The following is a 64,562-nucleotide window of genomic DNA, read 5'->3' as shown; positions in this document are numbered from 1 at the left end:
TTTAAAATTATTTTTGTAACTAAAAAATTACTTCTATTTTGAAGGTTACATTCGTTTAAATTCTTTGAAATTAGAATTATTTAAAAAAGTAAAAAAAACAAAAGTAAAGCTTGAAGTTGGAAGTCACAACGCAGCCAAATTTATTATTTATTCTTTTGCTTTTTTTTTTAAATGCTAAATCTCGCATCTGATTGGTTAACTAAAATTTTTAATAACTCCGAAACCACTCAAAATTTTCAATCACGACTCAGGATTTTTCTGCTCAAAATTGTCTCCTCTATCGGAATATTTTCGCTGTAAAGGTAATTCTGAATCACCCTGTAGATAACGATAGACACATTACGTAAATTTACATTTATCGATTCAGTTTTCGTGGTTATGTAGAAGAAATATATGGTTTTCAAACTTATGGAGGAAGAAATTACTACGTTTTTATTTTAACGGGAATGCATTCATATAATTATCTGTTTGCAATTGAAAATGCTCCACTTCGTCATTGTTTAAGAATAAACAACAATCAAGTAATGTCTAAGCAAAGTTCTACCGTCATTTAAATTATTTTTTTCTTCTCAATTTAATCGCATCCATTTTGAATTTATATAAAAAAAAATTGATCATTAATATAGATTGTGACGATCTCAAATGCTGCGGATTTTGTTTGTCACTTCCCAACTATCAATGATCAATTTCTATCCGACTCAAAATTTAGAATATTCTTCGATCAAATCACTTTCTCGAACGAATTCATAGTTGAAGAGTTACCAATTCTTGCAATCCATAAGATGATTATTGAAGATGAAGATGAAGATTAAATATTATGTGTTAATATATTAATAAACTTTTTTTTTATAAATTAACTACGGTATTAATTATTTATCAATGACAAACAAAATTTATTTAATTATTAGTATGTATATATATTTTGCGGCTGTGGACCGACATGTGCTTTATTGTACCGTATCTACCCTGTGTCCCATTACTCGGCGGAACACAGTGACATGAGGAAACCACAGAGAAAACTCACGCCAGTACAATCGGTGATAGGCAAATTTTCATTAATCACTAAAATTCTGCATTGTAGTGATCAATGAGCCTTTAACTTATACCTAACAACAATGATGTTCATGCAGGCCAATCGTATTCTTAAGAAGATCACCCATCAAAGTACTAACCACTCTAAAAGCTGCATAGATTGGGTGATCAACCGAATCATACGCCAGCTGCATAGCTATCACTGCCGCACTTATATTAAATAATCTTATTACAATTACAATAATAAACATTAATATTTTTTTAAAAATAGAGAAGGTAGCTTGAAAATGAACCGAAATTTAGAGCTAAATGTACGTCAATGTAGATCAATAATATTATTTTCTGGACATTTTCTAACTTCCTTCTTTATTTTTTTAATCGTTTTTCTTCCTTTATTTTTTCAATCTTCTCCTTTTTTCCCTCGTTCCTTCGTTCTTCTCCTTATCTACTTCTTCACCTACTCTTCCTTCTATGACTTCTTCGTCTTCTATCTCAGTTGATTCCGTCGCGATGTTTTTTTAATCTGATAGGGTTGTATTAAAATTAAATTTATTTATTATGTTTTATATAAGTATCTCAATCAAGAAATAGAAAATTACTTTTTAATTTCCACTCCTGCTGTTGTTTAGCCTGTTTAACCAAACGCATCATTCGTTCTTGTTCTTTTCTCTCAAAGTAAGTTCGTATTTCCTGAAAGTATAATAAAGCGTTGTAAATTCCGTCAATTAACGATTTCTAGATAAATATAAATAATTTTTATTACATTTATAATTAACTCTTAAACTTTATCATCACTTTATTTTATTTTTTATGGACATTTACCTCTCTAATCTCTGCAAAGGAAAATTCACTTATATTATCGTACTCTTCAAAGCAACCAATCCCTTCATGGAATCTTCTGTCACTTAAAGTGATTCGGACTGTTGTGAAACATCCAATATAAGACTTTCTTGATTCTTTTGATAGTTAATGTCGAATTATTAATAAAAATTTGTAATTTACAATTTAATTATATATCAATATATTTTACAAATCATTACTTACCTAAAGTTTGAGCTTTTATCTCATGAGACCAGTTTTTAGAACCAAACACATAGTCAGCACACAAACATAAACTTTCCATACTTTCTCTGTCCGACATTTTTATTTCACTTCTCAACCGCTTATGAACTGACGTTTTATCATAAGATTAATTAGGTTATATAAAAACAAATGAAATTAATTAAATAAAAAAAAAAAAACAATTGACTTTAACCTTTTCTATTTGAACAGTAAAAAAATAATCATTTGGAGTCTATAGAAGTTACAGTTTGGAAACATAAATTTAACATTCTCACACCCACTCCCGCAATCCCTATTGGAAATAGAATTTCGTAAAATCCTATTTGAGATGATTTCTGCATGACAAATAAAAGATTACTACCGAATTTAGAGTCTATAGAGGTTACAGTTTGGAAATAGAAATTTCACATTTTAACACCCACTACCGCAATCTTTTTCGGCGGTGGGTTGTTGTAAAATCCGCTCTTAAATCATTTCTGCATCACATATAGACGACTCTAGCTAAATTTGGAGTCTGTAGGAGCTATGGCTTAAAAAATAAAAATTTTCATTGTTAAACCACCCCCGCAACCCCCTGTGGGGTGAACTACCGTAAAATTCATTCATAGACTATTTCTACATCTCTTACAGAAGATTCCTACCAAATTTGGAATTTATAGGAGCTATAGTTTAAAAACGGGAATTGTTCATTGTTAACGCCCCCGCATTCCCCTTTTGGGGATGAATTTCTTAAAATCCGTTTTTAGTTGACCTCTACATAACGAAAGTAATATTCCTACCAAGTTTCACATTTCTAAGTCCTATAGTTCCCGAGATTTCGTGATGAGTAACTATAGAAATTGGAATACTTCGATTATCATCGAAATTTTTAACGTTTTAGCAGACTTTTTTAAAATTTTCTTACATATAAACCTTCTCCTGACAATTCTGAAGACAACAAAAAAAAAATTAACCCAATCGGTCCAGCCGTTCTCAAGTGATACTCGATCATAGATACGGCATTTTATTTTTATCAAAAAATGAGAGTGGGTGTGCAGGGGTGCGTGGGAGTTGGTGGGTGGATGCGTGGAAGTTTGTAAGTAGATTCTTAGCTGAATGTAAAAGAACATAATCCGTTTAGTAAACTCCATTGAAATCCATGAAAACAAAAGAATCAAGAGAAAACGCTTGTCTTTTGTTTTTATTAGCGGGATAAATGTTCATAAAAGTAAAACAGCAATAAAAAAATGAAGGAACGTTAGAATTCGAAAAATAAATAGCCATAAACCATCTAGGAAAAATTTCGCATCGAATAGTGGTAGTTTCATGTCGATACGATCAGTGGTTTAGGCGTGATTGAGCCTCAAACGAAGACCATTTTCATTATATATATATATAGATATAAAATATATGAAAAATTGATATGGGTACTCAAATGAAAGGTCTCGATGAGTGTAATGTCGGGATGAGCTTATATCTTTAAAAGTGTCAATAGTTAACAAGATAAAAGGTCATTTCTTAATTATGTGTCTAGAAATGAAGCATTTTCGAATGCAGCCTAAATACTTATCATGATAAATTGACTATCGATGAGAATGATATGAAACCTTAAAAAAGCACTAATTCAAGTCAAGACCTTTGCAATGACACTAAATTTCACTAAAAAAAACCCGATTTCATCATATGACTATCCTGGAGACAAAATTTTTGTTATTCTCTTAATAATATAAATATACTTTTTTCAATACTCACTCTTATGTCAAACATTAGAATGTTATTATATTCTGACTCTAAAATCGAAAAAGTTTAGTTTTTTATACTTCCTGTGTAGTTTTTATATGATTACAATCATGAAGATTTTAACTATCTCCGATGGTAAAAGTTAACATCTAGATAATAAACCGTATTATCATAATTGTGGGAATTGATATATACTGATTGTACTAATTACAATCGCCGGGTAGTTGCATTTATCATCTTAACTTTGCAAAAATTAATAACCATCCTGCATAGTAGAAGCTACAAAAAAATGATGTTTACCGTTAACATAAAATTCTCTCCATGTGGTAATCGGTAGCCCGAGTCGAAATTTAGAGCCCATTTAGAACCTTCTATTTCTGACTTAGGGGCTCAAACTAGAGCCTGTTTCCATGTTTAAGTAGGTCCGGTTTTGGTCCCACAAGCGCTACAAATTTCCGTTTTCGGCGCTTTAGGGCTCAAAATCGGACCTGATGAAAATAAAAATTAGATCCGATTTTGAACCCCTGAGTCCTCTTTTATTATTATTTTTTTATTAATTAATTTTTATTTCCCTTAGTTGCCACGACTGGCCCATGCCTGGTTACCAGGACTGTGCCCTAGTCAATTTTCAAGTCTGCCTCATGCTATTTGATTAGAAATAATAAAAAAATTAATTTTTTAAGCATAATTTTTTTTTCTATTTGATTTTAAATGTAGAGGCTAACGCAAATTCAGACTGTTTGACTCTTATTTAAACCTAACTTTCGTTAATCATAGAAATAAAGTGAAAATCGCATCCGTCCTATCCAAGATTCGAACCTGAGCTGCGCGCTTGCTAGATCGATACCTAACCCCTACCCTATACGACTGATGAGCTGCTACGCATCTCATCATTCTTATAAGCTAAATCTATATAATGATGAAGTGTGACGGTTTAATGTTTATATAATTTATGTTATTTAATATTATGTTTTGATGAAAATTAACTATTTTTTACACATGGTTATTAATTAAAAAAAATGCAAAAGTCAAGTCCTTATATTACTCTAGAATTTGTACACCATTCTGTGGATTTTCAATATTTTATTATAAATTTTAATATTTAAAATTATCAATATTAAAAATTTAACTGTAAATTATTAAATTTTAAATTTTTTAAAGACCATATCAATTTTGACGATATGTAATTGTTTTGGTTGAATAATAAATTTTAAATTTTAGCATTTGCTAACAAATATTCGTTAAACAATAAATTTTTACAATAATTTTAAAAAAATTCATTGTGTTGAATCAAGACGAAAAATTCTTGAATCAAATAAAATTCACTTAAACCAATATAAATTTCTTAGTTTAAGAATTTTTCTCTTCAGATCAAGAAGAAAAATTTTTTTAGTTAATAAATTTAATTTTTTAATTATTGATGGAAATTAAATAATTGACAGAAAAATCAATTTTTAATAAATATAATTTTCGTGTCATTTTGAGTTCTCCCAGCTCAAAAATCTGATAGAAGTTTAATAAAACACTATTTTTTGAATTTTTAAACTGCAATAACTTTTGAATGAATGAACCGATTTCTACACGGTTGGCGGCATTCGACGCAGTTTTTGAAGCCTCACAAAGAATCTTTCAGTTTAAATTGATCGAACTAGGAATTTCGAAGTAATTCCGAAAAAATACTTTTTTTGGTTTTCTTTCGACAACGATAACTAACTAACGAATCAACTGATTTTGACCGGGCTGACTGCGATCAACGTGGTTTTTTGATTAAGAGCTGATTAGTTTTTAGAATCGATCGGTAAATCCGTTTAAAAGTTATTCCAAAAGAACCACATTTGAAAATTTTTTTTTTTATTTTTTTGAGATTTCTCACTTTTCTCAATTTTTTAATTTCGATAGACACAAAAAAAATTAATACCATAAACTCAGTAAAAGGCCAAAAAAAGTAAGACAAGTTGAAAAACTTATATGATAATATTTTCTGAAGGTGGCCCATTTTGCCCCACATTTTCAATTTTTTATTTTCAATAAACAGAACAAATTAATGTCAAATACTTGGCAAAGGACTAAAAAAAACGTAAAATCAGAGAAAAACATTAAGGATTTCAACATTTTTGTCTTAATAGGTCCGTTTTGCCCCCTCCCCCTTCTCTTAATTAATGATTAATTAACTTTAGATTTTCCATTGAATGGCCAAGGCTAAGTTATTCAGTCTTGACCCAAGCCTAGCACACCATTAAATAGCCAGAGCTAGATGAGCCAGTCTTGGTTCAAGTCTGGTTCACCAAAAGAACGGCCGAGAAGTGGTTCACTTGAGCCAAGAAAATATTTTTCTTCCTAATTATTTTCTTAAGCGAAAAAAAAAATTTTTTTTTAACACAAGAAATTTCACTTATTCCAACAAAATTCATTGTCTTGCTTTAAGAAATACGTATCTTGATCCAAGAAAATTTATTTAAGTCAAGAAAATCTTGTTATATTAAGAAAATTCGGCCTCTTGCTCCAAAAAATTTAGTTCTTGATAGAAGTAAATTTTCTAGTCTTGAGAAAATTTCTCTCTTACTCCAAAAAATGAAATATAAAGATAGAAGTAAATTTTCATTTACATTTTTATTGATTAACATGTCAAATGGGAAGATCAAATAATATTTAATTATTTGTTTCCATTTAATATGTATAATTGCACGCTAAAAAAATATAAAATGGGTATCAAATATTCAAGAGAAAAATTTTCTGAAGGTGAGAAAATTTTTTTCTCAGCTGAAGTAAGTGGCGCTGCTTCCCTAAAGTATCTAAAAATCTTGATCAAATACAAAAACTTATTGTAACAAGTATTTATGATAATTTGAATTAAGAACAAATGACTTCCACCAAGAATAGAATTTCAAGAAAAATTTTTACTTCGGTCAACACAACTTCGGCCTTCTTTCAGGCACCCGAAAATTTTCTTGAGCCAAGAATTTTGTTCTCCAGTCAAGAAATTTTTCTTTCTGTGTACATGGGTTAATTCATATTATTTTACTTTTTAATTTTTAATTTTTTATGTCATGAATAATTTAATTGTAGTTAGTAAAAATTTATGAATAGGCTAATGTTGACGGACTTGAGGGTTCAAAATCGGACCTCTCGGTGAATGTTCGGATCTGTGGATTCAAAATCAGAGCTATGGGACTACAGGGCTTTCAGTCGGATCTATTTCGGACTAAAGAGTTCTATATAGGCTCTAAATTTCGACTCGGGAGCCTGCACCGAAAATAATCGGTATCTGCTACCGATTTTTTTCGGTAGCAGCTGCGGATTTTTTCGGGAGCCTCTACCGAAAAAAATCGGTAGCTGCTACCGATCGCCAATCAGTAGCCTCTACCGATTATTTTTTTCCGTGTACAAGTTAGTCATTCAAATGTTTTTCGTAGCTCTTCTCAGTAACGAGAAAAGGACAGAAAAACGTAAATTTTATGAAAAAATTGGATTTGATGGTCCATACTCCCTCGCCAGTGTGAGTTACGATTACGCCACGATGGGCAGTTTTGTGGAGCATTCAATTTTAAGTAAAATAATCGATCTTTGATTGAAATAATGCTATGAAATACTGCTAAGCTGTGAAAATTTAAGAAAACAACTCGAGTTTTACGTGCATATTTAATGGAAAATTTTTTCACACCTTGATCGAGCTCTTCATAGTAATATTGGAGGGCTCAAATTTTCAGAGAATTTTTTTAGGATATTGCGAACAAATTTTCGTGATGGGATCAAGAAAAAATTAGTCGAAAAAAGCATCTTATTGCTCGAAAGTTTTATTCGTCTGAAAAAAATCACAACTCAAAGTTTTCAAAATGTGCGAAAAAAATTTTTATGACAAGATTTTTGGAGGGGGCCCACTTTGCCCCACATTCTAGATTTTTTTATTTTAATGGACACAGCTTATCAATGTTGAATTACAAACAAAGGGCTAAAAAGTAGTGCAAAGAATAAAAAAAAAGTTCGGATATGACCATTTTTTCCTTAAGGGGTCCACTTTGCCCCCCCCCTTCCCCTATATTTATTTATTTCGATTTTTACTTGAATACCGTTCTTGGTTTTTACAAGGCTGGGTAGATGGTAGCTGTCGCATTCCGCGAGTGCGCCACCGTCCTGTGTTTTTATACTGTCTTTGTTTATTCAACGCTTTTTTGGACCCCAGCACATCCTCTTTTCACTCCTGTATTTTCACTACATAATCAACCTTATTTTTCGCACATTTGTATACTCAACTATTTATTATTATCACGCGGCTTTGGACCAACTTGTGCTTTCTGTACTGTATTTACCCTATTCCTCAACCCTTTCTATCGGTTGTTGGAATAGTGGCGATGGGGAAACCACAGAGAAAACCCATGCCAGTACAGCTCGGCTACCGGAGCGACCCCCGACGGTTGGTGTTGGAAATATTCGAACAACCGTCGGGGCTCGAACCCTCGCCTCACGGCATGATGTGCGAGCGAACTAACGGTATAATGACTTAACCCGCTCGGCCATCATGCCGCTTCCCCTTCCCCTATATATGAATGATATAAGATCTTATATGGAATTTTAAGTAGTATAAACTGAAACTTTTTCTCATGTATGATCATTCAAAATTACATGTGAATCATATAAGGTCATATATATGAACCACATACATTCACATATATGACCATGTGTTAATTTTACATTAATAAAGCAGTGTACATAACTCTTCATATGTTACCACATTTCAACCTAAATGAAGTTTCGTAAACAGTAATAAAATATATATTTGTCTTCATACATGTTCATTTAAAATCATATATGATTTATGAATGAACCACATGATTTTATATGACGTTTTAAACAATAAAAAACATATTTTTCCAGAATGTTCATTAAAAATCACATATGAATTATATACGGTCACATGTGAATCATATATAATTTATGTATCAACAAATATGATGTGATATAAGATCTTACAGTGATGAAAAGTTTATATTTTTTCGCTTATGAAGAAACGTATATTTTTCTATGTACATGTTCATTCAAGATCACATATGAATCATTAGGGTGCTTCATTTGAGACGACTATTTTTAACTTCCCGCTACGAAAATCGAAGATTTTCAAAAATCGGGAAGTTATTGTTTTCACCCCGTTTTGCAAAAATCGAGTTTTCATCAGATCTCGACGTTTGAAGGTCACAGGAAGCTTCCCTGACTATCCCCGCGAGGTTGTCACGGCGTCTGTATGTATGTGTGTGTGTGTGAAAGTATGTGAACCGCTTATAACTTTTGAACGGCTTGACCGATTTCATCGCGGTTGGTGCCATTCGAAAGGGCTTGACCAAACTTAGATTTTGAAAACTATTTGGACCGATTCAGATCAATAGATTTTGAGAAATCTTCAAAAAACTGAAAAAAAAAAATTTTTCAAATGTGGTTTTTTTGGAATAACTTTTAAACGGCTAAATAGTTCAATTCCAAAAACCAATCAGCTCTTAACCTTAAAAAACCACGTCGATCGCCACCAGTCCGGTCAAAATCGGTTGATTCATTCGAGAGATATCGTGAACGAAAGAAAACCGAAAAAAGTGTTTTTTCGGAATAACTCCAAAATTCCTAGCGCGATCAATTCAAAATTTAAGATTCTTTGTGAGGCTTGAAAAACTGCGTCGAATGCTTCTAACCGCGTAAAAATCGGTTTATTCATTCAAAAGTTATTGTGGTTTAAAAATTCAAAAAATAGTGTCTTATCAAATCTCTATCAGACTTTTGAGCTCGAAGAGCTTTAAAGGGTAGGAAAGCAATCTCTTTGAGCTCGGAGAGCTCAAAATAACCCATAAATTGTATTTTTGAGCTCGAAGAGCTCAAAAACGTCATTGATGCAATTTTAAGCGCCTAAGTATGAAATTAGCGGGAAGTTGCAGGGATGGCCTTCAGGGTCAACCGTTCTCCTAATTTTTTTTTTCTCACTCCATTGACGAAATATTATTCTGAACATAGAAAAAAAAACTCTCACCAAGGGATAGTTTTTAATTTCAATTTTAAGTACTCGCTGGATGAATTTAAAGTTTTCCCATATAATTAACCCGTTAAAATAATTTTTTTTGCTTAAATTATCTATAGCATAGCGACATTTCATGATATTCATTTGACCATGGGCAGAAGTTGTAGAGGAATCCTTCCTCTTTAAAAGCTCTGACAGCTTATTTCTAATTTATGAGTTACCTCGCCAGTAAAAAATTGTACATTCGATTTTTGCTCAAAAGTCGTGGTTTTTTTATTTTTTCTCCTAAACTATTGATCTGACACCTAAATTGCAGAGGACCTTTTTTGTAAAGAATTCAATTTTCTATAAGATAGATTGATAGCTGAACCCTTTCAATAAATTGCCTCTGAGATAAATTTCATTAATTACAAGAAAACAATAAATGACACTATTTTATCGTAATTTTTATACTTTTTAATAAAACAACAGTTGATAAAAAAAATTATAACATTGTATATTTTTATAATCAAATATTGTGATATCGTTATAATGCCTAAATTTTTAAAATTTTTAATTGTCTGACAAATATTCTAATAAATATAGTTGTTACATAGAATATATCCAAAATATATGATCATACATAACTCCGGCACACAAAAAAAAGTGGTATGTACTTTGGATTGCACCTACCTATCGAAATGATTATTGACCCACTGAATCCGAATTTCAAGTCCGTTTGACCCGGTAACCCTCCAATTTTGAGCATAAGAAAGCATAATAAAGCCATATTAAAGCAAATTTTTAAGGGAGTTGGGAAAGAACGGATAGGGGAAAGGGGGGGACCTACTCAGTAGGGATTTTTCCGTAATTGAAAAAATAATCAGACAGCCCAGACTGGGAATCGAACCCAGATCTCTCGGTTACGCGCCAAAGGCTCTTGGTATGTAAAAAACCCCAAAAAAATGCATAAAACTGCAGTCACAGCGATGAAAAAATTCTTGTGGACCCGGATCAAGTATGATTCTTTTGTATTTTAATTTACTGAATCTAAATCTGAACGTTAATTAGCCCAGTGCCCCGTTAACGTTTAAAAATTAAAAAAATCTCAAAAAAACAAAAAAATTGGGAAAATTGCAGTTACAAATTTGAAAAAAAAAACCTGTAAAACACGATTAAATACTATTCTTGTATTATTCCACGCATAAAATACAAAAGATAATAACAAACGGAAGAAAAATTTACGGCGTAGATCGTTTGAGAACAAAAGAGTTCGATTTCAATGAAGAACAGTTTGAAATTCCAGAAAATTGTTCTTTTTATTCTAGTTATACGTCATTTTTTATAGATATTAAAATTTTTTATATTTTCAGAATCTTAATTTATATTTTATGCATAAAAAAACACAAAAAAAATATTTAATCATGTTTTATAGATTTTTTCTCATATTTATAGCTGCGATTTTCCCGATTTTTTTGGTTTATTGAGATTTTTTTTAATTTTAAAACGTTAACGGAGCAAGAAAACTTCAGATTCAAATTGTAACGGAGTGATCGTTACTCGGTAAATTCCCCTATTTCGGTACCCAGTTATTTATCGACTGCTCACAGTGCGCTGTGATCGAAAGCTCGTTTAGAGCTAGTAAGAAAGGCCCCAAGGTGGAGAAGCCGGCGTAGTGGTAGTGGGGAGAGCAGAGGGAGCAATAAGTGTAGAACTAAATTTGGTAAGAATCATTGTGACTGAGGGTATGTTCCGATATGCACTGCGAGCACTGCACAGTGCTATCACTGTGGAAAAATTCGTTCCGTTATGGACTGCCAGTATACTGCCGCAGTACCCTAGGGAAATATATGACGTCATAAATCGTCGCCATATTCTACTGTGAGCACTGGCGTTTTCGAGGTAAGGTAGTCGCAGTACTTTGATCACGTGATCAGTCAAAACCACTTGAGTGTCTAACGTTTTATAAACAATACCTACAGTTTAATCCCAAAGTTATAAAGTTCTGTAATTAATTTGGATTTAATAAAACAATGGAAGAATTGCAAAAATTAACCTTATTAGACTGTGTTGAAAATGTTCAATACGAGCTGAAAGTTACGCAGGAAATTTTTAATCGTGCAAAGACCGGTAAATTTGCCATTGTTTGTATATATGTAAATATTTCAAAAGTAAATACATAACCTTATTTTGTTATAATAATTTTTCATTTTTACTTTGTAGATACGATGTTTGCTACTCAACTTTTGGAGTATTGTATAAATAAAGGTAAAAATGTGAAATTAATTAAAATATGTTATATTGATAATTTACAAATGATTATCGTATATAACCACTATGAATACCTCTATTGTATCCAAAAATCAGGTATAATATGTATAGACTGATTTTTCTAATATTGTATTTAATCGATTCACAGAATGTTTTGTATTTGATCGTCCTATGCCGACATATGCCCAAAGGTATGATTCGAAAGAATTCGAAAAAGAAAATGAATTTCCGTCCGAAGCCGGCTCGTCAGGAGCTGCAACATTTTCCGATACATCTTCGACATCTTTTGATACTTCTCAGACGAAGTCAACGGCTGGAAAATCTTTTAACAAACCGAAGGCTACAAAGTTATCGGGTAAAGAAAGAAATAACAAAGATGACAATAATAAAGGTGCAGGTAAGTAATACTGAAAGCCGAACAATTATATTTTCAATTAATGAATCAACAGGATTTGAAAGTTCTTTTGTTTTGTCCTATAAATGAATTGCGGAGATTGGATTTTAAATAGATTCTATCAGTAAATTTTTAAATTACCACTTCCTCAATTTATTCAATTTTCTTATTTGTATTAATTTATTTGTTAAGTGAAATTTCTTGTAATTTTCTAAAGTTCGGTCAACTTCAATCTCATAAAATTTTATCAACATCAAATATTAGTCCGTTACTTTTTTAAATATTTGTATTAAATATATTGTTATCATCAAATTTTAGATGTCAAGAATTGGAGCAAAAATGAAGTTTTACTTCTTATTGAGATTTATAAAGAATACCAGCTTGAATTTCTGGATGCAAATATCACCAATGGCGATGTTTGGGTCAAAATTGCGACAATCAACGAAACCCTTAATCAGCAGGGTTTGCCGCCTATTCCTGCGGAAAAATGTAAAACTAAATGGGAGACGCTTAAACGTCGTTATAAAAGTTTAAAAGATAGCCAGAAAACATCTGGGAATGCACCGATGACATGGCCTTTCTACGATGTAATAATAAAAACTAATCATTTTTTCTATTCATACTTTCCAAAATTTTCGCAAATATTTTACCTTTGTTAATTTGTAGGAAATGGAAGAAGTATTTGGCGAGCAGCCGTGGGTAAAACCTCTGTCTACTGCTGGATCAAATACTACCAACAAAATGGGTATTTACATTAATTAATTTTGTAAAATAATTTTTAATGTGATATAAAATTTAGAAGAAATTTATTCAAATTTACTCTTTTCATATTTCATAAACTCGCAACATGATTAGCAAAAATAAAATTTTTGGCGTTTTTTAGATCCTGACGTTATCAGCCCACCACGAAAGCGTCAAAAAACTTTAACTAACTACTGTGAAGAATTACTTGCAGCTAAAAAGGAAAATATATGTATATTAATATTCTTTTTAATAAAAAACTACTTACTTTTATTATATTATAAATTCAATTTACATTTAATATTAATTAAAATATTTTTAATTTGATAGTACTCCAACAACAGTTTTTTTTAATGAACTAGAAAACTTTAATACACTCATTTGAATACTGCGTCAAAAAATGCGGCTGACAGTATACGGGATTGCGTTCCGTTTTAAATAGTAACCAGTATAACTAACTATAAAGGAACGGCTTCACAGTATACTAAATTGACGTCACACTGTACAGTGGTCGCAGTGCATATCGGAACATACCCTGAGTAGCTCGAATGGACGAGACGCAAATTTTTCCAAAACATCCAGCCAAGGTAATTATTTTTATTCTGCTTGTCCAACGTGGAACGAAGCGATAATATTTTGTTAATTTAATGCTTGCTAGGCCTAAGGCCAGTTTGGTTAGATTAACTTTAACTTGTGATAATTTCTAATGCTGATTTGCGGTTACAGGCGTAATAGATACCCAGAGAGCGAGTGTTGGTGACTAGAGTTTGCCGCCAAATTGAGAATACCTCACCGAGGGAAAATTCACGCCAGTACCCGAAGACTAGGAGTTGCAGCTCACCGTTGGAGTGCAGATTAAAATTATAAAAACTCCAGGTACAAATAACGAGTCTTAATTATTCCTCGGGGCTGCGACATCAGCCAGGCAACACGTCGGCTGAAGGTCACCGCCATTTCGTGCTCAGTCACAATCGTTAACTTTATTTAGTATCAGATTTAATATTAATACTAGAGAAAATTATAAAACAATTAATTAATAATATCAGGACAGGTTTCGGGTTATTGATTAATTTGTTTAGGGAAAATAATTCGTCTCGGTCATTACTAATTTTACACGTAGGCCTGTCGGGGTTAATAATACTAGGCATTTAGTTCAGGTTATTAATTCCAGATTTTACGCCATGTGTAAAATTTATTAATTGAGAATCTTTGGACTATAGTTTGGTTTAAGCCAATAGGAATAGAATTGGGTAAACCGCTAAATTAAAACTATTTAAGAGAACAATTTATTCCGATCTAAAATTATTTTTCGCGTTGTTTAATATCGGTCATAATGGAAATTAAAACTAGAGTCAGCAATTGTCATTAGAATCAATAGAACTATCAAAGTAGAAAATAAGAATTGTAAAAATGCGTCAAAGATAAAATTACACCAAAAACTTGCGACAGAGACGCAAGACCGAGCAAGAGCGTCAGCCATCTTGTCCCGCGCGAGAACGCTGAGTAGAGGACACTCAAGGTCGAAACAAAAGTCTCCGTTCGTTTGAAATAAAATAAACTCAAGTAAAATGAAATATTAAGTTTTAAGAAACACATAATAAAATACAATAGAATAATCTTTTGTCAAATTTCACTTTTGCGTTGAAAAATAAATTTAGTAAAATTTACTGCTGATTACTGGATTAAATAAAATAGCTCGGAATAAAATGTTTTGGATTAAATAAAAATAACTTAGGAAAGATTTAGGTTTGCTCAATTATCGGATTTATTTAATTTTACTAAAATGAAGATTAAAATTTATTTAATAATTCTCGGACATAACAATTAGGATTAGTTCAAGATACAAAGACCTCTTGTTTTAAATATTTGTTGTCGTAATATTAAGAACACGGCAGTAAATTAATATTTAGAAAAAATGATAATTAGTAAATAAGAAATTGTTAGTTAGGAAACAATGTTGGAAATTGTGTATTAGTCGGAAATAATTTGTGTAACATTGTTATTGGAATAGAGTGTGTTTGTGTGTGAGTAAAGAGACTATCTCGGTTTCATGGTATACTCCTCTGGCTTCGGGGTAGTTCTCTTAAAGTAGCGTGAAGTTTGGGGGACAGCGTGCACTGTGTGGACAACGTGTGTAGTCACGTCCGGGTCCAGCTCAGTGGCATGAGAGTCCGTGAGACCGCGTGAACTAAGTTAGAGTAGCGTTAGAGGTCCAGGGGACGACGCGAAGTAGATAGAGTAACGTGAGAGTCCAGTAGGCATCGGGTACTACAGCCACGTGAGGGTCTAGCTGGACAGCGCGAAATATACCGAATGAGAGTGAGTGTGAGTGTGGATTCTTATCTATGAAATTTTATATATTGTTATTTTGGCCATTATTCCAATTGTAAAAGGGATTAGATAAATAAATAATTTTGTTAAACGAATTTCTGTGTTTAAGTTTTGGTTCCTTTCAGCAATCTCTCACGACCCTGACCTAATACTCCATGTTCTGGTCCAGTTCTGGATACTGAGTCCAAAAATCCAGTGGCGCCCTTAAGAGTAAAAGGGGCGACCAAGGGAAACATAAAATACCGTTTCAAAATTCAGTGGAACAAAATACATGAAAATCATACTCAATCTGAGTCCAAAAAAATTTTTATCTCTATAACTTCAATTTTTCATGATTTATTGCAATTTTTTTGGGTTTTTCGTTTTTTATTTCAAATTTGGTCGGTTCAGCAGGCTAATTAACGTTCAGATTTAGTTTCATTAAATTGGAATACATAAAAATCATACTTGATCCGGGTCCACAAGAATTTTTTCATCGCTGTGACTGCAGTTTTATGCATTTTTTTGGGGTTTTTTGCATTATGCTCAAAATTGGAGGGTTACCGGGTCAAACGGACTTGAAATTCGGATTCAGTGGGTCAATATTCATTTCGATAGGTAGGTGCAATCCAAAGTACATACCACTTTTTTTTGTGTGTCGGAGTTATGTATGATCATATATTTTGGATATATTCTATGTAACAACTATATTTATTAGAATATTTGTCAGACAATTAAAAATTTTAAAAATTTAGGCATTATAACGATATCACAATATTTGATTATAAAAATATACAATGTTATAATTTTTTTTATCAACTGTTGTTTTATTAAAAAGTATAAAAATTACGATAAAATAGTGTCATTTATTGTTTTCTTGTAATTAATGAAATTTATCTCAGAGGCAATTCATTGAAAGGGTTCAGCTATCAATTTATCTTATAGAAAATTGAATTCTTTACAAAAAAGGTCCTTTGCAATTTAGGTGTCAGATCAATAGTTTAGGAGAAAAAATAAAAAAACCACGACTTTTGAGCAAAAATCGAATGTAAAATTTTTTACTGGCGAGGTAACTCATAAATTGGAAATAAGCTGTCAGAGCTTTTAAAGAGGAAGGATTCCTCTACAACTTCTGCCCATGGTCAAATGAATATCATGAAATGTCGCTATGCTATAGATAATTTAAGCAAAAAAAATTATTTTAACGGGTTAATTATATGGGAAAACTTTAAATTCATCCAGCGAGTACTTAAAATTGAAATTAAGAACTATCCCTTGGTGAGAGTTTTTTTTTTCTATGTTCAGAACAATATTTCGTCAATGGAGTGAGAAAAAAAAAATAGTCGTCTCAAATGAAGCACCCTAATGAATCATATATGATTTATATATAAACACTTATAATCTTACATTAAACTTCAGTTTAATTAAGAATTTTATATTCTTCATAGGTGATCTTATATGATTTTGTATGAAAAATAAATATTATACATAAAAAGATGAAGTAAAGCTCTCCAATTGTTGACCACATGTGAATCGTATATGATCAAATATGAATTTTTTTTTTTTAATATGATTAATAACAACAATGATAAAACTTAAGGAAAGCTCGACAAGATAATATCGGTAGTGCAAATGTGGGCGATTACGATGGCATAAGTACTAAAATAAATGAGTTTAGCTCTTCGCCAGTGAAATTGCCAAGAAACACCTATAAATCCAACCGGTTGGATGACTCACTCACAACGAATGTGCATATGCATATCATACGTATTATGTACTTAAATTCTAATGTATGTATGATATATAATATGTTATAGATATTACGATGAGTCTTACTCACGAATTTTACTCTCTACTCACTTGTACAAAACCTAACCGGTGTCACGCGATTTGTTCAATTATCAACAACTTTATGTTTGCCAAATTGTTATTTTTCTGTTTAAATAATCGACTTTTGAGGAGTAATATTTATATAATCTTCATCTATTCACAAATGAAAATTTTTTATCTTACGCTGTGGATTTAAGTTAAATTTTATTATTTTATAACAAGCAGTATTTTTTTTCGATTTTAATCAATTTAACAATTTAATTTTATATGATAGTCAATAATTGAACCAATTTAGTTTTTAATTGCTTCAGCTTGTCAATAGAAACTGTCAGAATTAATTAAGTATTCAATATAAAAGAGAAAAGATATTAATTATGTTATTAAGTTATTACATTTTTAAAAAAAATTTATATAAGTTTTGACCTTTATAATTTTTTAGTTTCAAATAATTTTATGTAAAAAAATTTTTTAAGTTTACAAAACATTAAATTTTTTATTTTGTTATAAAACATTTAAAAATAATTAAATCAAGAGTTTTTGAAAATATTCGCGAAAATCATACCGACTACGAATAAAACTCAGAATTTATTTTATCATCGCTGAATAATATAATTATCGAAAAGTTTTTATTTAATCAACTGTTAATAGTTTTAAATAATTACTGTTTGTTTAAGGAGATCCACGCGAAGTAGTCAAGTTTTTAAAACTTTCTGAAAATTTGTAAATTTAATCTACATAGCCTAATAATCAATAAAAAAATTAAAAAACAGTAGGTTTCCGGGATATTTAATGAAATAATTAGGTTTGAAAATTGTCATTTTTACATGTAGTTAAATGGAGGTTCCACCTGCCGAGTATTTGGTTAAGAATTTAATGCAATTAACGATTAAAAAAAAAATTTTTTTTTATTGAATTTGATAGAAAATTTAATAAGCTTTCGATTAAAACAATAACAAAAGTAGTTTTCCGAACGTTTTACGGAGATATTTTATATTTTTTATGAAAAATCACAAGGAACTTTCGTTCTTTAAATTCTTGTATTTGACTTGGCAACACCGCTTGCACAGTTTCCCGGCGCAAAAGTAACCGCGGTTTTTTAAATGCTAGAAAATCTTAGTCATTGTAGTTAGACAGTAAACATATTTTTTTAAATAAAGTAAGATAAAAATACAAAGATACTCAGGGCCAGTTTTTGAATTCGGGATAAAATTTTTTCCGAGATAAAAGTACTGTCAATATAATAAAAAAAAAAAAAAAAAAAAAAATTAGGAAAACGGTTGACCCTAAAGGCCATCCCTGCAACTTCCCGCTAACTCCATATCTAAACGCTCAACATTTCACTTATTTTGTTCTTGAGCTCTTCGAGCTCAAAAGTACAATTTCTGTGTTATTTTGAGTTCTCCGAACTCAAAGAGATAGCTTCTTTATGCTTTTGAGCTCTTCGAGCTTAAAAGTCTGATAAAAGTTTGATAACACACTACTTTTTGAATTTTCAAACCACAATAACTTTTGAATGAACGAACCTATTTTCACGAGGTTGGTGCCATTCGACACAGTTTTTGAAACCTCATAACGAATTTTTAAGTTTAAATCGATCGAACGAGGAATTTCGAAGTAATTCCAAATAAACTTTTTTTTTGAAATTTTTCGTTTTCGATAACTCTCGAACGAATCAACCGATTTTGACGGGACTGGTGGCAATCGACGTGGTTTTTCAAACTTAAGAGCGGAATAGTTTTTGGAATTGATCGGTGCAATCGTTTAGAAGTTATTCCAAAAAAACGGTTTTTTGAAAATTTTATTTTTGAGATTTCTCAAAATCTAGCGAACCGAATTGATTCAAATTTTCACGAAATTTGATGGCAATGATACTCTTTGGATCGCCATCTATTTCGATCCGATCGGTCAAGCCGTTCAAAAGTTATAAGAAGTTTACGTACATACACACATACATACAGCCGCACGGACACCATCGCGGGAATAGTCAGGAAAGCTTCCTAGGACCTCGAAACGTCGAGATCCTATGAAAACTCGATTTTCGAAAAACGGGGTAAAAACGATAACTTCCCGAATTTTGAAAATCTTCGATTTTCTTAGCGGGAAGTTAAAAATTAATAATTTAGCGACGTGATATTGCTCTCAGTTAGTTCTCCATGAATTTGGTCATTTATTTAAATAAAAAATAAATATATGATAAAAATAATAATAACCTCTTATTGTGTCATTTAAATTATTTTAAATTAATTAACACAATTATAGATTAATAATAGATATGTCAAACGCAAGCTATGAGCTCGAAGAGCTCAAAAGCATAGGACAGCGACCGCTCTGAGCTCGGAGAGTTCAAAATAACCCATAAATTGTAATTTGAAGCTCGAAGAGCACGATAACGTTACAAGTGCAATTTCAAGCACTTAGATATGGAATTAGCGGGAAGTTGCAGGGATGGCCTTCAGGGTCATCCGTATTCCTAATTATTATTTTAATTATTTACAATCAGCAAGTTGTCACAGTTGGAGATTAATATTTCTGTGACATGCGGCTAATGTTTATTTATTTTAATTAAAAATAAGTAACTGATTCAGGGAGAACTACTCGTATGCAATATCACTGTGCTGAATTATTTATTTTTATTATTATATTTGCAGTACTTTTATCTCGGATAAAATTTTATCTCGGATTGAAAAACTGGTCCTTACAATTAAAAGTTGGAAATCATTTAATCGATGAGTAAGGAATATAATTTAATTAACAGGATTATATAAATAAAATTATATATTTCTTTATAAAAAAATATACATTTGTACGCAATTTAATGCAAAAAAGTTTGGAAAATCCAAAAGTGTACGCCTCATAACGCTCATTCATTTTTTAAGAAAAAATAAATTGTGTAACTGATAAAAAAAAGAAAATTATAATTAAGTAATTTCTTACAGAGTATTTTTTTTTTTTTTAAATATCAGTGCCCGTTTTTCTTGTTATATGCCCACGCAGTCTAAAAAAATCTAGCTTTATCAAGTGGCGCCATAGTTTTCACGTGACAAATAAGAAAAATTCGTTTGTCTTTGTACGGTTATATCGTTAAATGATTTTAGAAAGTAAAAGATGGTTTAATTTAAGTGTTTTCTCCGTGTACATCTACTTATATTATTGTATAAGTGTAATATGGTTGTGATAGAGACATTTAAAGATCACAAAATTGCTTGACCTTGACGAATCGAGTATAAAGCACAACCTCACGCGCTTCGCGCTATGAGGCGTGCAAAATATTTGATAAACCAAACTGTTTTTCACTCTGAATATTTTTAAGAGATAAGGGAATGTCACATTTAAAACACCACAATTCTTTGGCAAGTGTACTTATTTCAACTATTCTTCTACCCCAATCCGTCGAATTTTGTTCGTGAACTTTAGATTTATTACATAGTGCCTCGTATGTTCTTTTTTTAGTAGTTTTAATAAAACGTGTAGAAAATTTTCCAAAATGCGCTCGCAAATTATGCCGGTTTATCTAAGACATGTTTACAAATAAATAAATTTCAAGGTTACCCTCGCGGTTTTGAGAATGCCGCAAAGATACCGTAATTTTTTGGCATTTATGCTTATGCCGTATATTTACCGTTATAATTCGGTAATAATGCGGTTAAACTATCGTTGTTTTGGCCAGTTTTTATACTGTAGTTATCCAGTATATATACTGCACTTATGCTGTAGTTACCAAAAATATACTATACAATTACCGCATTAATGCCCAAATTTTACCCAAAAAATTCCACATAATTACCGTAATAATACAGTAATTTTGCCGAATATTTTCTGACATAATGGACAATTATTAAAGATTTAGTTTTATTTTTAGTTCACTTCTATGTTAGAAATGAATAAAATGAAAAATTTCAAATTTTGCCTTTTATTCTCCATCGCTACTTTGCAAAAACAAATACTGTTTTTGAATAAAAAATATGTAGAATATTATTTTTTAATTAGGTATTTAGCAGTAATTAATACAAAATAATACATATGTGAAGTAAATATATTCTAATTTTAATTTCAATTTTTAATTTCTCACTTAGAAAATTGCAAATTTTCTAAAATCGAAAAGTTATATTGTTTCACATATATAATTATATTATTTAATTTTAAATATGCTTATCGTAAGATGGACGGTGTGGCTTAATGTATATAGAATAAGCAAAAAAACAATATGGTATAGACCGGGTAGCTCAAATGGTAGAGTAGCCGACATCTCCCCAGGAGGTTCTGGGTTCTAATCCCAGTCCAAGCGTTATTTAATTTGACACCATTTTTTAAATATGGTTTTAATACAATCATTTTACCACCTTATTACCGTAAATATGCCGCATTTTCAGCGTAAATATTCTAAATTTTTAGCGTAAGTGTATCGCATTTTTACGGTAAATGTTCCGTAATTTATCGATCAAAAAACTAACCAAAACAACCGAAAAAATGCTGGAAAAATACCGCATTAATACTGTATAATTGCGACATTTTTTCGGCATTTACAAAACCGCTAGGGTAGGGAACTGTTGCGGTGTTGTCAAGTGTTTACCGGTAATTCAGAGTGCTATATTTTTAACTTCCCGCTAAGAAAATCGAAGATTTTCAAAAATCGGGAAGTTATTGTTTTCACCCCGTTTTACAAAAATCGAGTTTTCATCAGATCTCGACGTTTGAAGATCACAGGAAGCTTCCCTGACTCTTCCCGCGAGGTTGTCACGGTGTCTGTATGTATGTGTATGTGTGTGTGTGTGTGTGTGTGTGTTTTTTTTTTTTTTTTTTTTTTCCCTTAGGGGGGGGAATCCTTTTTACGGATTCTAGGCGTAGCTGTTTGGCCTGGATATGTGGCGACTCGACGCAGCGTCATACTAAAACTCGACGCTAACGCCCCTACCCACTAAACCCTAAACCCTTTTCCTCTTTCCTCTAATCCCTCATGGAAACCGCCGTTAGGCATTACTTCGTGGGGGGAGGATATAGCGACTGCTCTTCCTTCTGGTAACTAGGTATTATTTTACCTTTCTTCTAGTTGTTGTCATTTGCTCTTTTTCTTTCGATGGAACGCAAGTCTATAAGGACTTCTGTTGCAAACGTGTTTGCGGCGTTCCAGGCAGCCTCTGATGACAGCATTGCTTCTACTATTGTCTCTGGTTGGATTTTCTTCTTCAGGATCATCTCCAGCTCATCGCGCTGTGGGTAAAATCGTGGGCACTCAAAGAAAACGTGCTCCGCGTCTTCATTGATTCCTGGGCAGGACGGGCACTCCGGTGAATCATCATGCTTGAAGCGGTGAAGATACGTCCGAAAACATCCATGTCCTGACAACATCTGCGTCAGATAGTAATTGACCTCGCCATGACTCCGGTTTATCCAAACGTCGATTTTCGGTATGAGACGGTGTGTCCATCTTCCTGTTGTCGCGGCGTCCCACTGCGATTGCCATCGTGCGATGCTGTTCTGCCGTTCTTCAGCTCTGAGTTCCTCGGCACTTAGTGTGGTTGACCTCTTTCGTTGGTAAAGGTTCCGTCTTTCCTCAGCTAGAACTCTAAGCGGCAGAGTTCCGGAAATGACACACACTGCTTCCTCTGATATTGTTCGAAAGGCGCTTGCAACTCGTAGGGCACTCATACGATATATTGGTCCAGCTTTTCTCCATGAATCTTGCACCTCTAGTGCGTCAGCCCAAATTGATATTCCGTAGGTGAGCACCGATGTGACTACTGATGACAATAGTAGCCTCCTGCTCTGCTTTGGGCCTCCGACGTTCGGCATTAATCGTGCGAGACTAGCTCTCACTACTGACGCTTTCGTATAGACGTGTTCCACTTGCTGCTTGAAGTTGAGTCGGGCATCAAGCATCACTCCCAGATATCGTATATGAGGTTGTGATGTGATTTCTCGGTCACCGACATTAATCTTAATTGTTTCAACTTCTTTTCGGCTGGTAATAAGCACTGCTTCGGTCTTCTGCTTGGCCAGTTGTAGGTTCACTGTATCCATCCACTGGTTGATCTTCTCAAAAGTGATGTCAAACAGATGTTGAATCTCGTCGAGGTGTTTGGCGACGATCACTGCGGCAACATCATCCGCATACGCTACCAGTTTGACACATCTTGGAAGCTTCAGTCTCAGGAGCCCGTCATACATGATATTCCACAGAAGTGGACCAAGAACAGAGCCCTGTGGCACACCACCGGTTATATCATACTCTTTCGGACCATTCTTTGTATCGTATTTCAGCACTCTATCTGTAAAATAGCTAATCACTAGTCTGCGAAGATATGTTGGCACGTTCTTCTCGTCGAGAGCTTGCATGATGCAGTCCCAATTAGCGGAATTGAAAGCATTTTTGATGTCCAAGGCAGCCACCAGGCAGTACTTCTTCGTTCCACCCTTCCATCTAGTTCCTGCGATTGCCTCTTTGGCCGTATTAACAACCAGGTTGATCGCGTCTAGGGTTGATCGTCCTTTCCGGAATCCATACTGGTTGTCTGCCAAAAGTGGGTCGACTACTGCATCTATTCGCTGATGGATGATACGCTCAAATATCTTACCCGCCGTATCTAGCATGCAGAGTGGTCGGTAAGATGACGGTTCTTCTGGCGGTTTCTTTCCTTTAGGTAAAAGTACTAACCGTTGCTGTTTCCACTTACGAGGAAAAGTCCCCTCCTTGAGGCATGCGTTGTAAACGTCTAGAAATAATGTTGGTGCTGCCTTTATGATGGTTTTCAAGGCTATATTAGGGATTCCGTCCAATCCCGGCGCTTTATTATTTCCTACCCGATTACAGGCCTCCAACAATTCTTCTTCAGTGACAGGTGGAATGTCGTCCAGTTCATCTTGCGTTGACTGATAATTGAGACTGTGTTGCTGTGGAAACAGCGCAGTGACGATTTTCTGAAGGAGTTGGGGACACGTAGGTGACGGCATTTGTTGTTTCTTCAGGTGCGTCATGACCACCTTATACGGCCGACCCCACACGTCTTTGTCGACCTCGTATATGAGCTCTTTCCAGCATCTTCCTTTGCTCTCTTTTATGGCCTTATTAAGTTCACGACGAGCTTTTTTTGTATTCTGCGATCAGCACTGCAGAGTAAGGTCGTTGATAGCCACGCTGTGATATTCTTCTCTTTCGATGACACTCTTTACGGAGGTTGCTGATATGATCATTCCACCAGTGTACCGCAGGTCTTGAATTCATAACACGTTTGCGAGGCATACTGTCATCACAAGCTTGTGTTACTCGCATCATCAGGGCCTTAGTATGTTCTTCTGCACATTCAGTCTCTATCGGATCACTATCGAGGGCTGTTAGCAATACTTCTGGGTCAAGAGATTTCACCTTACAACCGACGGTGTTAAATTGCTTGATAGGCCCCCGGAGGTTCTGGTCGTTTGACGTTTCCCAGAGTATCGCATGATGGTCACTGGCAGTGTAGATGTCCAGTACCTTCCAGTTAGTGTTACCTTTAGCAAGGCTGGTACTGACAAAAGTGACGTCTACAATCGAGCTTGCGTCACCTTTGGTGTAGGTCGGCGTGTCACCACTGTTGAGCAAGACTACATCTAGTGTAGAAAGAGCTTCTAGCAGCTCTCTTCCTCGTGCATTAGTCTGCTTACTGCCCCAGTCCACTGCCCAGGCGTTAAAGTCCCCGGCTATCGCCACTGGATGATGTTGCTTGTTAGACCCAGCCTTGTTAGAGCTACCCAGCGTAAAAATCAGCAATATTAAAGGTCTCCTCCTTTCCCCTATCCGTTCTTTCCCAACTCCCTTAAAATTTGCTTTAATATGGCTCTTTACCGTAAGATGGACGATGGCGTTGTTTGCTCGGTGGGTCTTATATACGTGACTGAATAAAGTAGTCAGTACTTGTCTCGGATAGCTTAACTGGTAGAGCCCTTGGCGCGTAACCGAGAGATCTGGGTTCGATTCCCAGTCTGGGCTGTCTGATTATTTTTTCAATTACGGAAAAAAAAAATTCCCACTGAGTAGGTCTCCCCCTTTCCCCTATCCGTTCTTTCCCAACTCCCTTAAAATTTGCTTTAATATGGCTCGTCCTCGGTCAGTCGATCCAAGAAGTCAGTAAACTCAGCAATTGAGAGGCTAGGTGGTGCGTAGCAGCTGTAAAAACGGATGCCATCTACTGATGCTGCTACAAAGCCAGCGCTGCCATTGGTAGCTACACTCTGGAAAGGGAGCTTACCACAAGCCCAGATCACAGCTTTCGTGGTGATATCCGTCTCCCAAGGTTGTCCAGCTAAATGTTTATATGGCTCCGATAAAAGCACAACGTCGAGCTTTAATTCCCGTACTGTCTGCATAAGCAAGTCATGCGCAGCTTCGCAGTGATTGATGTTAAGCTGCAGTATCCTCATGTTCGTTTATTTGTCAGCTTCTGGAGTGCTTCTTGGACGACTGGACATCGGCCAGAACCAGACCGGTGAGCAGTGTCCTGAGAGCCAGGTTTTTCCGCACATAACGCACATTTCACTTTATTTGGGCATTGAGCAGCTTGATGACCTGTTTGCCCACATTTGATGCAAAGCCCAGATCGGTCGACTTCGCTTTTACATTGGGCAGTAGTGTGCCCAAATGTGTGTGTGTGTCTGTGTGTGTGTGTGTGTGTGTGTGTGTGTGTGTGTGTGTGTGTGTGAAAGTATGTGAACCGCTTATAACTTTTGAACGGCGTGACCGATTTCATCGCGGTTGGTGCCATTTGAAAGGGCTTGACCAAACTTAGATTTTAAAATCTATTTGGATCGATTCAGATCAATAGATTTTGAGAAATCTTCAAAAAACAAAAAAAAATTTTTTTCAAATCTGGTTTTTTTGGAATAACTTTTAAACGGCTTGATGGTTCAATTCCAAAAACTAATCAGCTCTTAACCCCAAAAAACCACGTCGATCGCCACCAGTCCGGTCAAAATCGGTTGATTCGTTCGAGAGATATCGTGAACGAAAGAAAACCGAAAAAACTGTTTTTTCGGAATAACTCCGAAATTCCTAGCGCGATCAATTCAAAATTTGAGTTTCTTTGTGAGGCTTGAAAAACTGCATCGAATGCTGCCAACCGTGTGAAAATCGGTTTATTCATTCAAAAGTTATTGCGGTTTAAAAATTCAAAAAATAGTGTCATCAAATCTCTATCAGACTTTTGAGCTCGAAGAGCTCAAAAGCATAGGAAAGCAATCTTTTTGAGCTCGGAGAGCTCAAAATAACCCATAAATTGTATTTTTAAGCTCGAAGAGCTCAAAAACGTCATTGGTGCAATTTTAAGCGCCTAAGTATGGAATTAGCGGGAAGTTGCAGGGATGGCCTTCAGGGTCAACCGTTTTTCTAATTTTTTTTAGTCTATTAAATAATTATTAAATGCGTAAATTTTTCGGAAATTTCCGCAAAAATGTTATTAATTAATTTAAAAATTAATTTTAAGATGCATAACAAAAGTATTTCTACGCATTATTTTTTTTTAGACATTCTTTACACTAGCAGGGTACTTGGATTTCCTTAATGATTATCGATGAATGTAAGTTTTAGAATTTCTTCTTTGAAAAAAATAATATTTTTTTTGTCAATTGTAATTTTAACTATAAATTTACAAGACTTTCATCAAAGGAAATAATCATTTTCATTATTATTAATAATTTATAAATAGTTTTATTGACAAAAATAAAAAAAAAATACACATCCCACACTGAAAAAATATATATACGCATATATGCTGACAAAAATACATATACGTCGCACATATAAAATATGTACGCCACATACTTTTTTTTTGCCCCCGGATATGCGGCATATATTTTTTTTCAGTACGGGATAAAAAAAGAAGATATTATTAAAACTAATTGTTCCACAAATAAAAATAGTTTAAAATGTATATAATCATAAAATATGTTTATGCCAAAAATTAAAAATAGCTGAAGATTCATCAGATTGTTCATAAGGTACAAAAATATGAATTGACAAATAAGTCATATTTCGTTGACAATTTAAAGTATTTGATACATATGGGGCATTCCACGCCAAATCGGATAGCATTCTGCCTTTGCATCTGCGATTTTTTTGAAAATTTTTTATGTTATAGTACCCATTGAAAAAGACCTCCATGATTTTTTTCAATTTTTTTTGCCCAGCCGTTTTCGAGATATCAATTTTTGAAAAAAATCGCTTTTCTTTTTTTCAAATGTCTGTAACTTTGCGAAAAATGGGCCAATCGGGACGTTTTTTTTTTTTTTGAAAATTTTCGTTTTTAAACACACTTTTAGGATATAAAATCAAAAAAAATTTTTAACTGTATTTCTATAAGATTTTCAAATTTTGACTTTAAAATGTTGATTTCCAAAAAACACGTACTGATCGATTTTCTTGAAAATTTTTTCTAAAAAACTGTCAATTATCCCCCAACTTTTAAGCCTAGTCCCTTAATGGGCAATCGATGGGATCCATTTTTTTCCGATTTTTCAAAATTTCAAATTCCAACTTTTTGTAATAAAAAATTTCTAAAAAAATTCTATGCTCAGGATTTACCATAAATAACTTACTGACACAGTTTTCATCATAATGATTAAATTTTATTTACACTAAACGATTATTATTATTTCACATTTATTTCCTTACACGTTTAAATATTTTATAAATACGAGATTCACTGGATGATGAAAATTCTTTAAATCGCAAAGTATCTTTTCCGTCTGGAATGAAACAATGATATTTCTGCGTCCCTGTGATTGTTTTTGCTCGTGAATATCGTTGATCTAATAAAAGTTTAGCCTGATCATACTTTTCATTTGAAAAAAATTCAATATTTATATTTGGTAAAGAATTTGGTTTTTCCGCCCATTCAAATAGTTCGACAGGAGTTGAAATTTGTGGGTCATACGGAAGTTGAAGACTTGATCGTCCATCCTTTTGAAAGTCCCTCCAGCTCCATCACAAGGTCCTTTCCCATGTGCGGTTGCAAAGTAATGCCATTCAGCTTTAATTCCAAAGTCTTCTTCATGATAATGAAGATTTACAAAATTTTTGAAATTTTTAAATTGTTGGGGTGCTCCGTGAGAAAAGTAAATAATTTTTGAGATATTATTGGAAAGACCTTTGATCAAATTAGTGGTGATTCTTGTAAACTCATGAACAGCAACTGCATCGTAAGATAAGCAATCTGATACAATTACTAGACACTTATGAACCAGCTCATTATTGTTTTTATAATAAATTACAATTGGATAAACAGTTGCCTGGCTGTTATTCTAGTGGAATCCAGATGCAGCATTCTGGATAACAAAAGCATAATTTTCCGCAAAATCACAGATAACAATAAATTCATTCTCCTTCAATGATTCTTTCAACGACCTCAAATAACTTGCTTGCTCTTTAGCAATATAATTATGAGGAAGAAGACTTGTGATATTCTCACAAAAACTGTCTACAAAATCTGATGAAGTTTTCACAAATGTCTCTAAGCTCGTACGGGGATTTAAAATCGAATACTTATAAGTAATTTCATCAATTCCATTTTCTTCTAGTACATTTAATAGTAAGTCTTTCAAAATTTGTATTCCTGGACACTTATCACAGTTGTAAAAGAAACAATCAGAGGTAGGGTTTTGACATATGATTATCTTCAGGTAGTCACTATACGTTAGTAATGGTGTTGCTAATTGTTCAGTAAGTGCTGCCAAGTTACACCCTGTAATAAACGAGACCATGAATGATTTTGAAAAAGACTTTCCTAGTGTATCACTTACCTAACATCATAATCTTGACATTTTGGTGTATAGAACACACACAAATAGTGTGAGTTCCACTCGAACCAGCAAGCACGCAATGTTGAGGACGCAATGATGCAAATTTTGAAAAACCAACCCGGTAATCTGGATGACGTTTCTTGAAAAGTTCATAAAACTCTTTTAAGTTTGAGAGAATGAGACGTTTCTGGACATGTTCACGTTTTCCGTCATCATTTCTAATAGAAAGATAATCTTTCATCCCTGGCATATTTACAGTAATTTCATCACTAACATAAAATTTTAAAATCTTAGATTTAATGTCATTCGATAGATGTCGACCTAAAATGTAAATAAATTGAATTTATTATCACTAAAAATATTAATAGGCATTATTGATTTGAATATGATTTTGAAAAGATTCTAACCTAATTTGGCATTTGGAGTTGAAAGAATTCCTTTTTTATCTCGAAGAGATTTTGCAATTGACGCCATGTATATTGTACAACCCATTACTTCACATACTCGAGATAATCTCCATGATTCAGGTAAAAGAGTAAGAATTTGAATTTTTTTACATCGTTGCGTATTACTATCGTTGAATTTATTTTTTAATTTATCGAGCAATTCTAAGAAATTTTGAGAGTTGATTTCATCATCAGAAAGTTTTGTTACTCCTAAAGAGTTATTCAATTTTTCATATACTTTTTTGACTTTGTTTTCTAAATACGTTTGATTATCGACATGTTTTTTTATAATAGGTGATTGATTTAGTAAAGCAAATGCATCATTGACCATTGGCAATACTGTTCCTAAACTTAATCCAGATAAACTACTGGTTTGTGCTGTCAGTTCTTCACTAAAATCTTCTAACCCTAAAAAGTGAAAAGATTGAATTATTATTTTGCAATGATAAACTTTTTGTACCACAAAAATAACATCAGGCCATAAAATTTGGCTAAACTTACCTGATGAAATGTTTGAAATTGATGAAAGAGTACTTCCAGTACGATTATCTTCCAATTGCTCTTCAACATGAGTGTTAATCTCAGCAACAGGACTAGATGCAGTACTTTGTAAACTTAATGCTTTTCTGCACGATGTACAGAGATAGTTATTAGTACTTAAATTATATGCAGTTTGTTAAATCACAGAAGCTCGTCGAAGACCATTTTTCACTCTATGATCTTCCAATTGTAGAGGATTACAGCACAAATTATATTTTCCAAAATTTTCCATAGCGTAAATATTCACAACATTGTTTGCTTATTTACTATAAACTTTATACACTTATATTTCTTTGCAAAAAATTAGTACAGATTGTGGAGAAAATACACTAAGAAAATGTGATTAACAACAATACCCTTACTCTTGTTTTGAAATCAAAATGTAAACAAGAGAAATACTTAACCAAAAAATAACCTACTACAGTCTTCCTTACCGACTGTAGTGAACAGTTGGAATCAGTTTCAAGTAACAGAGGCTTTACAATCACAAAAATAAACAAATTTACTATGTAAGATGTGAAGAATTTTCATCATCCAGTGAATCTCGTATTTATGAAATATTTAAACGTGTAAGGAAATAAATGTGAAATAATAATAATCGTTTAGTGTAAATAAAATTTAATCATTATGATGAAAACTGTGTCAGTAAGTTATTTATGGTAAATCCTGAGCATAGAATTTTTTTAGAAATTTTTTATTACAAAAAGTTGGAATTTGAAATTTTGAAAAATCGGAAAAAAATGGATCCCATCGATTGCCCATTAAGGGACTAGGCTTAAAAGTTGGGGATAATTGACAGTTTTTAGAAAAATTTTCAAGAAAATCGATCAGTACGTGTTTTTTGGAAATCAACATTTTAAAGTCAAAATTTGAAAATCTTATAGAAATACAATTTAAAAATTTTTTTTGATTTTATATCCTAAAAGTGTGTTTAAAAACGAAAATTTTCAAAAAAAAAAAACGTCCCGATTGGCCCATTTTTCGCAAAGTTACAGACATTTGAAAAAAAGAAAAGCCATTTTTTTCAAAAATTGATATCTCGAAAACGGCTGGGCAAAAAAAATTGAAAAAAATCATGGAGATCTTTTTCAATGGGTACTATAACATAAAAAATTTTCAAAAAAATCGCAGATGCAAACCCAGTAAACACGTTTACGTCAATGTGACGTCAAAATGACATTGGGCTATATCAGGATTTACGTAAGATACAAGTCACGAATGAGTCATATATGACTCATTATTTCACACTTCTTGACGTAAGATTCTGACGTAAAAATATGACGTAGTCATGACGTCAGTATTATGTCTCAATGACATTTATGACGTCAATATGACATACCTGTGATGTCTATATCATGATAATGATGTCATTATGACGTAAAAGTGATGTAAGTGATGTAAGAATTGTACCTCAGAAAAAATATTAAAAAAAAAATTTCTCAAAAATAAAAAGATGGCAATTTTGAAATTAATTATAGTGTTGTGGACTTATTACAAAGTTTGAAACACTAGTTATATGTTGATACTTGATGAAAAAATCCTGAAATATGCTGGGCTCGAACTTGGGTCCTCACGTATCGAAGTCTGGAACGCTGCTCACTTGTCCAAGTACCGGTTCATGTTACGAAGTAAATAACTTATGTGATAAGCCTTACATGACGAAAAATGCTTATTTCATAATTTTTTCTGAGATTAAATGGATTTTAAGAGCTGGAATTGTATAAAATTCAAGTCTAATAATTTATACAATTTTATAAAATTTCATTAAACTCATGAAATTTTATAAAGTTCTATAAAATTTGTAAAAACTTTTATAAAAGGCTCTCTAGTGAAACTTGTGGTAATGAATAGGCAATTTATAAATTTTTTCATAAGAATTGATTGAATCTTACACTTTCAAAAATTTTCGTCTAAAAAGCGGACACAGAGAACTTTAGACTCTCTGCGGACACAGAGAACTTTCACAGAGTGAAATTTTTCAGAGTAAACGATGTATCCGTGTCATTTGAATATTTTTTAATACTTATTGATTTCTCAAGACTCGAATTTTTTTTTATTTAATTTTTTCGAAAATTTAGTATTTTTCATTGGATTTTCTTCTTCAAAATTTCAATTTACAAAAATTTAGATTTTTTTTTAATTTCAACTCTTTTAAGTATACCATTTTTATCTATATTTCTTTTAATTTCAATTTTTTTTCGAAATTTGAATTTCTTTAATTTAACATACTAACAACATTATGAAGCTTGATGTACACAGTAAAATTTTGCGTCATTGTGTCATTTTTTTTGTGAACACATGTTAAATATTTAACATTTTTATGTTGATTTAACACAATAAATGTTAAATTTACACTTAAACAAGCTAAATATGTAACACAAAAATTTTTAACACTAAAGTTTTTGACGCAATGACGCAAAATTTTTTACTGTGTAAAATACTATTAGTCTCGTCAATAATCATGGAACTGTTTGAATTATTTCAAATACAATGTTTCATAAGTAGCAGCACTAATGTCAGAAAATTATTTTTTCAAGTAATAGTGCAATATTTAAATGATGGACATTTAATTTCTTGACGCGAAATCATAAGAAATTATATGTTTACTCGCTTGACGGTTTAAAAATTTAGAGTTCATGCCACATAAATTGAACTCAGTATTTTGTTATCAGTTTCACACCAAATCATTTATACTGAATGAAGTCGAAAATATTTTTACAAGGGATAAAAGTACCTAAATTCATGGAAAAAATATAAGTGAGAAACATATGCAACGAAAAAAAAGTATTTCTTGCACCAAGAAAATTTTGACGGAGGCCGAAGTTATATTGGAGCAAGAAGTGTTTTAGTGTCAAGAAATTTTGACTTCATTCACGAAATTTAAATGAAAAATATTTTGTATGTTATTTGCTAATATGTTAAATATATTCATTAATATTATAAATTATAAATTTTTGTTATTAAGAGCAGACTTAAATTTGCAAGGTACCAGCTTAAATCAGCTGTTTACCTCTTCCTGATTCTTACTAAATTTTAAACCAATTTTCACTAATATTTAGCGATTAATTGTAAATTAGACATCTTGTTGAAGAAGTTTTATATTTGATAAATTTTGATCAATCGATAATATTTAAAACATACATCCCCCAAATCTTATCAATATTATGGAAAATAATCGTTTGTCACTGATTTAGAAAATGACTTTTAAATTACGTCAGTATTATGTACAATTGTGACAAATTATTGATGTTAAATAATGACTCACAGATGGTATCGGTATTACGTAAGACCATGACTTGTCACTGATGTAAACACATGATATTATTCTTACGTCAAGATTACGTACAACCGTGACTTGTCACTGATGTAAACGCATGATGTTAAACTTACGTCAAGATTACGTACAGCCGTGACTTGTCACTGATGTAAACGCATGATGTTAAACTTACGTCGTTATGACATACAATGATGGCATTAATGTTACGTAATATTGTAGTTTATATATTATGTCAGTGGTACGTAATATCTAAGTCATTTCCGTTACATCATAGAGAAGTAATAAACTTACATCAGTATGATGTCAAAAATATATCATATATTTTTACATCATAATTGGATTACGACAGGTCAATTTTACGTCATATTTACGTAAAATATTGTGACATTCCTATGACTTATAAATGATGTCATATTGAAGTCATGTGTTCACTGGGAAGGTAGAATGCTATCCGATTTGGCGTGGAATGCCCCATATATAAATTGTAAAAATTTTTACAGTTAAAAAAAAATAAAATAAGAGAAATATAACCGATCTTTTACCGAAATATAATAATTAAATAATCTGATTATAATTATAATATTAAAAAAATATATATCCGGTGTTCGCGTGCCGCTTAACAATTATTCATTCTTATCTATTCTCCGAAGTTGAATTATTTAGAGAAATCGAATCTAAAGGAAATCACAAATTTAGCAACCGGGTAATGTAATCAATCAATTAACTGTCTGTTTAAGACTAATAAACTTATTATCCATCGGATATTGATTTAAATAATATTTTCTTAGGTTGTTATCCAAATCCCAAGTGCGGAAGTTGTCATTCATTATTAACTATTAACACAATTACCCTTTTTATTCCATTTTACCTATAATTACAATGATATAAATTATAAATTGTTAAATTCAAGATAAAGAAATTAAAAATAATTTTAAGTTGATGTAGAAATAGCAACTATGTTTAGTTGTCAGACAACGTTACGTATCATCTTCTTTATGTTACTGACAAATTACATTCATGCGACATATTTTTATTTTTAGATTTTATAGTGTCACTTAAAAATGTTACTTTGTTGCTTTAAAATAAATGTAAACAATAATTAATATTTTATTATTATTACTTAATAATTATTTAAAAAAAACCTTCAAGTTTACCAAAGTAATTGTCAATATTTAATTAAAAAAAAAAGAGGAAGGAAAATAAAAGTAATAACAGAATAAATGTATATTGATTTAATTATATAAAAATTTAAATAAATAAAACATTGATCATTTTAGAGACAAAAATGAAGGCATTACATACACAGTAAAAAATTTTTCGTCATTTTGTAGTGTTAAAATTTGTGTGTTGAATATTACACTCTAGTGTGAAGAATTAAACATTCTAGTGTGTTTATTAAATCAACACATGAGAATGTTAAATTCTACACACTAGAGTGTAATATTCAACACACAAATTTTAACACTCTACAAAATGACGAAAAATTTTTTACTGTGCATAAATACTATTGTCTTTACTTTCCGAGAATGATTTTACGTCCAGCACCGATGTTTTGTCCAGCTTGGCTAGCGCCTTTGTTTGATCCAGCTTGTAATCCAACGATTGTCTGTCCAGCGCGTAAAGTTTCTTCAGAAAAGTCGCGCTTGCATTCTTCAGAGGGTTTGGGTCCTAGGTAAGGTCCTTTCCATTCTGGGTGTAAGTAAGTCTGTAAAAATGTTACTTATTAATTGACACGTCAATTAGAAAAAAAAAAATTCAATTATTTTGTCGGTGGGCTATCCAGCTTTGGCGAAGAGCGCAAGTCGCTTTTTATAAGCTCAGAACGCTTTGATTCGAATCCTGGCTTGGTTCAATTTTGAAAACTTGTTTTTATGAAAACTTTTTTTTATGACTACCATTTATGTATTTAATGATTCGAATTATACTACGAATTATTTTATAATTATTAGAAAATTAAATACTCACAGTGCGACCAAGGGCGAAAAGTGAAGTTGTAACCTGGGCGATATCTTTCTTCTCAAACAAATCTGATGTTTGGAAAACATCAACATCATGGACACCGTATTCTTTCATAGCCTTTTGGAAGCTGTCAAATTATTAAACAATTAATAACTATCAATTAATATTTGATAAAAAATTTAATCAATAAATTAAAAACTTACTTGTTGATGTTTTCCATCAATTTGAATTGTCCACCAGAAGTATTTATTTTAGGAATAGCTCCAGGAACAAGTTTGTTCATAAGTTCACAAAGGACTTGTCCGTCACGAAGAACATCTTCGTAGGCTTCGCCAGGTGGGAATTTTTTGCCAAGAATTGCTTCAATCCACTCTTGAGCTTCTTTCTCTTGTTGCGGGTCACGTTTAGCCAAAACCTAACCAGAAAATATGTTTAAAATTTCGTGTCAAAAACAAGTTTTTTTATAATATAAAAAATTCAAAAAAAAATTGAAGAAATCAATCTAATAGAAATATTTTTAATGTAATTAATAAATTTTTTAATAAATAATAACACTGCACAAGTACCTTGGCGCGGACTTGACGTTCTAGAGCCATTTCAGACTAGTTTAATAAATAAAGTGTTTTGAGAAAGCAACTGGATCCACTATCAGGGGTTGACTGAAGTATTGAGATCACCAGCGAGTCACTTTTATACTCCTCAACATAAACGCACTTGGTTAATATTATTATAACACCGGATAAACGTCCATGTGAATTCTTATTCCGAGATGTTTAAGTCATCACATCTTCCCACTGTTTTCATGCATTTACAATTTTTCATTTCTAATTTTAGGAATAGATGCTTGTTTTTTTGTGTCTTTATTTCTTATAGTGTATATAATACACAATATACAACAGGGCATTCATAAATTATAATTATTTTTATTTTTAATCAAGCAGAGCGCCTAAAAAAATTGTTCATCAAATCAGGAAGTATGTTTTTAAATTTAATTAATATTTCTTTTTTGAATAATTAAATTTCTAGAATTAGTTAAATTAATATTATTTATTTATTTATTTAAAAAAAAATTATTTATAATTTCAGAAAAAAAAGTATTCTGCGGAAGTTTTACTTGAGTTACATTGAAGTTAAGTTAAAAATACCGTGGCGGAAAAATAAAAACATAAATATTTTTTTTGTAAAAGTATTACGCTGCGTAGTCAAGGTCAAATATCTTTCTAAATATCCGCAGCTATATGGGTCAAGTTATAAATGTGTGATCCAGTTGACTATAAAGAAGCTGATGGCAATGATGATGATGATGACAAAAACTGTACTGACGTCTGAAATATAGTTTAATTATTTAGCAAACAGCCAAGGGGTGGAAACCTGCTTTGTTGGTAGTTTGTTACTGAGAACTAAACTTTAAAATTGCGCAAACCCAGATTGTGTAATCGGACAGGTATTATTTAAAAATTTTAAGTGTTTGGAGAATTTTTCCACCGTTACGTTCAGTGGTGGGAATCATCGCTGAGTCAATTTTAAATATACCCCAACATCTGTGCGATTCAGAGGTTTTAAAAAACTATTTTATTGCTTCGCCGATATTTATGTGTGTATATATCTGGGTTTGTAAAATGCTTTTTTGGAACCCTATTTCATTTTTACTAAACTTTAAAAGAATAAAAATTGTGTCCAGACAAGGATTTCTTGACTTCAAAATTTTGTTAAAATTAACAATTGGATATATTAATTATTTGGTAAAAAAATGTCAATTTCTGTTTCCATTATTATATAACAAACAAACAAATATATTCGCAAAAAAAAAATTTGGTTCTTGATGAATTTTAGATTCTGAAACAAATATAAATTTCATCATGAATAACAGAATGAATTCCAGCTGAAATTAATGATGAACTTGAAACAAATTGTTCATGAAACTTGTTTTTTATAACCAGTAAAATACATCTATGGAGTCGATGGCGGTGAAGTTTCTGTTTTAATTCATGTTAACTGAACTGTCAAAATTTCATAACATTTATTTGAATAAATTAATTGAAGCAAGAATAGACAATAAGATTTTAATTATTATTTCTTTTTTATTACTGGTCATAAAAAATAAGTTTTATAAGCAATTTGTTTCAAGTTCATCATGAAATTCAGTTTAAATTCATCCTGTAATTAATTTCGTAATGCATTATGAATTCCGAAACAATAATTCGAATCGTGTATATATTTAATGCTTTATGAATTTATTCAAATAAGAGTTTTACTACCATCGACTCCAATGATATTTTTTACTGATTATTATAAATCAGTTTCATAAGCAATTTGTTTCTATTTCATCATGAAATCCAGCTGAAATCCACCCTGTAATTCATGATGAAATTTAGTGCAAATTCATATCGAATTTATATTTGTTTCAAAATCTAAAGTTTATCTATATGTATCACAGACTACATTTCTTTTGTACAAATAGCTTCACTTGAATTAAATAAAAATTATTTTCATCGATTCGACCAATTCTTCAGACAAGGAAAAATTCTTCAGACAAAAAAGTCAATTGTTGGAAATTTTTAAGAATATTCGTTTTTGTGTCAAGAACATAAATTTTTAAAAGAAGTTTTTTATTCTCATATTGTGTATTAGACATAAAATTTAGAAATTAAAATTCTGAAATAGTCTTAAGCTTCTTAATCCTCGCTTTATTTGAATTGATTTAAAAAATTTTATTTTTTCACTTTTTTAAAAATGTTGAAAATATTTTTTTGTATAACTCGTTATTCATTATTTATTATAATTAGGAGTAATTTTATGGACATGAAAAATATTCTAAATGGGTGAGTATTAAGCAATGATTGATTTTTAAGTATGTCAAAGATTTTCGATTTACAGACGTCTGCATTTATAATTAGTACTAATTATAAATGAGTCTCTGAAATTATTATCTGAGTAATTAGAATTAATGATCCTCATCAATATTATCCTAGACATGTTCATCGATAATTATTATTCAGAAAAACACATAGTTGAAAAATTTAGTGCACGTTGAGGGGGTAATTAGTATAATAAGCATAATATATTTTGGATATGTGATCAAATTTATGGTAAATTAACATGTCTCAATGATTATCAAGGTATAAAAAATAGCTATATTTTAACCGTCAAAAAAGAATAATTTTTATACAATTAAATTAAAAATATTCATTTTACGATACAACATATTTCATACTTTTATTACTTATTTAATTTTAATTTTAATATATCTATTGGTCAATTTATCTTTAATTTTTAACACTAAGTCTTATTGAATTAAAATGTCCAATTACCATAAATTATTTCTAGAAATTAATTAAAAAATATTGTCAATCAGCATTTTTACGAGCAATTATAAAGAAGGTGTTATTCTTCTTCTTAATTATTAAAGAAAAAAACTTTTAAAATGAGTAAACCTGAGTTTTTATAATTAATCAAACATAATTCTTTAAATAATTGGCCTGAGTATATCAATCACAATATCCATTGATTGATTATCAATAAGAACAATGTCAAAAGTATCCAAAAATGACGGAAGCGAACTTTCAACCTGTACAGATTAATTTAAATCGACAAAATAAATATTTATTAACACACTATTTATAAAAATAAAAACTTACTTGTTCATAAAGAAAACCAATTTTTAAAATAGTCTCAACACCTTCAGCTCCATTGGCCATTGTTGCATCTCCAGTCATATCTCCCATGAGCACAACATTCTTCCTCCCTTTAAGAGAATTGTAGTACTCCTTGTCAGTAATAACATTTTCATTTTTATTAAAAACATGAATCAGTTGATCGTTTTTGAATCCATTAATATTTCCGTCTTTGTAATTCAGAAAGTTGGACACCACTTTAACATTATTTAGAAAGACATCATGGAGCTTCAAAATGGCCTCAACGACATCACCAAGTCCAGCGCTAAAGACAAGTACCGGTACCTTAGCAGCGTTCAACCTGTCAATCAATTCTTTCGTTCTGTCACGAACATCAGTGCCATGAATCTTCACAACTTCTTCAATCTCACAAGGATCGTAATTAACTCCTCTCAAAAAATCATCCGTTTCAGTCATCCATGATTCCATCGCCTCGATTTTCTTTTCAAGCTCCAAGTCATGATCTAGTTCGATTGGTCGATATTTGTCAAATAATCGCTGCTTTTCTTCTTTCATCTTCTCGGAAATTTGAGAGCTTTCAAAGAAGATACCTAATAAAATATTTATATTTTTATAAAAGGTAAATTATGTGAAATATGTAAATAACTATGAAAATTTAGCAGACATCTGATAATTTTTAGAATTTTTCGTATTGAAAAATTTATTACAAAAAAACATTTTTTTTTTTAATTTCACATGTAAAAAATTTGAGAAATGCGTACAATTATTATTCAATATTTTTTTAGTTCTAATTTGATTAGTAAAAAAAAATTTTTTTAATTGTGTTAAACGTCTGCTAATTTCAGTATCATAAATAACTTACCGAAACTGCTAAGAATATGTTGTCCGTTGACATGTTGTTTGGTGATTGTTCGATCAAAATCTGTGACCATCTGAAATAAATATTATTATTATCGTTTATTACCACAAAATTTATTATAAAATAATAAACTAATTATAATTGTAAATAATTTATCAATATACATACTTGCAATTTCGTTGGACCATCATCGCGAATTGTTTTTATCTTATTAATTACACTTTCCAGGTCGCGAATCCTCACGTTGTCATTTTTCAAAATTGACATCTGAGATTAAAAATACAATTTTTAAAAATGTTAAACGCAGAAAAAAAAATGGTGAGCATGGTTTTCTACTTACGTCTTCAAATCTCAAATCGGCCGGCATGATTGAATAATTATTTTTAAGTAATTAAATATTATCCTGAAATGAAACTATTATTTTCTCATGTTATTATGATGTTTTCAGGAAAAATATTTAAGATTTGAAACAAATAAACGTCGTTGGTACGTTTCATTTTTGTCTCGTCATTTCATCATTATTCTGGATGTAAATAGTAGGGATTTATTTTACCGGAAGAGAAAACAAATGATCATAATATATGCATGATGATCCATACTGTGATTGATAATTATGTTTTTTGACATATATACAGACTTACCCCCTTTTCGTATAAACAAAACTTTCCGAATAATCACTTGACTGAAAAAAACAGAATCCACATCGCCATCTTTAGAAAATTTTTGTCTTCTCTTTATTGACATCCGATGAGACAACTTCCGATTGAACACTATAAAAGTGTGATAACCAGGGAAGGGCACGTAAAATACTTAACGTATTATACTTAGTTTTATACATGTATAATACACGTAAATTACCGGTTGGGTTTCTTACGTGACGTATTTTACGTTTGTAGAATGTTATTGAGGGAAGATTCTACTTATTATTATTAATGACGTGAAAACACAAATTAAACATTAATACGTAATATATTTTATTAAGCAAATTACACAGGTACTTGTATTAGCATTAGACTATCTTGTATATATCATATTATGATTATCATTATTAATGAACGCCATAGCTGTGGAGATGCAATTGGTGTGTTTTGTCCTCTCGCCGTTGGTGGGCGTTTCGAGCGCTTGGTTGAGATTTGCTGCCGGTAGAGGCGTGACCGAGGAACCAGTGCCGCCACAACCACTCCCCCCCAAGTGACTTTTGGCGGGTTGTTTAAAAGTCACGGTACGAGCGTAGGTGCGTTTGGGTGGATCCAGTGAGGCACCCCAGTGATGTGGCTGCATCTGTTGAGATGTTGATGGTGCGTCATCGTTGACGAGCTGGTCGTCAGACTTGCTGACGTAGCAGGGCTTGAGTCTTTCGACTGCAACGTTCTTTTCTTCGCCGTCGACGTTGATTTTGTACAGACGATCAGACAATCGATCTATGACTAGATAAGGCCCCTGGTATGGTGGTTCAAGCGGAGCTTTGACATGATCACAGCGTAACCAGACGTGTGAACATGTGCTCAAATCTTTTAGGATAAAGACTCTGGCCTTGGTGTGATGTGCCGTCTGTGTTGGGCGAATGCCGCGCATGTATTCGCAGTGTTTCTCAATAAAAATTTTGGGATCCGACGAGAGGTCTCCTGAGACGAAAAATTCTCCAGGAACTCGCAAGCACGTGCCGTAGAGCTTTGTAGGTGCTGTACCGTTGTTCTGTGGGGGTGAGTTTTCTTGAAAAAAATCCTAGCGGTTGCCAGACATTGTGAACGAGTTGTTGAAGTTGACCTCCAATTGCAGTGGAAGACGCATCCGTTGTGAGAGTTATTGGTGCATCTGGAGATGGATAGGCCAGAAGAGTGATTTTAGCCAATTTGCTCTTGCATTCTTCGAAACCTTTTTCAGCCTCAGCGGTCCAGCAGATTTTAGTTTTGTCTTTTTTGATGGAATGTTTGATGTATTGGTACAGTGGGAGTTGTGAATGTGCTGCATGCGGCACGCATGTTCTGTAATAGTTGATAACTCCAAGGAAACGTCTGAGCTCTTCGACTGTATTGGGCTTGGTATAGTTGAGGATAGCCTCAACCCGCTCGGTGATAGGTGAGTATCCTTCAGGTGTTATGTGGTAACCTAGAAAATCAACTTGCGACTGACCCAAGACACATTTGCTGATCTTGTTGCTGAGTGAATGTTGCTGAAGACGCTCGAAGACAATTTTGAGATGCTTTTTATGTTCTTCTTCATCTTGTGACATGATGAGAATGTCATCTATGTATACGAAGATGAAGTCAAGGTCTCGAAACACTGTGTCCATGAATCTTTGGAATCTTTGTGTTGCGTTTCTTAGTCCAAATGGCATGACTAGATATTCATAGAGACCCCAGGGTGTAATTATTGCCGTTTTGTGTATGTCGTCTTCATGCATTGGCACTTGGTGATAGGCTCTGTCAAAGTCGAGTTTTGTAAAGATGCGAGCACCATGTAGACGTGAGAAAAGGTCGTGTATCAGCGGCGGTGGATACATGTCGGGCTCGGTGTCTGAGTTGAGATGACGATAATCGCCGCAGAGTCTCCATTCATTGTTTTTCTTCCTGACCATGTGTATTGGACTGGCATAGGAGCTGCTGGAGGGTCTGATGATCCCGTGTTCGAGCATGTCGGAGATTTGATTTTTTGCGGACACAGCTTTTTCTCCCGCGAGTTTGCGAGCACGTGCTGAGACTGGAGGGCCTTTTGTGATTATGCGGTGAGCATGATTGATGTTGGTGTTCGTGATTGGCTTAGTTATTTCGATGAAACTGTTGAGCAACTCTGCATATTGTGATGGTAAAGTTGAATCTACAGTCGAAATGTTGTAAGTGCGAGTATGTATTGTTTCTCTTTTAGTTGAAAAAGATGTGAGAGGATCAATGAGGCGTTGATTCCTGAGATCAATGAGAATATTGAAGTGAGTGAGAAAATCAGCTCCAATTATTGGAATTTGCACATCAGCAATAATGAACGGCCAGGTGAAATCTCTGCGTAGGTTCGTCCACATGAACAGTTTTGCTACCGTAGGTGCTAATAGCTGACGCATTGGCGGCGTACAGCTTGAGGGAGTCCTCTTCGAGTTTTTTGTTGAAGTAACGTGCAGGGATGATAGAAACAATTGATCCTGAGTCGATCAGAAAGTTCTGATGAGTTGAGAAGTCGTAGATGTGTAGGCGGAGTTCTTGAGTGGGAATTTTGTTGTTACTGTCATTGACTTCCCTAACCAATGACAGCGGGCTTAATTTCCCTGGTGATCTGTTGGAAGAGGAGAGAATTTGCACGGTTTGATGCACTGACGAGCATCATTGCCCCACTTGTGATGGTAGAAACAGTAACCGTTGCGATTAGGAGTCGTAGATCTGTTCCTGGGGCGATGACCTTGTGAGTTTTGGTCATACCGCGGTTTATGCTGGACATACTGTTGCTGCTGAGACATTTGTAAAGCCTGCTGGTTAGATGTCTGCAAAGCCAGCTGTTGTTGTTGCAGTTGCTGTAGCTGGACGTGAATATTGCTGACCTCCTGCTGTAGTGATTTGAGGGTGAGTTGTACCTCTAATAATAATCGGTCAGATTTAGCACTGGTGATCGCTTGAGGCATATTGCAGTTGTTGACAGCGAAAATTGAATTATTGTTAGAGGCATTCATGACGAATCGATCGGCAAGGTCGGCCAAAGCGGTTAGATTGTTCATATCAGGTGACATGAGCAAGTAGGAACGTACCTGAGTTGGAAGTTGAGCTATCCAGAGCTCATGTAGTACTTCATCGCCGATTGATTCTTGAGCCAGCTCGCGCATTTCCCGTAGAAGTTGTGAAGGTCTTTTGTCATCGAGTCTCATTTCTTTGAGAAGCTTGCGGAGTTTCACTTGACGAGTTTCTGAGAAACGATTTAGCATTGCCGCTTTTAAGGTACCATACTTGTTTTGAAGCGGCGGTTTGCTGATGATGTCCCACACTTGTTTGCTGGCCTTGATGGGCAGTGATTTCAGAATTTGGCTGTATTTTTGGCTGTCATTGATGATGCGATTTGCCGATAAATCTGCTTCAGCTATTGCGAACCACATTTCGGGCTCATCTGTTGTGAATTGAGGCAGATGGAGATTAACAGCATATAAATGTCCATGAGGTAAATTAAAATTATTTTGGTTTGAGTCACCTGTGTTATCCGAAAGTGTTGGTGGGTTGTTTGGAGGTCTCGAATTGGCATCAGACTGTCCGGCTCCAGAAGTACCATCAAGTGGAGGATCTTGTATGTCAATGAGTTTGTTGACTCGGGGAAGACCCGTTTGAGGATCTATGTTGACCATGTTTTGCCTTGAATTATCCTTCGAAGGAGATCTGAAGACCATTGAGAGACGCTAACAGAAAGCGCACCAAAAATCTCTTGAGAGCGAGAGAGATGGCTGCCGGCGTGGCTTTGTAGTTTGAGGTTGGAAATGGAAAAAGTTTTTTGCGTAAAAATATTCACTGTAATATCACGTCGGGGTCACCAATTGTAGAATGTTATTGAGGGAAGATTCTACTTATTATTATTAATGACGTGAAAACACAAATTAAACATTAATACGTAATATATTTTATTAAGCAAATTACACAGGTACTTGTATTAGCATTAGACTATCTTGTATATATCATATTATGATTATTATTATTAATGAACGCCATAGCTGTGGATAGGGAAGAGAATTTACCGGTAAAATAAATATTTTACTTATTTTACCAATTTTCAGCAGGTTATTTACTGGATAAATAACCAAAGTAGTTAATTTTGTTTCGTGGGTGTGCGATTGAGGATGTGTACAATGTAGACTAAAATTACTAGCAATTATCTATTATCTTTCAATAATATTAAGTTAATAAATAGTTAAAAATGATAAATGATAAAAAGTTAGTTATTATGCCAATAAAAATTGATTAAGGTTATTCGCGGATCTCGTCAAGTGCAGCTTTAGTATTGAAATACGACCTTTTTTCTGAAGGTCTGTTATAGCAAAGTTGGTTGAACGTAAGAATTTGAAATTCTTTAACCCAGGTTCGAATCCGTGGCAGGCATTTTATTGTTTTTTTTTTTTTTTTATATTACTAATGTTAGCTGACGTTTTTAATTTTTTTATTTGTTTTCAATAATTAAATTAGAACAAAAAATATTTTTTTAAACACAGCTTTTCAAATTTTTTACGAATGAAATTTTTTTTATTTTTTTATAATAATTTTTTCAATAAAAAGAAATTCTAAAAATTTTTAGATGACGGCTAACTTAATTTTCATTTTTTTTCATACATAAGCGAAATTAATACAACTAAAAATCATTATAATTTTTTTATTTAATTTTACCAAGGAATGACGGTTGTAAAAGAACATAAAAATGCACATATGGAAAATTGTTTGGGAAATTAAATGTGTATTTAAAAATAGCCAAATATAATATATACTTTTATTACTTAAACCAAGTTTAAAAAACTTAGCAAATGCTATTCGTATCAAAATCAAATTTTTAATTCAGTGAAAACCGTATACACCATTGTAATCGCGCGGGAACAAAATTTTTTTTGTAATCAACTGTTAAGACTCATTGGACTTATATTAATTCAACATAATAGAAAGCCATTATATAAGACTATAATCATACAATTTTCAATGAGTATACTCTTTTGTCTTATTAACAAATATTATACTTTTTTATCTTATTAGTAATTTATATATGAATTCCCGAGTCAAAATTAAAAACATATTTTGAGCCTCCACAACCTACTGGAGGAGTTATAGGTTGAAATTATGGTTTTAGATTTTTTCGACTACGATGACGCGTATATCAGAACCATAATTTCAGTGTCATATTTTAATTTTATTTTTGATGAAGAGCTATCGCAAATTCTGACCGTTTAATTCTTAATTTAGACCTAACATTCGCTAATTATAGAAATAAAGTGAAAATCGTATCCGTTCTAACCGAGATTCGAACCCGAACCGCGCGCTTGACAGATGGGTAACTAACCCCTACACCATACGACCGATGAGTTGACTCACATCTCATCATTCTCATAAGCTAAATTTATATGATGACGATTTTTCTGAAATTTTCGTATCTTTCTCTACCCTATTGAAAATAATTTTCAAAATTTTTTCAAATTTTCTTACCCAACTAAAAAAAAAAATATGAGTTATTCAATAAAAATATCTTTTTTTTTTTTTGTTAAATAACCATAACTTTATTAAAAATTAACTTATTGGGATGTTTTTTATTTTTGAAAATTTTTGTTTTTAAATGTACTTTCAGAAAAAAAAGAAAATAATAATTTTGATTCATATTCAACGTTTTTTTTTTTTGAAACTTTCGAAAAATTTTGATGATTGCTATTTTTGATTTTCGATTTTTAACTTCCCGCTAAGAAAATTGAAAATTTTCAAAAATCGGGAAGTTATTGGTTTCAACCCGTTTTGTGAAAATCGAGTTTTCATCAAATCTCGACGTTTTAAGGTCACAGGAAGCTTCCCTGACTATTTCCGCGATGGTGTCCGTACTGCAGCTTTATGTATGTTTGGGGGTGTGTGTGTGTGTGTGGGTAAACCTCTTATAACTTTTGAACAGCTCAGCCGATCGGATCGAAATAGGTGGCGATCCAAAGAGTATCATTGCCATTAAATTTAGTGAAAATTTGAATCGATTCGGTTCACTAGATTTTGAGAAATCTCAAAATTAAAATAAAAAAAAAAATCGTTTTTTCGGAATAACTTCTAAACGGCTTCACTGATCAATTCCAAAAACTAATCTTCTCTTAAATTTAAAAAATCACGTCGATTGCCACCAGCCCCGTCAAAATTGGTTGATTCGTTCGAGAGTTATCGAAAACGAAAAATTTCGAAAAAAGTGTTTTTTTCACATAACTTCGGCATTTCATTTCGGATCGTATTTGATGAACTAAAATAATTATTACAGCCCAAAAAACCACGTCGATCGCCACCAAGAACGTGAAAATCGGTTGATTGGTTCGTGAGTTATCGTTGTTGAAAAAATTCGGAAAAAGTAAATTTTTCAAATTTCTCTAAGATTTTCAGTTCGATCAGTTTGTGTTCAAAAGTATATTATAGAATTTAAAAAACTGCGTGGAATTCTGCCAACCATGTAAAAATCGGTTTATTCATTCAAAAGTTATTGCAGTTTGAAAATTCTAAAAATACTGTTTTATTAAACTTCTATCAGACTTTTGAGCTCGAAAATCTCAAAAGCTTAGAACAGCTAGAACAGCTAACTCGTTGAGCTCGGAGAGCTCAAAATAACACATAAATTATATTTTTAAGGTCGAAGAGCTCAAAAACGTCATAAGTGCAATTTTAAGCGCTTCGATATAGAATTAGTGGGAAGTTGCAGGGATGGCCTTTAGGGTCAACCGTTATCCAGATTTTTTTTTCTCGGATTTTGAAGTTTTTCAAATCTGCTGAAAAATTTTAAGAGTGGTATAACGAAAAACAAACATTGAAAAAAAAATTTTTTTTTATTTTTAAAAAAGAATATAGAAAGAAAAAAAATGTCACTGAAAATACAGGTTTTTTATTAAAAACCAAAAAATCTAAAATAAAAAATGAGCATCATCCCCAAATTTTCGTTTTCTTCCAAAAGTTTAAAAAAAACCGTTGAATATGAATCCGAATTATTATTCTGACTTTTTTTTTTCTAAAAAGAACATTTTAAAACAATAATTAAAACAAAAAAACATCCCAATAAGTCAATTTTCAAAAAAGTTATGATTGTTTAACAAAAAAAAAGTTATTATACGTAGAGAACAGTACGCCATATTGCTTTAAAACTTAGTATACTAAACTATATATATACACATTCGACACAAGTAGATATTTATCATTTAAATTAATATTTTACCGGTTAAATAGCCAAATAACTTACCAGTTAGTAACCGGATATTTATCCACTCGAATCACTAGCTGTGGAGATGCAATTAGTGTGTTTTGTCCTCTCGCCGTTGGTGGGCGTTTCGAGCGCTTGGTTGAGATTTGCTGCCGGTAGAGGCGTGACCGAGGAACCAGTGTCGCCACACGTTAGGTATTTCAACACTATCTACCGAACTTTTGATGAACTTAAATTAGTAAATAAATAAATATAAACTAAAAATTTATCATTATTAACCTAATATTTAATTAAATTGAAGTTTTTACATTAATAATTCATAGAATTATAATATCATAAAGAAAAAAATATGCAAAGAGGAGGTCGACCGAAGCACAGTTTTTGGGAAGAAGGAGGATTTCAGCGTATTCGTGAAAACGGAAAACAAGTTGCATTATGTGTAAAGTGTAAAAAAATAATGAATAATACCACTGAACAACGATTGAAGAGTCACAGGTGAATTTAATCTTAGTCTCAATTTTTTTCTATTCTCTATAATTTAAAATTATTAAACTATAAATTTATTTTATAGGAAGTCGCGTATTTGGGAAAACTCTGATTCAATTTCTGAATCTGAAGATAACTGTAATATAACATTGTCTAAAAAACGAAGAAATCTTTAAGTAACTTTTTTTATAGTAATAATTTCATTTGATCTAATTCAAGATCTTTATTTTAAAAAATTTTGTAAAATATTACGGCCTGCATATGAAGTCCCTAGTGAAGTTAAGTTATCGACAACTTTACTTGAAAAAGCTCACGATAAATTTACTGATCGTAAACTAAACTTGAAGGAAAAAAAAGGAACATTATTATTTTGTAAAAATGTTGCTCAAACAAGTGGCTTAGAGATTATTGCTATAACAAGAACTAGAAATGATACATTATTTCTAAAGTCTTGGATCTTGGGAGAAGAACGTGATTATATAAGTAATTATTTGCAAATGATTAACGAGTCAAGCTCGATCGCACTTAAAAAGTATTATATATCAGTGTATGCTGTGATATCATTTATAAACATACCAAAAAATAATCGTATTCTTGATTCCACATCAGCATCGCAACTTCCATCGGAATCTATAATTATGTGGCACTTTGATTGTCATTTAGAAACTGTCGATACACTTATGCAGCAATTCACGATGATTCTTTAGAAATCAAAATTAATCGTCTGTTAAACGCTATAAAAAGTACTGATGTTGAAAAAGAATTAGTAAAACGAGGTGGAGATACTCTATCAGCTGTCAAACAAGATGCTCAGTTTTTATACTATTCCAAATTATCGGTATGTCTTAATAATTTACCTCTCCTACGTCAAATTTTTGGTGGATTGGGAAACTTTAACCGAGAAACGACATTGAACATATTCGATGATGTATTTGAGAATAATTTAAAAGAATCTGTATCAGTATTCGATTTTCTTTCAAAATTTATAACTAGAAATAGTGGAAATGATTTTAATATTGCTGACGCCATCGAGGATTGGTTTAAATTAAGATTACTGATAAAAAATGATTATTTTTTAGACATCATTGACAATGAATTAAAAAAAATCATTACTCCCCGGGCGTTGACGGCAAATTTTTTGTATCCATTATATAGAGGTAGTTATTTCATGAAAATTAGTAAATATAGTAATATAGTTTATGAATTTTTGATTGATGAACTAGATGATACAGGATTGCAGGAATTAGAGTGTTTTAAAAATTCTAAAGATTTATTTGCAAAGTTAATTACTAAAACTACCTGTTCAAAAACTTTTTGGAGTATATAGCTTCAGAACAAAATCCAAATCTTAGTATGTTGGCTCAATCATTATTAAAAATACTAGCATGTACGATAAAATTTAATCAGTATGACTTAGGTAAAAACTTACCAGAAAAATTAGTACCTAAGTTCACTGTTTTTTATAATCTTAAATTTATGAATGCTAATTAACAAAGAATATATTATATAAATTTTCAATCATTAAATATATTATACAGATATAGGAATTATTATTAAACAATTAGATTGTTATATTGAATGTTTGTTTCAACCTATGAAAGACCTGTAATTTTAAATCATAATTGGTATATTTACATCTTATAAACTTGTAAATAGCAATTTAATTATTTATATTTATCTGTGATCAATTAAAACAACTTATCTAAGGATTATATTATATACAAGATATCTTATAAGCAAATTTTAATTGTTACTCAACAGTCATTAAAATTAAATGAATGAAAATCTGTGATCAAAGTAACTTATTATTATAATTATTTTACTGTGGTAAATTAAAAAAGTTATTCTATTTATTAAATTAGCTTATAAGCAAATTTTAATTGTTACTTAAAAAATGAAAATCTGTGATCAAAGTAACTTATTATTATTATTATTTTACTGTGGTAAATTAAAAAAGTTATTCTATTTATTAAATTAGCTTATAATCAAATTTTAATTATTTTTTAAAAATGATCAAAATTTGATAAATAAATAACTGAGATTTGAGTTCTTACTAATTTCTGTGATATTAGATTAATTTATTGATCTCAGTTTATGATAAAATTAAAAACAAATTCTAAACGTTATGTAACAATAATATTAAAACAAATATGTAAGAATAATCAATAAATACCAATTTAAATATATATTACCATATGGTAATTATTTACGTATGTATTTGATTTGTTTTTATTATAAAAATTTTCATAGAAAGTAGAAATAAACTTTGTTCTGGATACATGATATTTTACGAATTCATTTCATCCTTTCACTGATAATTTATAATTAAGAAATCATTATTCTGGAAAATTTTTATTAAAAATATATTTGATGTGAATTTCAACTTTACTAATAAACACAACAATAAAATTATTTACAATACAATTTTCAAGTACAAAAATTTTTATTTCTTCAAGTATATAACTAAATTAATTATCATTGTAAATTTTATAATAGTACATACACATTACACAATATATATATTTTAAATACTCATTTCGAATTTCCAGAACTCATTTTCAATGTATAATAAATGTCGATTAACTTTTCTGAACGTTCGGGTGTTAAACGATTTCGAAGACAAGAATGAACAAATGACCTGTTTGAAAATAATCTTTCAATTTGTGCTGATGACGATGGAATGTTAATCAATCGTTGAGCTAATTGAGAAATTACTGGGTATGAGTTTTCGGCCATTTGCCAAAATAATTTTGGAGGGACATTTCCTTTTTTCAGTAATGATTCAAAAATTCCAACTTTATTTTCATAAGCTTCCATTTCATGATAAGATTCATTTAATTCATTCCTTATAAATTCAATAGCTTGAGAATAATATTTATCGTTATGACGAAACTGTTTTCCTTGATAACTTGGATGCAATAAATTCGCTGCTAATAAAATTCGAGTCAATACTTTGTCAATGCGTTTTTGGACAATTTCTTGAATTTTTTCATTATCAGTCGGAACGTTTAATTTCATCCACTCTTCAGCTGCATCAGGTAAAGTAAAATTTGACTGTTGACATTCATTAATTAATGAACAAACTGGATCAGATAAAACGATGAAATTTTGTAATTTTGTTACTAAAAAATCATCGAAAATCTGATCATTCAAAGTAATCAATTTTTCTTTCTCTTGTTTTTTTGATTTTGTAAAAGACGGATTGTTTAATTTATTACTGATAATTTTTTTCATTATATCTAAATTTTTTAAGCAACACCGAAACGCATCACGATAACTGCACCAACGAGTTTTGCAAGCCATTTTAATTTTTGTTCCTCCGTTTTCTATTATCTCTCGTTCTAAATTAGAAGCTTTGAATGTACGTAAAATGGTATTTATAGATTCTGCAAATGATTTATCAATAAGGTCCTTGGCAAGTAAATTTCCATAATGACTGCTGCATCCTGCATGCCATAAATTTACAGCTTTACCCATATTGCTGTCATAACTGGAGCGTTATCAAAAACTACGGCATAAATGGTTTTATTATAATTTGTTTTGGCTATTTCGACAGCTTCTTCAATAACTTTAGTTAATTGTTGTGTATCTTCAGATAACAATGTGAAATCCCAAGAGTTTAAAAAAAAACTTGGTTCATTTGCTGTATGAATAATACATACAACATTTTTAGTATTTGCAACCGAATTTTTCCAACTATCTATCACTATTACTCCTTCTGACTGATTAATTTTTGTGTGTTCACTTGAAATTTTGCTGTGTAATTTATTTAACAACGTATTGGAGAGAGTTTTTCTGCATGGCAGATGATAGTTCGGATTTAACGACTTAACAAACTCTTTAAACGGAATTGATTCAACAATACTAAACAGAAGATTGCATCCTACGAAAAATTTCACAAGTTTCATCAATAGTTGATAAATCACTCCTACTATTTGATGAAATGCTTGAAGTCGCTTTAGATTGATTATCAAATGAAATATCAGCTGACCTTTCTTCAGAGGATCTACTTAGCACCTATAGAAATGTAAAGAAAAATTTATTCAAAATAAAAAAAAATTTGTTTTTTTGAAAATATTCACTGAGAAAAAAAATACTTTTACTCAATTAACAATTTTTTGGTTCAAGAAATTCGATGAGATCAAATATTCTATTATTTTTAATTACTAATTTCTGAAGAGAAGAGCATCAATATTTATCTTTGGATAATAGATAAACAAGAGAATAGGTTTATTTAAATTAAGTAAAAATTATTTCAATCAATGTAACAAGTTCTTGAGCTAAGAATATATATTCTTGAAAATTTTCAAGAACATGAATTCTTGTATCAAGAAAATTTTCTTAATAAAAGTATTTTTTTTTCTCAGTGTAATTATCGCTTTGCAATATACCTTAGTTTTTCCCGAGGGATCAGTAGTTTTGGCAGCACATCTATTTCTGAAAAAAGTGAAGAAAATACAAAATTAATTATCAAAAAAAATTTTTTTTTAATTCAATGAAAATATAAATATTTATTAAATAACTATTTACCGATGACTTTGTAATCGAATTTGTGCAGTATTTTTTAACTTATAATTGCACTTTAAACATTGAGCAATATTTTTACCATTTAACTTTTCAATCACAAAATCATTTTCTTTAAAAATGATTGATAAATTTTTTTTTTTAATGCACTCATTTTGAGATAAAATTAAAAGTTTAGATTAGTTATTGCGAAAACTGTTGAAAGACGGTTAGAATTTTAAAAATGTACAATGTCCAATGATAACCACCAGGTGGCATACAAATCGACGTATAATACCGGAATTTAAGTATTTTACGTAGTTTACGTAAAATACGTAGGAAACTGCTCGTTACGCGTAACTGCTTACCCCTGGTGAAAACCCTTATCTGATAGCCCGAGTTTCAGACCAACCAAGTTGGTGTCAGATAGTTGCCATCAGCTTAGCGACAACTTGCGGTCAACTTTCGAATTTGTAACTGTTGGCGTCAAGTTGGCGACAAGTTTCTGAGAAAAAAGAGCCCGATCTACTGCCGCAATATGTCGCCAAATTTCTTCAGAAACTTGTCGTCAACTTGGTGTGAAAAAGTTTCAGAAGCAACTTTTGTCGACAAGTTGACACCAACCGAGTTCATTTCCAAGAGTTGCCACCAACTTGGTGACAAGTTGCGGCAGTAGATTGACAGAAAGTTGCGGCCAACTTGGCTATCAGAGAAGCTTATTATCCGCCAAAAAATCGATCAATCCCCCAGTTAGCACAGGTTGACCATCAACTAGGTTGATGTTCAATAGTTTACGTCAACTTTATGTTAACTTCGCGTCAACCGCTGCATTTGCAACAGTTTCCCAGAACTTGACTTTAACTTACACATCAAGTTAGCGTAAATCTATTGCCGGAATTTTCCGAAAGGTTCGCTCAAAGTTAACGCAAAGTTGCAGAAAGTTAACGTTAACTTCACGTCAACTGTTATAAGTATAACTGTTGCTCTACTGTTAGCGTAAACTTTACGTCAAATTCCGGCCGCAGGTTTACGTGAACTTCGTTTCGCTTGTGCTAATAGGGCCAGCACTAAAAAACAGTAGATAAAAAAGAAACTTTCTTTTTCTGTTTTGTAAAATCTGTAAAATAAACTTCAGTTAATGTAGTGACTCTCCAATAACCAATAACCATAGTTGGAAGTATACCGATAATGATGCTGTCCAATGATTGATATCAATTGGAAATCAAATTGACTGCAAATCCAGACTTTTCAAATGTTGCTGTTAGATTGATGCCAATCTACTAACGCAGTTTGGTGTCAGTATGAGGTGCAGATTTCAAGCAAATTGACTGCAAAAGTTGGAAAGCCAAAATCTGCTGTCAGTTTGCAAACAAATAGCCATCCAGTGTTTAGCATTTTGGCTCAGCCCGAATTACTCATTTTTCATTTATAAAACAATAAATTCTATAGTTTCTGTTGATATGCATGTAGCTTGCAAGCAAATATTGTGTTCCAACTTTAGCAATCAGTCAGTCTGCCACCAATCTTCTCCCCAGATTGACACCAAACTACCAAACTATGTCATCAGATAGATGTCAGTTTGCTACCAAGTTGTTATTGGGATATATGAAAGAATGTAATATGCATAGCATTTTATAAATTTTATGACTTTATGTATATGGGTGATTCTCTGTAAGGACGTCTTAAATCTGTACAAAATTGTCCGACCAAATTATTTTTGATTTTATTAGAAAAAAAATTAACAAGGGCTACAAAACTATCAGCTTAATCATAATAAATAAACAGCCGAATTAATTTTTGCTTTTTCAATATTCGTGTATCTTTTTCCATATAACATGACAGGGGACTGCTTGCCAGAGGGGACTGTTTTTTAACTTCCCGCTAAGAAAATCGAAGATTTTCAAAAATCGGGAAGTTATTGTTTTCACCCCGTTTTGCAAAAATCGAGTTTTCATCAGATCTCGACGTTTGAAGATCACAGGAAGCTTCCCTGACTATCCCCACGAGGTTGTCACGGTGTCTGTATGTATGTGTGTGTGTGTGTGTGTGTGTGTTTTTTTTTTTTTTTCTCTTTAGGGGGGGGGGGAATCCTTTTTACGGATTCCAGGCGTAGCTGTTTGGCCTGGATATGTGGCGACTCGACGCAGCGTCATACTAAAACTCGACGCTGACGCCCCTACCCACTAAACCCTAAAACCCCTTTCTCTTCTATCCTCTGATCCCCCATGGTACCGCCGTAAGGCATTTCTTCGCGGGGGGAGGAATTAGCTGCCGCTCTTCCTTCTGGTGGCTAAGATGTTATTTTTTCCTTCTAGATTCTGTCTTTCGCTCTTTTCCTCTCAATGGATCGCAACTCGGTAAGCACTTTTGTAGCAAAAGTGCTTGTGGCGTTCCAGGCAGCTTCTGATGACAGCATTGCTGCTACTATTGTCTCTGGTTGGATTTTCCTCTTCAGGATATTCTCCAGCTCATCTCGCTGTGGGTAAAAACGTGGGCACTCAAAGAAAACGTGCTCTGCATCTTCATTGACTCCTGAGCAGGACGGGCACTCCGGGGAATCATCATGCTTGAAGCGGTGGAGATACGCCCGGAAACAGCCGTGTCCTGATAACATCTGTGTAAGATAATAGTTGACCTCACCGTGACTCCGGTTTAGCCAAACGTTGATCCTTGGTATGAGACGATGCGTCCACCTACCCTTCACTGTGGCATCCCACTGTAGTTGCCATCTACTTATGCTCCTCTGCCGCTCTTCTGTTCCAAGCTCCTCAGCGCTTAGTGTGGTCGACTTCTTTCGTTGGTAAAGGATCCGTCTTTCCTCAGCTAAGACTCTGAGAGGCAAAGTTCCGGAAATGACACACACTGCTTCCATAGATATTGTGCGGAAGGCACTTGCTAGATAGATATTGTGCGGAAGGCACTTGCTAGATAGATATTCCGTAAGTGAGCACTGATGTGACTACAGATGATAGTAGTAGTCTTCTGCTCTGCTTTGGGCCTCCGACGTTTGGCATCAGTCGTGCTAAGCTAGCTACCACTGCTGATGCTTTTGCATTCACGTGTTCGACTTGCTGCTTAAAGTTGAGTCGGGCATCAAGCATCACTCCCAGATATCGGATATATGGTTGTGATGTGATTTCTTGTTCTCCGACTTTCAGTTTTATGGTCTCTATCACTTTTATGCTGGTAATAAGCACAGCCTCAGTCTTCTGTTTAGCCAGTTGTAGATTCATTGAATCCATCCACCGGTTAACTTTCTCAAAGGTGATACCGAACATGTGGTTTATCTCATCTAGGTGTTTCGCAACGATTACGACAGCTACATCGTTTGCATATGCAACAAGCTTGACACTTCTTGGAAGAGTCAGTCTCAGCAGGCCATCATACATGACATTCCACAGAAGTGGACCCAGAACAGAACCCTGGGGTACACCTCCGGTAATACCGTACTCTTTTGGACGATTTTTCGTGTCGTATCTCAGGATTCTGTCCGTGAAGTAGCTAGCCACTATCCTACGTAGGTATCCTGGTACGTTTTTCTCTTCCAAGGCTTGCATAATGCAGTCCCAGTTGGCGGAGTTGAAGGCATTTTTGATGTCCAGAGTGGTCACCAGGCAGTACTTCTTTGCTCCACCCTTCCATCTGATCCCTTCGATTGTCTCCTTGGCCGTTGCAACAACCAAGTTGATTGCGTCCAGGGTTGATCGTCCTTTCCGAAAACCATACTGGTTATCTGCCAGGAGTGGATCGACAACTGCTTCTATTCTTTGGTGTATTATACGCTCAAGTATCTTACCTGCCGTGTCTAACATACAAAGTGGTCGATAAGATGATGGTTCTTCTGGTGGCTTTTTCCCTTTTGGAAGTAGTACTAGTCGTTGCTGCTTCCACTTCCGAAGGAAAATCCCTTCCTTGAGGCATGTGTCGTAGACGTCCAGGAACAATGATGGCACTGCTTTTATAGTTGTTTTTAAAGTAATATTGGGGACCCCGTCCAATCCCGGCGCTTTATTGTTCCCTACACGATTAAAAGCCTCCATCAGTTCTCCCTCTGTGACAGATGGAATGTCATCCATTTCATTCTGCGCTAATAAGTAGTTAAACTTGCTTTGTTCGGGGAAAAACGCGTTTACGATCTTCTGTAGGAGTTGAGGACACGTGGGTGATGGCATTAGCTGGTTTTTAAGATGGGTCATGACCACCTTATACGGCCTACCCTACAGATCTCTGTCCACCTCGTTGATGAGCTCCTTCCAGCATTTTCTTTTGCTATCTTTGATGGCTTTGTTCAGGGATCGACGGGCTTTTTTGTACTCTGCGATCAGCTCCACAGAGTTAGGTCGTCGGTGGCCACGCTGAGATATTCTTCTCTTCTGATGACACTCTTTACGAAGGGCGCTGATGTGGTCGTTCCACCAGTGAACGGAAGGTCTTGTGTTTATGCCACGTCTACGAGACATACTGGCGTCACACGCCTGGGTCACTCTTTTCATCAGGTCCTTGGTCTTCTCTTCTGCGCAGCCCGCGATAATCTGGTCACTATTGAGAGCTACTAACAATGCCCTTGGGTCAAGAGTTTTTACCTTCCAACCAATGGTGTTAAGTTGCTTTTTAGGTCTTCTCGGCCTCTGGGCGTTTAATATTTCCCAGAGAATCGCGTTGTGGTCGCTGGCTGTGTAGGTATCCATCACCTTCCAGTTGATATTACCTCTGGTGAGGCTGCCACTGACGAAAGTGAGATCTACAATAGAACTTGTGTCTCCTTTGGTGTAGGTTGGTGTGTCACCATTGTTGAGCAGTACTACATCTAATGTAGAAAAGGCTTCTAGTAATTCCTTTCCTCGCGCGTTTGTATTCTTGCTACCCCAGTCTACTGCCCAGGCGTTGAAGTCCCCAGCTATTGCCACTGGGTGGTAATGCTTCGCGTCCTCGGTAAGTCGGTCCAAAAATGCGGTGAATTCGACAGTAGAGAGGCTAGGTGGTGCGTAACAGCTATAGAAGCGGATGCCCTGTGTGTGTGTGTGTGTGTGTGTGTGTGTGTGTGTGTGTGTGTGTGTGTGTGTGTGTGTGTGTGTGTGTGTGTGTGTGTGTGTGTGTGTGTGTGTGTGTGAAAGTATGTGAACCGCTTATAACTTTTGAACGGCTTGACCGATTTCATCGCGGTTGGTGCCATTCGAAAGGGCTTGACCAAACTTAGATTTTGAAATCCATTTGGACCGATTCAGATCAATAGATTTTGAGAAATCTTCAAAAAACTGAAAAAAAAATTTTTTTCAAATGTGGTTTTTTTGGAATAACTTTTAAACGGCTTGATGGTTCAATTCCAAAAACTAATCAGCTCTTAACCTCAAAAAACCACATTGATCGCCACCAGTCCGGTCAAAATCGGTTGATTCGTTCGAGAGATATCGTGAACGAAAGAAAACCGAAAAAAGTGTTTTTTCGGAATAACTCCGAAATTCCTAGCGCGATCAATTCAAAATTTGAGTTTCTTTGTGAGGTTTGAAAAACTGCGTCGAATGCTGCCAACCGTGTGAAAATCGATTTATTCATTCAAAAGTTATTGCGGTTTAAAAATTCAAAAAATAGTGTCTTATCAAATCTCTATCAGACTTTTGAGCTCGAAGAGCTCAAAAGCATAGTAAAGCAATCTCTTTGAGCTCGAAGAGCTCAAAATAATCCATAAATAGTATTTTTAAGCTCGAAGAGCTCAAAAACGTCATTGGTGCAATTTTAAGCGCCTAAGTATGGAATTAGCGGGAAGTTGCAGGGATGGCCTTCAGGGTCAACCGTTTTCCTAATTTTTTTTTATCACATTGAGAAAAATCAAGCAAACTATTTCAATGCATTCAACTTTTCAAGTTCTCAATGAATGTTTACATTGATTAGAATAATATTAAGACTTATGGATCCAATTTTATAAATAAATTATAAATAAAAATAGCTGCCAGGGGACTGAGTTTTGAAGTGGCCCAGACACATATTTCCAGCACAAACGGTGCTTTGACACTAAATAAAATGGCGATAAAGCGCGCTAACAGTCCTATGGTTATTAACTCAAGGCTAGTTAGATCCTTATAAACCTTACAAAAGGTAAAATAACACGCTGGATTTTTTTTTTTTGGCTTTGAACTTCTGGCAGGGGACTGATCTTAAAATGCCTGGGACAAACTTTGGTTTAATGAATTGAATGAAACAAATTAATTTTTGGTACTTTTTATTGAAGAAGATTGTTAGTTAACTAATTAAGTTTATAAACATTATGGACCAAATTATATATTATTGACGAATAACTTGAAATTTAATCTTAAAGTTTTAATGTTGGAAATGGGACAGCCCAGGGGACTAATATTTCGGTGGTTCACGAATTTATAGCAAAAAAACCAAAATTTATTTCATTTTAGTCTTCAATGCTCCAAATAGAAATGTTTTTTTACTTTCGTAATAAATTTTTTTTTAGTAACAAAATAACAATTTTTCTATTAAAAAAAATGCCTGGGACAGCAAAAAACATCCTTACAGAGAATCACCCATATTACATTACACATAACTTTCATAGTATATTACATACCTAGGCCATTAAAATAAGAAAAGTCTCAGATCACATGTAATTGTTGGCCGAGGCGAAGCCGAGGTTGACAAACATGTGGTCTGAGGCTTTACTTTTTACTGGCCAAGGTATGTTTACTATTTTTTTGCTTAACGTAGCCAGAATGTGGAAACTTCGTTTAGCGCAACGACCAGCCTTTTCTGCCCTCAGAAAAATTTCTGTTACTAGTCCAGTTGAGAAGAGGCAAAATAAAGACCTTACTTCGCAAAAATCGCTAAGAAGAAATTTCTTTCATAGAATGATCCAAAATATGCTAAAACTACGACATCCGAAAAAATCCAACAAAAAAGTTTGTTACGAGTCTCTTTTTTTATAATAAAACGGTCAAAATTGTGGTTTTAAGCAAATATATGATCAACTGCAGTACACAGATGAGTAAATCCTTCGTAGTAGTATATAGTTAAGACTAATGGATAAAACAAGTCAATCAGTAGACTCCTACGTGATATAAATCTTTAATTATTTAAAAGTTAATTAATTTTTTTCTTCAAGGTAATGTTTTTGTTGATCCGCCATATTGCTTGCCCTGGCGGTTTCGGTAACACGGTAAAAGCACGGTTAATTCACGGTCGTTTCACCGTATAAGATTCGTTTTTATTGAGCAATTTGTCAGTCAGCATCGGATACCATTGTGAAAGACGTCTACTATAAATTTATCAAATATATACGGTGATTTCACGATGCAAACATTAGTTATGCACCTCCAAGTAATAGAGAAGTGAGTAATAAACGTTTGTTTTAAGACAGTTGATGTACCGACTGTGAGTGCAGAAAAGATGAATGTACGCAAGTGAATCTACGACATTATGACCGACACTGTACGCTCAATATACTGTCAAATCACGGAAAATTCACGTTACTGTCACAAACAATAAAATAAAAATAATAATTCTGATAGTTCAGACCGGAACTCGAACCCGGATTGTTCAGTTGCGCGCCCAACGCTCTACCAGTTAAGCTATCTGAGACACTGTCCGAAAATTATATCCCACAAAAAACAGTTTCACTGTAAACCGCCGCGCCAAGTACGCGTCCAACTATTGTTACAAACTATAATAATTCAATTTTTACAAAAACTATTGAATCGAAAAAAAAAAAACGAAGTACAAAAAATTTTTTAGATTAAAAAAACATTAAAGACAGTAAATATTAAGGAAAAAAATTTAATGTATTTGGTGAGCATCATTCGAATACTTTCATTATCCACAGTTTTTAAAATTGATACTTGTAGTGTGAATTGTATAGCACACCAAGTACACTAAATTTTTTTCCTTAGTATTTACTGTCTTTAATGTTTTTTTAATCTAAAAAATTTTTTGTACTTCGTTTTTTTTTTTTTCGATTTAATAGTTTTTTGTAAAAATTGAATTATTATAGTTTGTAACAATAGTTGGACGTGTACTTGGCGCGGCGGTTTACAGTGAAACTGTTTTTTGTGGGATATATCTTTTTTTTGTAAAGAGTATATTAAGTGACATAATCAAATATTTTATAAATATTTTAAAATTCCAAATATGTACTTCTCAAGTAATTCAGCTGATTCTTTATGCATGAATTTTTGTAATAATTTAATTACAAACAAAATTACTACAATACTTTAAATGACGCGCGTGATTAACCAATGTGACATCTAAAATATAGCGGTAATGATTTTGTGGCTCCACCTACTGTCATATATTGAAATGTTAAACTAAAGACCAACTACTTATATCGGCGCTAAGTTCAGTACTTAGTATATTAACTACTTAGATAGTAGAATAACAGGGTTAAGTGGTGCCAACTTGGAAATAAGAAAATTCGCCCTAAATTTGTAAAATCTCTCGTAGAATCGAAAACAGGCGCAAACAAAAGTTTTCAAACTGGTGATATATTAAATAATTGTTAAGATCCAATAATTTTTTGTAATATATGCATAATTGGTAAAAAGAAACTTATTAACAATGATGTCAAGTGTTAGTGTCTTAGCCCTAATAAAAAAATATAGAGCTAAATATGTGAGGAGGTTATGTTGACATATGATGAGAGAATAGAGACACGTTGTCTCACGCCATATATTGGACGTGTACTTGGCGCGAGACACTATCGTGTCTCCGGATTTAGTTACCTCATAAGGTGTCAAAACTTAGTCATTTTTTTTTTTCATTTTACAGATAAAAATAGCTTAAATAAATTTATATTTCTTCCGTAAATTCAAAATAATAATCTTAATTAATGATTCAAATTTTTGATAATTATGAAAATCTTGATTTTGAAATTACGGTCGAATTATTAATTGTATAAAAAAAGTTCTGGAAAAGAAATTGCTTAAAATTTAATTAAAAAAAAAAAAATATCTCATAATAATTTTCCTTGATAATAAACAATTTTACCGTAATTTTGAAATTAAAATTTTCGTCTAATAAAAAACTCAAATCCTTAATAATGGATCCGAATTTGTAGAATTACAGTGAAAATATTAGAGGTATAAAAAATATGTTAAAAGTTGAGTTGAAAATGAATTATAATTTATTAACTAATGAATTGTTAAAAAAACAATTTTTTATGATTTTATGATTTTACTTTATTTTATTTTATTTATTTTACTTATTCATTATTTTACTTTATTTTATTTTACTTTTTATGATTTTACTTTGAAATAAACAAAATTACAATAATTTAATTTTTTTATCAAATTTTTCATCCCGAGTATTTACTGAAAATTCTCATTTGCCTATCTTTTTATTTACTTTGAGAATTTTTAATGAAATAAAAAAAAACCATAGTCAGCACTTACTTATCATTGACTTGTAAAAATTTCTAACTTACCGACATTATACGCTCGTTTCACTTACAGACCACTGTGCATCCACCACCGAGTTACGGTTTTTTGACAATTTATATGTTTTCGAATGACTGTCAAATGATAGACGATCGATTGATGATCTACGATTTTTGCTTAGGTAAAAATCGGGGTAACCAAGTAAAAATTTTGTTTTTCGACGAGTGAAGTATAATAACTATACAGAATAAAAATCATAAAGTAACAGTGAAAAATTTTCACAACGATACTCGTCAGGCACTGTCAAACGACGATCGTTCGATAGTCGAGCGACGATAATTTATCAACACTGTGAATTTACGGTGCATTTACCGTCGTTTGACGATCATTTTATCGTGACTACGAATCCGCGAGGGTAGCGTCGAAAGTCGTATTGCGCATGCGCAGCATACGCGTGCACCTACTCAAATTCAAACGCTGAGAAATAATTCCAAATTTTTTCAGTGAACTATATTTTTATTCGAAGAAAAAAATTAAATAGTTTCAAAATTTTTAAATCAATAATTAAACATTAATTAAGAAATTCTTATTTTTAATTTTATTAAGAAACATTTCACTCCATAAAGTTTATTTAAAGAAATTAATTATTTTTATAATCAAATGCTATACATCTTTTTAGTATAATCAAATTTTAAATAAATTAGAGCATGTATATTATTTATTAATTTCAACAATTTATTTATCACATTTACAATAAAAGCAGTAACAATAAAAAAATGCTGATTCAAAAGTACACTAAAATAAATTAAAATTTAAATGTCATCGTCAGAACTATCAGAACTTTCGTTGTTATCCAGTTTAGCTACTGTTTTTTGAATTTCATCAGCCTCTGAACAATGTTCTCCACATATGAAACAAAGTGATCTAAAATTAAAGTGCTGATTTGAAATCGAATCGTTCATTGAATTTTCGCGGTTACGACTTTCAATACTCCGTTTTCTCGCGGTACTTACACTTCTTACATTAGAATACGACTTACGACATTTTTCATGTAAGACAATTGATGGACAATTATTCCATTTATGCCACAGATTATTATTTCGCTTTTAAATCGCTTCTGTCTATTTCAAAAGTCCCGTCGACACTGTTACAGTTTTAAAATCTTTCAAATTTTCATCACACAAAACACACGAATCTAAATATACACGATCAACTTCCATTTTTTCCTCTCTACTTACACTTGATTATGAATTTTAGTCACTTTAATTTTGAAAATTATCGATTTATGTCTGCTTACTACTGAAGTTCACGTAAGAATATAACTTATCCCTGGTAGACGCCTCCGACTTGTCGGAATGTGCGCGATTCCGATGTCGCAATTTGAATTTAGATGCACTTATTATTTATGAAACTATAGTGATTACTAAGTACTGTTTACGATGATTTCATCATATAAACAACAAAGGTCACTTTTATTAGGAACGTTATATAATTAGGAGTTGTAGATTATATTTACAGATCGCAAATTTCAACATGTGTAAATCACAATTCTTGGAAAAAATCTAATAAATTCCATGAAAATATAAATGAAAAAATTTTGCCACGATAAATTTGATTTTTTCATGAATAGCAAATTAATTGATTCTCATTCTATCAGAGGAAGAACTCGATGTCGAAATCAAGGATCCGGAATTTTATTCTGATATCGCAAATTTCGACAGATGAAATTTATAATTTTCAGAAATACTCTTATAAAATTCATAGAAATATATATAATTAAGACTCTGGGCACGATAAATTTAATTTTTTGATGAATGTTAAATAAATTAATGCTCAGTATATCGGAGGACGAACTCGTTGTAGAAATCGAGGGTCGGAAATTTTATTCCGACATCGAAAATTTCAACAGATGAGATTTATAATTCTTAGAAATATTCTCATTAATTTCATGAAAAAAAAATTAGAAAAACGGTTCACCCTAAAGGCCATCCCTGCAACTTCCCGCTAATTCCATTCCTGGGCGCTTAAAATTGTACTTATGACATTTATGAGATTTTTGAGCTCAAAATATAATTTATGTGATATTTTGAGCTCGCTGAGTTCAAAGAAATAATATTTCGATGCATTTGAGGTCTCCCAGCTCAAAAGTCTGATAGAAGTTTCATAGAACACTATTTTTGGAATTTTCAAACCGCAATAACTTTTGAATGGATCAACCAATTTTCACGCGACTGGCGGTATTCGACGTAGTTTTATTATCCTAAGTTATTTTCAGGTTTTAATTGATCGAACCGAAAATTTCGGAGTGATCCCGAAAAAACACTTTTTTCGGTTTTCTTTCGTTCACGATATCTCTCGAATGAATCAATCGATTTCGACCAGCTTGGTGGCGATCGACGTGGTTTTTCAAGCTGAAGGGCGGATTAGTTTTTGAAGTTGATCGATAAAGCCGTTTAAAAGTTATTCCAAAAAACCACTTTCAAAAAAAATTTTTTTCTTATTTTTTTTGAGATTTTTCAAA

The 64,562-nt window shown here is 32.6% G+C and overlaps 4 protein-coding genes and 1 long non-coding RNA gene across 8 annotated transcripts; 1 reads left to right on the top strand and 4 right to left on the bottom strand.

Annotated features, from left to right (window-relative positions):
- The first annotated feature begins 11,695 nt into the window (after positions 1-11,695).
- On the top strand, positions 11,696-13,701 carry LOC123272224. Its single transcript, XM_044738925.1, has 6 exons — positions 11,696-11,917; positions 12,011-12,055; positions 12,207-12,455; positions 12,771-13,039; positions 13,119-13,197; positions 13,336-13,701. Exons 1-6 carry the CDS (start codon positions 11,821-11,823, stop codon positions 13,518-13,520), a joined length of 924 nt encoding a protein of 307 aa, XP_044594860.1. The 5' UTR covers positions 11,696-11,820; the 3' UTR covers positions 13,521-13,701.
- Positions 13,702-27,957: 14,256 nt separating this feature from the next.
- LOC123271867 lies at positions 27,958-30,532 on the bottom strand. Its single transcript, XM_044738392.1, has 4 exons — positions 30,047-30,532; positions 29,507-29,953; positions 29,100-29,420; positions 27,958-29,041 (listed from the first exon to the last, which is right to left on the bottom strand). Exons 2-4 carry the CDS (start codon positions 29,874-29,876, stop codon positions 28,602-28,604), a joined length of 1,131 nt encoding a protein of 376 aa, XP_044594327.1. The 5' UTR covers positions 29,877-29,953; positions 30,047-30,532; the 3' UTR covers positions 27,958-28,601.
- Positions 30,533-34,582: 4,050 nt separating this feature from the next.
- On the bottom strand, positions 34,583-36,045 carry LOC123271911 (muscle-specific protein 20). Of its 2 annotated transcripts, XM_044738460.1 has the most exons (5): positions 35,888-36,045; positions 35,525-35,736; positions 35,328-35,448; positions 34,859-35,067; positions 34,583-34,661 (listed from the first exon to the last, which is right to left on the bottom strand). In XM_044738460.1, the coding sequence occupies exons 1-4, from the start codon at positions 35,915-35,917 to the stop codon at positions 34,876-34,878; spliced, it is 555 nt and encodes a 184-aa protein (XP_044594395.1). In that variant the 5' UTR covers positions 35,918-36,045; the 3' UTR covers positions 34,583-34,661; positions 34,859-34,875. The 2 variants fall into 2 exon arrangements, with proteins under 2 accessions (XP_044594395.1, XP_044594394.1); XM_044738459.1 differs by having other exon boundaries at positions 34,583-35,067.
- Positions 36,046-38,634: 2,589 nt separating this feature from the next.
- On the bottom strand, positions 38,635-40,798 carry LOC123271881 (7-methylguanosine phosphate-specific 5'-nucleotidase-like). Of its 3 annotated transcripts, none has more exons than XM_044738413.1 (6): positions 40,457-40,798; positions 40,156-40,229; positions 39,984-40,082; positions 39,819-39,888; positions 38,960-39,546; positions 38,635-38,889 (listed from the first exon to the last, which is right to left on the bottom strand). In XM_044738413.1, the coding sequence occupies exons 2-6, from the start codon at positions 40,180-40,182 to the stop codon at positions 38,788-38,790; spliced, it is 885 nt and encodes a 294-aa protein (XP_044594348.1). In that variant the 5' UTR covers positions 40,183-40,229; positions 40,457-40,798; the 3' UTR covers positions 38,635-38,787. The 3 variants fall into 3 exon arrangements, with proteins under 3 accessions (XP_044594348.1, XP_044594349.1, XP_044594347.1); XM_044738414.1 differs by having other exon boundaries at positions 40,156-40,218; XM_044738412.1 differs by having other exon boundaries at positions 38,636-38,889; positions 40,156-40,338.
- A 10,858-nt stretch (positions 40,799-51,656) lies between these two features.
- Positions 51,657-53,032, bottom strand: LOC123271937. Its single transcript, XR_006510969.1, has 3 exons — positions 52,701-53,032; positions 52,562-52,607; positions 51,657-52,187 (listed from the first exon to the last, which is right to left on the bottom strand). It is a non-coding gene; the product is annotated as an uncharacterized LOC123271937 (long non-coding RNA).
- Between the last annotated feature and the right edge of the window lie 11,530 nt (positions 53,033-64,562).

This window comes from Cotesia glomerata, linkage group LG9, assembly GCF_020080835.1.
Source record: "Cotesia glomerata isolate CgM1 linkage group LG9, MPM_Cglom_v2.3, whole genome shotgun sequence".
Taxonomy (NCBI): Eukaryota; Metazoa; Arthropoda; class Insecta; order Hymenoptera; family Braconidae; genus Cotesia; species Cotesia glomerata.
The sequence above is the reverse complement of the archived record's forward strand: the minus strand, read 5'-3'. Positions and strand labels throughout refer to the sequence as shown.

Coding starts and splice junctions, on each gene's coding strand:
- LOC123272224 (XM_044738925.1), top strand. CDS start 11,821: ATGGAAGAATTGCAAAAATTAACCTTATTAGACTGTGTTGAAAATGTT. Junction 12,456..12,770: donor TGACAATAATAAAGGTGCAG/GTAAGTAATACT, acceptor ATCAAATTTTAG/ATGTCAAGAATTGGAGCAAA. Junction 13,198..13,335: donor AAATACTACCAACAAAATGG/GTATTTACATTA, acceptor GGCGTTTTTTAG/ATCCTGACGTTATCAGCCCA.
- LOC123271867 (XM_044738392.1), bottom strand. CDS start 29,876: ATGGTCAATGATGCATTTGCTTTACTAAATCAATCACCTATTATAAAA. Junction 29,421..29,506: donor AACTCCAAATGCCAAATTAG/GTTAGAATCTTT, acceptor TTTACATTTTAG/GTCGACATCTATCGAATGAC. Junction 29,042..29,099: donor TGTCAAGATTATGATGTTAG/GTAAGTGATACA, acceptor CGTTTATTACAG/GGTGTAACTTGGCAGCACTT.
- LOC123271911 (XM_044738459.1), bottom strand. CDS start 35,917: ATGGCTCTAGAACGTCAAGTCCGCGCCAAG. Junction 35,737..35,887: donor AACGTCAAGTCCGCGCCAAG/GTACTTGTGCAG, acceptor TTTTCTGGTTAG/GTTTTGGCTAAACGTGACCC. Junction 35,068..35,327: donor TTTTCGCCCTTGGTCGCACT/GTGAGTATTTAA, acceptor ACATTTTTACAG/ACTTACTTACACCCAGAATG.
- LOC123271881 (XM_044738413.1), bottom strand. CDS start 40,182: ATGCCGGCCGATTTGAGATTTGAAGAC. Junction 39,547..39,818: donor ACATATTCTTAGCAGTTTCG/GTAAGTTATTTA, acceptor ATATTTTATTAG/GTATCTTCTTTGAAAGCTCT. Junction 38,890..38,959: donor TTGGTTTTCTTTATGAACAA/GTAAGTTTTTAT, acceptor TAATCTGTACAG/GTTGAAAGTTCGCTTCCGTC.